Here is a 70,887-nt window from a genome sequence, read left to right as displayed (position 1 = left end):
AAAACATAATCAATGATCATACTTTTTGAAAAACTTCATGATACACAACATTTGTGGTCTCCTTGCAAACATTATTATCTTCATCCAAGATGAACAACTTCAAACCTTTTCTAGAAGTAACTCGAGAGACAACGACATAGAGTTGTCCATGCGTGAACACGGGCTTAGGAAGATAAACTCCCACTCAAGATAAAGATTGACCCTGACTTTTATTTAATGTCATTGCAAAACAAAGCGTCAATGGAAATTGTCTGCGCTTGAATTTGAAGGGTAGTCCTGGATCACTCGGAATAAGATTCATCCTGGGAATGAATACTCTGGTACCTGCCCTTTTTTCTGTAATTACGGTAGCGGATATCGTGTTCTTCCCTAGAAGTGTAACTGTCAGCCTCGTACCATTACATAGTCCATTGGCCTGATCGATGTTTCTCATCAGCATAACTGGACATCCCACCCTTAGTTTCAACCGGTGATTTGGAATTCAAAGCTCTTAATACCATTAAGAAATTCCGTTGTGAACCACTCGCTTTGGACATCAGAATTTTCACCTGATCGACAAACAGAACCAGAGCTTAAATACTCTTTCTCTTCACCTGGAATCAGTGACATCGTATATTCGTTAACATGCTCAACTAAATCAAGCGTTGGTGCGAGTATTCCCCTTTCTTGAAAAAATAGCGGGTCACCAAGTTTATGATTCAAATCGGGATACACAAAGTCTATAAGTGACATCAATGAATTTGTTGTGTCCGATATGAGCAAATCTTCAGGAATTTCTACCTTCATTTCACCATTCTCATCCGAAGCGTCATTGCCGTTTCCAATTGAGAGTATCCACTTCCCAAAATTAGCAATGTCTTCCTGCTCTACAGGTACCGAAGATGCACCCAATCTCATATTAACAGTAAGCCTCAACACATTACAATAAGCCCATATCTTTGATGAATTGATTGAGGCATCACCAATATTCTGCCTTGTTCCTTTTCGGACAACATGCAATATCTGCCTGAAATCACCACCTAAAACTATTGTCATTCCACAAAAAGGTCTAAACTCGTTTAGGGGATCATTCTTGGACATGATATCACTCATCCCAAATTATCAACTTTGCAGCACGCACCAGGTCTGCCCTAGGACTATCCTTTTCCATCGTAAGCGATGATGCCTCATTAATCTCAATAGGGACTGTCAGCGTTGAGTGCGCAGTTCTTCCACCTAGTAATAGAAGAGTCGATATACTGCTGGATGCAGCATTCAAAACAATTAACCCCTTCGATCTAACGGCAGCCGACAATATTTTCCATATAAAGGTTTTTCTAGTACCACCGTAACCATATAAGAAAAAGAAACCACCGCCGTCAGAACCAACGGATTCCTTGATCTTGTCATGCACACATCTCTGTTCATCAGTCAGCATCAATAACATATTAGCGTGTGTCTTTGCTAGTTCATCCTTGTTGTAATTTAGCTCATCGACGATAAGCTTGTTTGTGAAGGTTGGCATGTCTACTGCGTTTGGCTTGGGCATAGATTTGAAATCAGTAAGCGAACGTCCGTTTTTCTGAAGCAGCATTTCAATTTTAATCAAACACAAGTTCTTCAAATCATCAGCACCGATACGCAGATTTGTATATTAAATGTAAAGACACAAAATTAATATTAGAACCTTTGCATTTATTTGCGTACACATTGAAGAGAAAGTAAAAATCTAAGCTTTACATGAGAAGCCTTTATATTTAAACGTATCATTATGTATTGAAACATGCTTATTTTCTCTTATGTATTTCTCCTAAAAACTCAAAATGCTAGGGAAAATTGTAGCCTCTTTTGGGTAGATAGCCACAAATCAAACGTGTTACTCAAATCATGGGTCGTCATACCAAAATATTTGTTAAGTTCATGACCACTAAATACACACTATCATGACGTAATACGAAGAACAATCCATTAAGTTTGCCACTAAAACTACGATAGCTTGGTAGCAGTAGCAAATGGTGTTTATTTGTCTGACATTTATAAATAATAGTGTATATTGAATTGGATTGATCTACTTAAAAGATATATAAAGTGGAAAGCTCCCAGGTGTGTCTATTGTCATAGGTAGCTTGATTTTATCTTTCTTACCCGTGTGAGAGACATATATCAGTTAATTTAGTATCACAAGGCCTAAAATTATATTTTCTTCACTTGAATATATGGTCTACAAATAAGATAGTAAGACCTAAGCCATATAAATATATGTAAAACTCTAGATGTCAAATAAATATGCAAAGAACCTTTCAAAAAGTTATAAAAATAATGGTGGCGCACCTTTTAACTTTCATTTTCCAACTCATTCTATGTTATTGGTTAGTGTGTTGAAATGATGCATGAACTCTGAAACCATTAGCAGACCAATTATATGTGATTTATGTATTTAAGCTCTTCTTAAATTGAGTTTTTAAACTTGCATCTTACTTCAAGCTCAGTATTCTATAGGTTTTTGTATAAATTTTTTCACATCAAAGTATAAATTGTATCTGTTTATTATTAGTACTTAAATAGATAAATATATTTTGTCGAGACAGGCATACAATACTTTGAGCATGAATATGTCAACCATTTTCTAAACTGTGCCTTTTTAATCAAAGAAAAAAAATGCAAAAATCAGATCTTACACAAAACAAAATGGTACATAGATTTCGAAATAAGTACAATAAATATTACCCGAAATATTCAGATGCCTCCTACAGATAGCATCGGACAGCAACTGCCATTTCGCATCCCATACAATATCAGGGCTCGTCATTGTGCTAGTGGTTAAGAGATGCACAAACAACCAACGTAATTGTTGACCCGAACCAAACTCACCATGTTCCGTGATACCATCTATAAACTCTCTGTCGTCATCAAGTAATCCCAAAGCTTCCTGGAATGTGTCATAGGTATGTCCATCAACTGTTTTTATGCAACTATATCCCATGCAACCCTTCTGAATGGTCAACAATATCCTCATGTAGTACAACTCCCCTATACCAGGCGGCGTGTAATGAAGTCTTCCAATTTGATATCCTAGTTTACTTGGCTGCTACTGTTTGTCTTTCTTGACATAAATAAATCTTGTTGGAAATTCAGCATACGTCAGATTGTGACCGCCTACATACCGACGATTTGTTTCAAACCACGCGAGAAAAGTGGTTGACGCTTCCTCGTTATACCTCACTATGTCCTCGATGTCACGATCACCATCGTATAGTACCGATTGTTCATTATGCGTGTGAAACGTCAGTTTAAGAACATGAGGCCATTTCTGGTGTATATCAAAAGAAAATATTCTTAACATTTGTCACTAAAATAAGTAAATATTAATCTAACAACTAATTACTAAGTCACTAAAATAAGTAATAATTTTTTCAATCACTCCAAGGATAATTATAGGTCATGGGTTCAAACCCGAATGAAGAAGTAAATATTAATCTAACAAATAATTAATAACATTTGTCATTCAAAAAAAGTAATAATAGTTTAAATCACATGTCAATTTTTGCACCAAGAAAATATTGTTCTTGCTATTTGTTTTTTCTTTCTTTCTTATTTCTTTTCGGTTTAGTTGTACGCTTATTGAGTACCGTGGTATTCCTTACAATTTTGTATGTTCTTTACTCGGTTCATCTGCGATCTTTTTTTTATACTTCAATTACTAATATTTGAAGCAGATGTCCATTGAATTCCACAAAGTTAACACCAAATCAACAAATTAAATATATGTGGAGAGTCATGTTAAGCATGCATCATAAATTTTTGTATTTTATATTTTTTTATAATTTTAGTAGTATTATAAATAATTGGTTTTATATCCATCGTCTATCGCTCCATCACACATCATAGTAAGTATATCGATTTCATAGTCGACCTCTCAGAGATAAAACCATATTGGTTATTAGTAACATGAGTCTCCTTTTTTAGTTTCTGTTCAATCACTCCTTTTTTTTTTATAGAATTTTATGGTATGACTCATGTTTAATTCCCCTATATCCAATTTTGTATATCCCACTTGTTCTTATGAATCAAAATTAAAGTGTTTTTCTCCACTAATCCGGCATTTGCTTTGACCATATCATTTCTTTAAAAAAAAAAAAATTAAGCCACTCAATGCCTTTGTCTCTTAGAATTTTCCACCCTTTAATAGGTATGATATCATGTCATCACTCGAAACGGTCTCTCCAACGCATAAATGGTTGGGAGTTCACATTTTCATCATCCTCCTTTTCAACGTTTACTTTACCTCATGTTCTTGAATCTGACGATGGTAGTTATAGTTTTGGTTCTCCTATCTAATGTATGGGTTGTTAGAGTATAGTAAGATCACATAACCTTCGTTAAATAAGTTGTGGAAATACTTCTTCCATCTATGCTTTATATCTCTTTCCTGAACAATAATTTTACCCTCTTCATCTTTCATACACTTCACTTGATCTAATTCTCTTGTATTTATTTTTCGTCCCTTAGAAAGACTATATATATATATATATATATATATATATATATATATATATATATATATATATATATATATATTCTCACTCCTTGGTGCCTAAGGATTGATATAACCTATCAAAAGTTTACATTCTTGCTTCGTGCAACACATTCTTGGTCTCCTTGTTCATCTTATAACTTTCCCAAAATTTGGCACTTTTGCACCAAAACGACTCTTTAAAACATTTTCTTTTGATTATCACTTTACTTTGAACACTTTACTTCTGCCACAAATATTCTATACCCCTAGGTCCAAAACCACTTGATTTTCCCACCTTTTCTTTTGTTACTTTTCTAATCCCATGTAACATCTTCTTACCAAGTCATTGGTGCTTCCATGTAGTTTCTTAAAACCTCCCATTAAAATCTTGTGTTGGAAACTAATTTGTTTTTAACCCTTTAAATGTCACCACTTGATCCTTTGGAGCCCAGACATGGCATCTTTTCTCCGTTCACCTCTTAACCCTCACAATCGTAACCAATACTCTATGTTCGGTAGTCAAACTCTCTCCTGGTAAGACTTTATAGTCTAAACAAATCTTTTTGACAAATTTCCTAATAAAAAATAAATCTATCTGAGAATATGACACCCTCGCTCTTGTATGAGATAAGATGCATCTTTCTTTTCCAAAATCACATATTAGCTATAGTAAGATCAAAAGCCGACAAAAAATCCAGGATGGATTTACCCTCCACGTTTATCTCCCCAAGGCCATACCCCCACACACGCCTTCAACAGTGGCGGAGCCAGGATTTTTCTAGAGCCTGGGCAAAATCCTAGTATTACCTCACCTGGGAACCTAAATCCTTGGCAAAATCTGCAGGAAATGTGTTTCCATAGGAAAAGCTCAGGAAAATCTGCAGGAATTAGCCCAAAAATCCGCAGGAAAAGCTCAATGTTGTAGTAATCTCAGGAAAATCTGCAGGAATTAGCCCAAAATTTCGCAGGAAAAGCTCAAAGTTGTAGTAATGGTTGGGCTGGCTACAAAGGAAAGTTGGAGCTGAGCCTGGGCACTAGCCCAGCCTAGCTGGGGGGTGGCTCCGCCCCTGGCCTTCAAAACATCTCAAAACACTCCCTCCATAACCATTTAGATTCTCTCTTAAAAAGATATTTTCTCCTAGTGGTATATCCTAAATTAAGCTTTTAAATCCTCACAAACTTTACTTTAAGGTGTTCTTTCAACCGTACATGAGGTGCGTAGGCACTAATAACACTAAAGTTGTCTTATTCCAAAACATATTCTAGGGTTATGATATGATCTTCTATCATGTTTACATTCATAATATGCTTCTTCCATTCATTATTCACAATAATGTCTATCACATGTCCCAATGTAACTTTGTGAATGTACCAATGCTTAATTCATGAACTATATAATTCTTTTGCCTTTTCATCCACACATTTAGTTTCTTGTATGCACGTAAAATTATTATTCCTCATAGTCATAGTATCCACTATTTCCATAGATTCCCATGTAAGAGTACCTATATTCCATGTAAGAGTGAATAAATTTCTTTACCCACACCCGTTCATGAAGATGTGGGAACCCTTGCTTATTTTTTACTATATCTCGATGGCGATGTTGGGACCCTTGCTCATTTGACTCGTACTTAAGTTATACAACATGTTGCTTCTAGGGAACGACCTAACATTAACACTGTTATGCATTCGGCCCATGTCATGGAGATTAATTAAATGTTTGTGTTGGCTATCGAGACCTAATACAACCCTTCTCTTTCATCACGGCTTGGGAAACCAAACTGAGAGAAAGGTATATATATATATATATATATATATATATATATATATCAATGATAAACACTTTTTAAGAAAGGAAAGTCCACTGTTGTATAATATGTCGTAATTATGTAATCCCAAAAAGTTATGATTATGAAAAATACTATGTTTTTTGTTGAAATAATTATTTTTTTGACAAATTGTTGAAATAATTATAATAATAATAATCTATAGAATACATAAAGAGAATACATGGTTTTGGGTTGACTTTTTAACATTGTTATTGATGAGTTTTATATAGAATGAGTCGCCTTCCTCACCCATGTATATATTCTTGAGTAGATTATGTGTTAGCCGGTAATGAAGATATATTTTGAGATTATTAAATCTTTACAAAAATAAATCACAACAAAGGCACAATTAAATCTAATATGTTGATGTAACCAAGTGATTGAGTTTTGAGCTCAAGTGGTTAATGAGCTCCCGGACGAATAATTCGAGAGAATCTGAGTTTGATTTTTTGATGGAACAATTCTTGATCAGGTTATCCTTACCTCACGGAGGAATTCCAGATTACCAAAGTCCATTCAGCAATGCTATGTAGTACGAAAAAAACACGGAAAACAATGAAACAGTGGTAGAGATGCATACCAACTGCTATTTAGCAGAAATCATGGGTATGCTTTAGTGTTATTCGTAGTTATTCATAGTTTTTCCTCCATACCATAAAGTATTTCCCAAGTTCATTTCCCCTGAAAACCAAAAGGTTAACACCAAAAAAAACAAAAACAATCATTTTGAAGAACCTATTTAATTATTAAATAGAACAATTATTAGTTAGTTTTTACTTGTCTCTCAATTGAAGTCTGAAATATTGGGATCATTTTTCCCTAAAAAACGAAGGCTAACATTAAAAAATATAAACGGTTGATGAATATAAAATCGTAAATTAGAAATCCACAAAGAAGAATTTTATTGAATTTGATGTCACAATCATTTCCATGATGTGTGTTGATGTACATGGATGGTTATCAAGAAAGAATAAATAGTTCCCTAAAAAAAAAACAAATAGTGGAACATCAATCATATCATGTTCAAATTGTTTATAATCATTTCTATATTATAACAAATCAGGGACTGATTTGTCAAATCAGGGATTGATTTGTCTCTAGTATAAAAATATGAGAGACTAATTTGAATTTTACTTTTTCTCAAGGTTTGAATTATGTTGTTAGAAAATTGTAAGAGATCAAAATGAATCTTCACTCTTAATATTTTTTATATAATCTTAACTATATTTTTCAAATTTAAAAATAATTCGTTTAAACGTGATTTTTTGTGTGCAAATCACTCTTAATCTTTTTTTGTGGTATAAATAAATAATAAACCTTTTCAAATATACATCGTTGTGATTGTTTGTGATTTTTTAGGCTAATACGTTACACTTTTTAATGTAATCACCAACATTAAGTTTTTTTTTTTAACGAACCAACATTAAGTTTTGGTGTGTTATATTTATTGAGCATTGATTGACGTTGAAAAAAAAAGGTAATAATCATTTAAATATATTGTTTTATTCATGAATTATTTTTAATAAAATGTGAGGATTGATAATACAGTCCCGTAACGGATGTTGACAAATGAGAATGTGAGAATTGATAATACAGTCCTATCTGTTTATACTTTAGAATATATTTGGGCATGTTTGGATTAGCTTATTTTAGTATGCAAAACAGCTTATGCAAATAAATATGTCTTCATGTATTATTTATTATATTATTTATTAGCTTGTTAATGGTTTATGAAAAAAACAGTATGCGAAGATACAATTTTCGTTAATGTGAACTTATAAATTAAGATAAAAATCTATTTATTTGCATACTCTTTTTCATAAACTTAAAATAAACTCAATTCAAACGGGGCTGTGGTTTGCTAAAAAAAAGAATAGATTTAGTGGTGAAATATCGGATGGACTAATGTCATGGTAAAAAAACGGAAAAAAGAATCTGTCGGATGAAATAAAAATTGAGTTTGTATTATGTTTTGTTGTTTGATGCGAACTTAGATTTGCAGCAACACCTGAGTTATTTAGAATACACTTTCCCTCATTCAACTGTTTATTAAACTTGTATATTAACGAAATTACAAACAAATAAAAAAATCAATAAAATTGACAATAAAAAAAAATTATACGGGACTGCATAATAAGAATTCATGATGCCTTGATAAAAAACATGATTTACATGTACCACAAAAAAAAAACACCATTTACATAATAATCAATTGCTTATTGCGTATGGATGACTTTAATATTTTTGACATTGTTTTCACAGAACTAAATTAAATAAAACAAAAAAAAATATGTACCGATGCATCCCTAATAACTGTATAGTGTATATATAGGGAGAAACGATGTGTGTCTCAATTTATATCATGGACAAACCATACACACGATTATTCTCCATGGAAAACGAATTTCAAATGAAGAAATAGTAATAAAATTTGTATGGGATGAAGAGGCAGATGAAAGTTATGAGAAAATGATTATCTATTTATAGGGTAAAAATCATGTATACTTTACAATTCTCTCCTTAATGTCGCATTCAAGAAATTAATGTAGAAATTTTTTCTTCATTTTGATTGGTTGATAATAAAGAAAAATGAGTCATGTTTCAATTTGATTGGTTGATATGAAAATCATTTTCATCATAGTCAATCAATTTACTTATTCAGGTTTTTAAAGCTTCTTAATACGCAATACAAAGATAGCTTTTTTATTCCATTAAAATTAATAGTTTTGTTATTATTTCATTTCTTATTTTGGAATTCATAACTGCAAATTAATTACTACTTTATTTGGTTATTAAGAGAAATAAGTTATTCTTCGTTTTGATTGGTCGATTATTAAGACAAATGTGTTTATGTTTATTTTAATTGGTTGATACAATAACTGTATGCATCATAGACCATCATATTTGAACTTAAATTATTCATATAATATACAAAAAAATAAAATAAATTGAAAATAATCGCAAAAAAAATGTCAAATTAATAAATCGAAAATAACATTAACTAAAAAAATTCATTTAAACGATTTTATGTTAATTAATAAATCTTTTGGAATATTAATATCTATCTGAATTAAAAAAAATTAAAATAACTAATTTCATCGAAGATTAAAATTAAAAAAATCTTTTAGTAATATGTTTTTAAAAATAAGAATAAAAGTTAGTTTATTTCATCAATTTCGTTAGTTCATAAAAAAAATCATGGATTAGAAAAAAAAAATCAATTCGATAGGGTATCAATCAGTCAATGTTACAATAATATTTTGTATTAGAAAAATTATTATTAAATTTATATAGTGCATTACATAAAAAACATTGAATTGTAACATTTCCATAAAAAAATAACATATAATAACACAATATAATTGGTCTTCCAAAAAAAACATTGAATTATAACATTTCCATAAATAAAACATTAGAATAGAAGAAGATTAAAGTGTCACATGTCGCTAGTTGAATGAAACTTTAAAACCTTTAAAAATGGTGACACTTGTCAAGAAAAGAAGAGAAGAGACCTTGGAATAGGTGGTAAATTTATATTATATAGATAAGAAAACTCAGCAGCAAAATTAATCAAGTCCGAATAAATAGCAAAAATATTCATCTAACGGTTTTAGAGGCATAGTGGTGCAAAAGGATAAGCTGCCACTTCATTCGTGATCACTCGTGAAAAAATTGTTCGGGACATTTAGCATTTTCCTTAAAAAAAAATAGATTTTGGATTTCATTTGTTAATTGATGTGTAACATGTACGATGGCTCGTTTAAAATCATTAATTAGGAAGAAAATCATTAATTAGGAAGAGCATAGTAAATAGGAAGATGTGTACTTTATAAAGAAAAAATTGTTCGGGACATTTAGCATTTTCCTTAAAAAAAATAGATTTTGGATTTCATTTGTTAATTGATGTGTAACATGTATGATGGCTCGTTTAAAATCATTAATTAGGAAGAAAATCATTAATTAGGAAGAGCATAGTAAATAGGAAGATGTGTACTTTATAATTAGGAAGAAAATCATTAATTAGGAAGAGCATAGTAAATAGGAAGATGTGTACTTTATAAAAGATGTGTACTTTATAAATTTTGCTAACCATTTTTTTTTGTGGTGGCCGGGGTTCGAACCCCGGAGGAGCTTGCAAATTTTATGCATTGTCCATACCAACTGAGCTAAGCTCACGAGGACTGCTAACCATTTGTTTATTATATATAGATAGATATTGCTTGACTTCCTTTTAATTAAGTTTTTTTTAGGGAACTATCTCGTATAAGTTATTAGCTAACATATCAGTTATATGCTATTTTACCAAACAAAACTTTAATATATATCTCAAATTTTGTTTTTAATCCTTCAAAAAATTTAAGCAAGTTTTAGTCCCAAATGTTTTTAAAATCTGCAACTGGATGGAGCAAACATTGAACGATGTTTTGCATATAAAATAAAAATTTATTTAATAGAAATACTACATTAATTTTGTTATTTTGAAAATAGTCACGAGTTTTTAAAATTTCATCATATCGACTTTCACATATTCTTGTACATAAAAATTTGTTTTCGCATATTTAAGCACATAAAATCTATAACAGACGCGATTCAACTATTCAACAAATTTTGTATATATAAGAGAAAAATATTTAATAAAAACATTACATTAATATTGATAATTTTCATTTCATATCTTTAAACATTTGACAATATTAACAATCTAATTATTTTTTATATAATTACCGCAATGATACGTGACCCGTGTGAAAACATATGTCTTTTACTAGTCACTATTATTTTTATCATTATACGGTATTTAAAACTTAAACACCATAATATAAACACTATTAATGTGCATGTTCTATTTTATGTGGGACTCCCACACTCTATTTTCTCAATTCACACTACACTAGCTCAAAATCTCATGACGATGATTTAATGTTTCAACCTTCCAATTTTCTTCGAACCTCACACCAATGTTCCAACAATATCACCTTCACCTTAAAAATTTGGACGAAGGGAAGCCTTGGAGGATTTGTGGTCTATATGGTGATTGGTTAAGGTATCAAAGCCAACTTATCTTCACATTAAAAAAAAAAGAAGCCAATTTATCTTGAAGTTTCTTTGGGCATTGAGTTTGTTTGGCAGTGTTGTTGAGCTTGTAAGTAAGAGATAGCTTTTTTTTTGAATGGCAAGTAAGAGATAGCTTATATCTACTCTTTAGAGTGCTTTCAAGTCATCTCATAATAAGGTTCATGGATTACACTTTTGTTTTGAAAGGTGTTTCATGGATTACACCTAACTCTTGAATGTGTTATTTCTTAAAAAAAAAAAAAAAAAAAAGAAGAAGAAGAAATGTTAACGAGATAAGGGCACTCGTTAACATTTCCTCTTTTGGGTCTTGTCATCGAGTGTTACATGTATCAAAAAGTTCTATTTGTTTTTTTAGGATTACCACTATTATTAGAAATTTATACAACTCATAAAAAGAGGGAACTTTTTTAACACACACGTAGGGCTTGAGTAGCTTTCATATATTATTTTGAATTCTGCTCTTCTCCCAACACAAAACACTCGCGACCAACTCAATTTTCAGATATACTCCTGTGTGAGTTAAGTCACGCTGTGTGACTTAACTCACGCACCTAATAGAGCTCAGCGTAACTTAAGTCACACACCACTGGGCTATGCGCGAGTTAACTCATGCAGGTTGGCCGGTTGGTCAGAGCTCAAGAACACACGTTTTTTTGGACTTTGGTCAAATGATTTTAATTGGTTTTGCGTGTTTTTTTTACTATGTTTTACACGTTTTTTGACTATATTTATGGTAGATATAACCTATGTTACAATCTCCCCCTATAAATACACCTCCAAACTTCCCCAATTCCTCACACCATCTCACATTCTGACTTCCCTCCTCACTATCTCCCCCTATAAATCTCTTTCTTTTCTTTCTTTTTTTAGTCTTTATATTGGTGTATTTTTCTTCTTTTTTTAATCTTTATTTAGGTGTAAGAAGAGGTCAGTCTTGGGGTAAAAAAATGATTGGTGAGCAGCCTTCTTGGGGTAAATCAAAGCAGATTTAGTTTTACCGTTGGGGTAAAACTAAATGTGCAGATTTAGTTTTACCCCAGGGAGGTTTGTTTTCTTGCGGTTTTTTTTTACCACACGAAGGATGATTTTCTTGTGGATTTCTTTTAGTTTTACCACAGGAAGCTAAGTTTTCTAGTGGTTTTTTTAGTTTTACCACAGGAAGCTATGTTTTTTGGTGGTTTTTTTTTAGTTTTACCCCAGGTAGGTAGGTTTTCTGGTGGTTTTTTTTTCCGCGGATTTAGTTTTACCCCATTGTAAATGTAATAAGAATTATATTAATAAAATGATATTTTATATCTATTATTTTTGTTAATTTTTGCATTTATTTTATGATTGCGTATTGAATAAATAAATTCGAATAAAATAAATTAGAATAAAGTAAATAAATTAATTTGAATAAAATGAATAAATAAATTAGAATAAAGTAAATAAATAAATTAAATAAGCAAATAAAGTAAATAAATAAAGTAAATAAAAGAACTTTGCGCTACTTAACTCATGCAGCGTGACTTAAGTTGTGCAGATATTAACACTTACGTTACTTAACTAACGTACGAGTATTTTCGATATTTCAATTGGGCGCGAGCATGATATGTTAGGAGAAGAGCAGAATTATATTATTTGTCACACTCAATCCTACTGGTTGAAATATAAATTGGTCCAACTAATTTATATACAGGTTCAACATAAATCCTAGGGATCATATCTATTTCAACCAACGCATCTTTGAGCTTAACAGAGCTTGCTATTATTATAGATAGGCATGGCAATGGGGTGGGGCGGGGTGGGGACGGATTTTACCTTCCCCGTCACCATACTCGATTCTCATATACTTACCCGTTATCCTACCCATACCCAACGGGGATGAGAAATTGAATCTTATCCCCGTTCCCAACGGGTTCGGGTATCCCCGCCCCATCCCCATCCCCGCATTGAATAATTTTTTTTATTTAAAAAGAGAAGTTTTTTTGCATCCTAAGAGCAATGTTGTAATACATTATCCAACAATGCGCTCACTTTAACATTTGTTAGACGGAATGATTTAGTTAATCTTTAAATATCAATGGTAGTTTTTATTAACATGACAATTATCAAATAAAATAATATGACATATCAACATAAAGTAATTTTTTACATTTGGGACGGGTTTGGGTATGGGTTCGGGGTAGGTACCTATATACCCGTTACCCATCCCATACCCGTGTTTTAAAATCGGGGAAAACCCATACCCATACCCAAACCCAGTCAAAACGGGGAAAACCCGTCAAATTGGGTTTGGTTCGGGCGGGTAACCGCGAGTATGGGTTTTGTTGCCATGCCTAATTATAGATTATGACCATATTTAAGATTAACCCAAACTTATATTTTCTATTTATATTATCACCATCCTCATCATATCATAATTCTTATCAATAAATTAATAAAATGAAAAAGATAGGTAGACACCATTTTTTTTATACACCTCTCATGTACACTCTCATGTATCAGGGATATTTTAGTAATTTCTTATCACATCATTACCCCCTCTCATCTCTTCTTTCGATGTTTTTGCCACGGGAACTTCTACGGTACACTCACAAAGTGAGGTGTACCGGTACTCTCACTTCATAATTTTATAAATTAACGATCATTTTTCATGTAAGAAATAGCTATTTTTCAATATTTATATTTTATAGAACATCATTTGGTAAGAAAAAAATCATTTCATTGTTTATAAGAATCATAGTAATTTTTTTACATATTATCGTAAAAAATAATCAATGTTCTCTATCATGAGTGATAAAAATTCAAAAAAAATTAATTTTATTTCGTTGACACTTTTGATGAATAAGATTTAGTTATTATAATTATAAGTGATAAAAAAACAATATTTTTCTTCAAAAAAACAACTCATTTAACTATTAATCTAAAGAGTGAGTGTACCGGTACACTCAAATATATTGGGTGTACCATATAATTTGCCTTAATAAAAACATATATTCACACTTGCAACTGCACAATGCGCGGGTTAGCATCTAGTTAGATAAGATTTGACGTGTCAATATGTTTTTATATAAGTGGAGCAATCCACATCTTACAAAGTTAGTTAGTTTTGTAAAGATAATTTAGACTTAATATAAAAACATAATATGATATCATAAATGAAATGGAAATTTTTCTTAATACCCAAAAGCAAAATAATTATAAATTAAAGGACAAACGACATATTTAAACCTTAAAAAGTAAATGGTGTACATTATTATTAAATAATGCTCCGTAGACGAGGATTTCGACTACACATTGGGTGTTCAAAATGAGGGAAAAACACACCATCATTGACAGGCATCTTGCAACACAATGCAGTTATAAAACATGCTGTCTTTCTAACCAAGTGATGAAGAAGGATCACCAAACCAGGAGACACCATAATAGGTGATTAAAAATCCATTGAAAAATAGGGGTAGTCACAAAGATAGGAAAAAATAATGTTGGACCAAAGAACTGAAACTTCTTAACCAACACAGATCCTAAAGGAGGTCCTTCAGGAACAAATAGTCCCAAAACGAAAGCTCCTAAGATAAATTTTTGATCCATCTTACCTGAAAAAATACCAAGAACAAAAACCATTGAAATGATATGGATGTAACTGTTGTTCTAAGTGTGTTAGTAACCAAAGTTATGGACGAAGCTAATCTATCAAGTTCAGAGTTTTGGATTTGAAGTTCATTCACGAGTGAAGCAAAAACTGCAAATGAACTTATACTATGAGATACAAATGCCACATAAATTCCATGGTTGGATTGCTCAACAATTTTTACTTTTACAGGGTGTAGCTGTAGTATATTAGTGGTGCAAACCAACAGATAATGGTACACCTAATCTAATTATTGAAATTATCCATACTCTTTTTCCTGTCCTTGCTGAAATTAATTTGTACTCCGTTTATGAAAATAAAGAGTTACAAAACCATGTAATGAAATTGCTGAAATTACATCATAAGTTCCATACGAGAACAACACATTATATATTTGTCCAATGTCAATACTCGCTCTGTAAATAAAAAAAAGAACAATGTTAGTATCAGTCGATGTTAATTACAACCATCAATTACTTTACAATTTACTGTAAAGCTTAATAAGTTAAAATAAACGTCAAAAAAAAATTAATAAGTTAAAATGATATCAAAGGAAATCAAATTAATAAGTTAAAATGATAGCAGATAAATAAATGTGGTACCCTTCTAAAAAAAATGTTGTATTTGAAATATTTGATTATTAATATTTAAGTTATTATTAAAAAATTGAAATCTGACATGGACATAAAGAACGACATGGATATTAACTTATTTACTCCAAAAAAAAAACTTATTTACATTTACAAATTAAGATTGCCACATAATTATTCAAGTCCACAATGAAAATGACACATTTGCAAAATTAAGTTTTGAATTGGACAAGGAGAAAAATCCTAAAACATGTGAAATTGAAGGATTAAATTTCCGAATTTAAAAATAAACTAAAACTGAGAAAGTAAAAAAATAGGTGACTAAAATTGTATTCAAATCTTGTCAAAATACTCCTCTAGGAACTAGGATCGTTTCTCAAAGGGTCTAGTTCAAGCTGCACTCTCTAATTTCGCCTGCGTGTTTTCCCAATTATATACTAGCACTAGCACTGGATGCAGTTATGCCCTCCTGCACCAACAGCCGAACCAAAAAAAAAAGACCAATTCAGGTATGCTGCCATTTCCGGCATACTAATGCTGCAGAGGTTCTATGCCATTAATAACATGTCTCACTACGCATAGATAGCGTCGTTTGATAGGTTGTATGCCGGTAACTTGTCTGTCAAAGAATAGAAGGAGAACGAGTTTTCAGGTAACTGATATGCAAGCCATACATCATAAAGCCAAGCTATCAACCATTAGTCAACAGGAACACATGACACAACTTCAAACCTTTGAATAGTATTACAAAATACAGTATTAATAAAAAGCTCCATCAATCTATTGTCCTTTTGAGGATACTAGGAGCCGTGTAAGTGGATAATTGATACAAAAGAGTTTCATCAAGATCACAGTGACCAAGGCTTACAAATTACAACAAACAAAATTTTAAAAAGAAAAAAAAAAACCGAGTAAAAACAATACTAGTTGTTGCTCTGAACCAACATTTACAGAGTAATTTACAAACATAAAATGGAAATGCTACGTTGAAGGCTAAAACAAAATGCAAAAAAACAGCTGGCAAAACCATTAGACTGACTATACACGTAACTTATTAGCAACATGGAGCAAATGACTAATGTTTGTAGAAGGATAACTTTGCAGCAACTTGAGATTAGAAGTGAAATCACCAGCCAGGAGGCGCCTACGAACGAGAATTAGCATTGCACAGCATACCCGGAGAAGTGTCTCCTACACAATACTAAGAGTTAGTTTCCAGTTTTTCTATTTCCACTAAAAGAATTACAAGTAAATTAAAAACATGATCCCATGCTCTTCTCAATACACAATTTGAGATAAAAATGAATCTATTGTAGGGAGGGAAAGGTCACAAAAAGCACATGACTTGTGACTTGTAAGTTGTAATACACCCTTGCACAATTAAGGGCAACATAAAAAGAAGCCTTTAATTTAGTTCTACAAAAATAAAACCATCCAACACCACTACTAATCAACTCTTTTTTACATACGATCCTATAACATTCAGGGTATATAATTCTTCAAGGGATAAATAGGATAAACATTATAAAGTAAAGTAGGGAGTGAATCTCTGTTAATGAACAAATCAACAATTCAGAATTTTATCCGGTAAAAGCCGTGTGAAGCAATAAAATTGTACTCCCTCCGGTCCTATTTACAAGAGAAAGTTGACTTTTTAGATACATTGAATAATTTATGTATCTAGTCAAGAATCTAAACCAAATACATAAATTATTTAATGTATCTAAAAAATTAATTGTCTCTTGTAAATAGGACCGGAGGGAGTATTCTTTGCTGAAGGACAAAATGGAGCGTTGTGTTGTTTTTTTTTTCCAAAAAAATCATTTCCTTTTGTTGCGGACTTTTTTTGGAGGAGTTTGCTAGGAGCTATGAAACACGGACACAGACATGGGACACCGACACAGACACGTTAACACTGCTAATGTAAAAAACACAGGACACCAATATATATTTATTTATTATGATTAAATAAAATATGAATACTATTTATAAAATATCTAAATTGAGAATTAAAACATTTATATTTGTGCATCAAAGTTGAGTAATTTGTTTCATTAAAAAATTCTAAAACAAAATACCATAGTCTTTCACCTTCATTCATGAATCAACTACCGAATAAGCAAAAAATGTTGTGATGCATTTAACCCCTCGTTGATCGTCAATGCTTTGACAAATCTTTAATCCTCATAGAGCGAAGAGGAAAAAAAAAAATTATTGGGATACTTATCTGAGTTTTTGGTGACGTGTCGAGTGTTGCACACTGACGGGTGTTGGGCAGAGGCACACCTAATCCTACAGGTGTCCATTCTTCATGACCTAGGAGGGCTCTACGAGGGTGGTTCTTTATTTGTCTCCTTAAGATCTGTTTGCTTTTTGTATGTTCCTTCGGTTTTGTGATTTCTATTGGAGGATACCTTGTCCTTTACTAATATACAAGTACAGTAATTATCCCCCACTTTATAAGAGCCAAGTCCTTTGCTTCATATTTTCCATCTAAAAGTAACTTAACAACTTCAAATCATTTCATATACTGCCAACTAATTCTAAGATCATCTAAGTCACTCAAAATTACTCTTAAGATACAATCAAGATATTATAAGATATTTTTCAGATAACCTTAAACCTAATACAATACAAGGTAGAAAGGAATAAATTTGTACCTGTGGACCATCGGGATCACTTACAAGGGTGTCCCAAATACGAAGGCTGTCAGCAAAATCGAATTCCTGAGTCAAGAGGAGAGTAATCCACCTAAATGCATAAAATTGGGGGTTGACCTGAAATTTAGAAACAGATGTGAGATTTTTCGAATCAAACTTTCCTTCTACTACACAGCAACATAAGTTATTTCTGTCTCTGATTAGTTTTACTTCGGTAACAATATTACTCGGTTTTTCAATTCAAACTCTGGTGTCTATTACTAGGCAGTATCAAGAAGATATACAAACAGAAACGGAGATGAAGATTGCAGAGAACGGAAAATCCCTCCCATTTGTTCAAGAAATATCTAACCCAAAAAAAAAGAACAAGAAGAAACCAACAAACTTCTCCTCCCTATTCATTTCTACCCCGTCTCACAATTAATTGTCTAGTGCAGCCTACTGGACAGTTATTGTTAATAATAACTATCTGTGGTTCTAACATTTGTAACTTTCATTGTCTACCAACAGAAACAAACTTTCTAGTCAATTTAACATTTATATTTATTAAGATCGGATATAAAAGTAAACACAAATTTAACAAAACATAGGGCAGCTTCACAGGACAAAGTACACATTATTCATGTGCCAACCAAATTGAGTTCATCGTCAACTTTCTCAGGATAAATTCTCCCTTTAAATGCTTCTCTTTTCAAATTATTAAAATGGTTATGTTATATTTAAAATTGTGTCTTACTTTGGTTGTGACCTCAAGATGACGCCATAGTTCTTCATCATGTTCTTTCAAAAGCTGAGACAATCTTGTTATAGTTGAACGAATTCCAACAATACTATTGTCAAGTTGTTGACAAAAATTATCTCGGAATCCACTCAATAGTTCAACAAAACAAAAGAATGTGTCGGCTTCAGAAAAGGCCTGCGTATAATAATTGGCAACAGTTGAGCTAAATAAAAATCATGAAACATGAGTAATGTGAATCTATATTACTCAGCACTGCTATCTGAGAAACCTTTTTTGTAAACAAAAAGTCCGTCAACATTCCGGTGGACATATTAATCATTTCACAGATTTTCATTTTCTTGTGTGTACATGGGAAAGCTGAATTTTAAATTTGGCAATATTTATTGTCCTAATTCTCTTGGAAAGCAATAATACATTTTCAAACTTAAAGAGAAAAAAGGGTGAGGGAGAGCTTGCAAGGATATATACTCACTGCATTTTCCTCGTCGGGATCATTTTTGAACACGTAGAATAAAGGAGCCAATACTTCATTCATCCCTTGAACGTATCTAATACCTGGGTTCAACTTTGCAAAAATAATTAATATGTTCTTTAAAGCCTCCTGAAAATGCCCCCAAAAAAAGAAAATCAAATCAAAAGATAAGGCTTTGGTTACTAAGTTTGCATGAGTTTCAAAGGAACCAAGGGAACAACCTGATTAGATTTTGCTAATTGAGAATCGCCACAGAAGAAGTGCATATCTGGATGTGTACGCTTTACATCACGGTCAATCTGCTCTATGATATCGGTATCCTAAAACACACACAGTGTAACAGTTACCATCACGATAGCTCTTCACTCCCCAGAGTACAGCACATTATATGAGATACATTCATTTAGTTTGTGATACAAAAAAGAGCATTAACCTTTGTTAACGATTAAAATTAAAATACCAATAACAGCTAGATCATCAGCGGCATGTTGCAGCATGTTTGCTAAATATAATTACCTCAAGACCTACTGTTAATGTGCAAACAAAATAAATCATGACCTAGTAGTTACGGGTACGGTACCGCTACCGGGTACGAAATGCGGCACTTGAAAAAAAAAAAAAAAGGAACGGGTAAGTTGATAAAATACACGAGTTTTTTAAAATAATATAACATGAGAGAGCTAAATTGTTCAATTCACAACATAAACATAATAATAAAAGTTCGAAAAGTAAAAAACTGTGTTTCGTTAAGACAAATATATGAGAAAGTTACAAATTTCACTCGCAACAAAATACTGAGAAAAATGAAGTACCGAACAGGTATGGCACGCGTACCAGTCATGACATGAAGAGCACACATAGATATACTATAACTATTTAGAAACTTTCCTCACAACAGATAACACAGTAATTATGATAAAGCAATGGTACAAAGCAGCATAAACATTAAACACATTCAAGCAAAAGGGAAGTTTGAGTAGCTTTCTAATATCTTATAGAGAAAAGTCTGCATAGACTATTACCTGGAAAAACTGATTCCATATGCTGGTCTTGCCAAGACTCAAAGGATGTTCCCCATGAGTGATTTGTGATCTAGAAAGCATGCCCCTTGTCTCACATTTGACATCGTCAGCATCATAACTAGCAGAGTTGAACATCCTCCTCGTGATTTCTGACTAACTAGCCACAAAAACATTCAGATGGGAGCTAAGCAGACAAAAAAATAGATATAAATTAGTCTGAATAACGGTAACTAAACCAACTAACTTACAGGATTGATGAGAATATCTTGTTTAAAACGTTTGTATTGAGACCTCTTCTTTGCTAATTCAGAGGACCAGAGGGCACGATCGGGTGGAAGATACCCTAACAAAAGCTGCAAAAGTTACACGAATAAATTACAACATCAACATACATTGTTTTTGAGTTAAGGCCTATTTGGATAAATAACTGTGAGACTGCACTTATTTGGAACTCCGGATTATTAGGGACCCATTCCCCGGTAAACGGGGGTAACACCAAAAAAAAAAAAAAACTGTGAGACTGTTTGGGAGAGCCTATGGAAACGAGCTTATGGGAAAAACTTATGACATGTCCATAAGTTGTTTTCAGGTAATTTCCATAAGCTCTCCAGGATAGCTAATGAAAACAATTTAACTTGAATTTGAAAGAAAAAATGAAAAGGTAGGGTACCTTCCAGATAGTAGAACGTAAACCAGGAGAATCAGGTATTCCTTGAGATGCGATTCTTCTCAATTCACGCATATCTATAACCTTCCTAGATAACTATCAATTAGTAAACAAAGAGTTAGCAATATTAATATAATTGAATCAAGAATAATAACTATAAGGAAGCATTTAGATTTGAGAGTGAAAGGTACCTCAGCTAACAATTGGGACTGGGACTGGGCCAGACGGGAGATGGACATATCATCGGCGGAGGAAGTAGAAGCGGAGGAGGAGGAAGAAGAGGGGGGTGAAGTAGTAATGGCATTGTGATTTGAGGGAGGATCTTCTACGACGGTGACAGGCGGTGGAGAAGGAGGTTCGGATGGGTAAGGAGTGGCGGAGAAGCGGTTTTGTTCGGTGGGAGAGGACCACATAGGACTGTTGAGCCAATCGGGAACACGTTTCTTCGCCATTATTGGTTTACGATTATCTAGGGTTTCTTTATTTTGATTCTGTTGCGAGCGAGATTCAATTTTGTTGAAAAAGGTTGAAGAGAGTAATCAAAAAGAGTAGATTTTAGAAACTAACTATGTTCGAAGAGAAATGATATTTTGACAACTACTTTTTGACAACTTTCTTTCTCATACTCACATGATGTTGTTATCCTCTCTCTTCCTTTTTCTCTCTCCATTATTTTTGACCAATAAGAAGTGAGAAAAACAAGGTTGTCAACAAAATAAAATTGTCATCAAATGGATGTCAATGTTCGAAAAATGAAAAGGGGGCTGCTAGATGTTGCTTTGCTGCTAATTGAGTGGGCCACTGTACACATGGCCTATGCAAATGCAACCACAACACCACAAATTCTTCTAACTTGTTTTTATTGATGAATGAATTCCAATTCCAACACAAATTCTAAGTTCTAACCTATTTTCCCCATATTTCTTTTTATTAACAGTGGTATATAGAGTATAGACAGTGGAGTTTGAATTGTTACATACGGTATGGCTGGGTTTGGTTGGAGTTATTAGCACTGGTGAATTTTTTTTTTTGTTTGCTTGGGTGCAAAGAGAGAATAAGAAATTCAAACATACATATAAATGAAATTAAAAGGAGAAGGAGAAAATAATTACATGCATACTTTCGAACCAACAAATAATTTGATATGAATTTTTCCTATCTATTCATTTATCATCTTAAAAGATGATAATTAATTATGCGCATCCTTCCTTCCTATTTTCTGTTAAAAAAATTGGCTCATCATACTTATACTTATTCTAAAAGCTTATTAGGTCAAACAAATGTTTAACCCTGATCGCTTTGCTGTTTTCCCTCCCAAACATGTAACCTAGGTGTTTTAAACAAGCTATCATACCTCATTAATGTTGTTTTCAAATTTTAAAATTTGAATTTTCCTCCCAAATGTACTACATGTCATCACTTAAGTGCCTTTTATGTTGTCAACTACTTAATTTAATGTATCATGTTTAAACTTTCAATGCATACCTAATTAATGTAGCTGGCTCTCTATATATAGAGGCCACATGCATGCAAGTTTGCCATCCTCCTTCATTCCTTTTCCCTTGTCGTGACCAGCAACATATGCTAACATGACTTACCTTGAGTTTGAAACTCTACTTGCACTCCATTGCTTGAAAGGTGATTGAAAACTCTATTATTGAAAGGTGATTGAAACATATGCTAACATGTCTGTGGAATGGTTTACAACCCATCATCGTGCAGCATTAGTGACTGTTTTTCGGAGACCCATGTTTCCTTGCCTATACCGTGTTATAAACTGAACCATGAATGCAGAGTCAGGTTGAATGGTCTATTTATCACTAACTTGGAAGAAAAAAGCAATGCAAGTTCGGTCAGTTAGTGTATTCAACTTCCACACATAGGTACCACCTTGTCCAACCTCGGTCTCACTCGCCGAAGCGTTTTTTTCCCTAAGAGACAGGCAAGGTCCAAGATCTCCATAGATTTTAACATTTTAGGTTCATTAAATAAAGAGAAATGATATTTCTACAACCATTTGGTGAAATTTTTTTGACAACTTTCTCTCTCATACTCGCATGATGTTCTTATCATCTCTCTTCCCTTTTCTCTCTCTCTATTGTTTTTGACTAATAAGAAGAGAGAAAAATAAAGTTGTCGTTAAATGGATGTCCAAATATCATTGCTCTTAAATAAATGATGTAAGTGGTCTATATAGACCACAAACATCATTTATTCAATAAACCTAAAAAGTGCATTTTTTTTCTTATAATAATGACTAGATGGTTGGTGTACTTTATTTTTTATTTTTATTGCGTAACTCGTTAGTTGCTGAAGAGAGAAAATTCTTATAAAATTGTCGGTAATTAATAGATACCTAATTTTTTCTTCATCCAATGGGGGTCCTTAATAGGTTGAAGTTTGTGTTAATTAATGACTCATTGTTGGAGATGCTCTTAGATCACTCTTCAAAGTTTCTAAATAAAGAAAGAGAAATGCTAACAAGTGCTCGCACTTGTTTAAAAGTTTAAAGTGGAAATTTTATTTTGAAAATTGTAAATTCAAGACATTAAAACATAAAAAAGTAGGAGTAACTTTTTCTACATAAAATATACTCCATCAATTATTTTTATTTTTGAATTCTTTTTTTTGACAAACTATTTTTGAATTCTTAACAACTATCCTAAAGACACTTGTGAGTAAAAAAAAAAATTATTCAAAAGTCAAAAAATTAGTACTTATTTTAGATCCTTGAAGACTAAAGAGTGTCTTTAAAACTCTAGTTAGCATTTCTTTAATGTTAATCTTTCTAACATCTATTAATCCTGAATATATGCCATTAATTAATTATTAAAATATAAATCTAATTCAATTCATTACTTATTTAATCATTGGTCAATATTCTTACAATGGAGTTTTTTTTTGGAGAGGTCTACAATAAAGACTTTTCCACTTAGGTAATTTGAATTGATGATAAACACTTTGGTTACGTTTCTTTATTTAAAATTGACGTGTGGTGGGTGATGTATGGCCTGAAAAATAAAAATTAGAGGGGAAATCTGCAGACTGAGGTGTGGTGGGCGTGGGAATTGTTGCATGATGATGAAAAAACATTATTTTTTATAGAAAGCAAAAATATATTTAACTTTTAAATTAAATATCCAATTTTTTAATGTCCCTTTAAAATAATGCCTTTAACGATCATCCTTAAAGTTATTCAAAAAAAGAAAAAGAAGAAAAGACCATCTTAAATCAAATAAAATTATTGCACTAAAGAAGCTTCAATGGTGACAAGAATTGATACCGAGTAATGGATTATGTAAAATTAAGTCATGTTAATAGTAAGTCGAAGGTAAAATAATTTGTATTTAAATACAATTATGTAAAGTGATACAAGAATTATTTTGATGACAAAATCAATTACTCAAAAACAATTAAACATGTCAAAATTAATTATACAAGAAACATTTTGATCATTTTAAAAATGAAATCAAATTACTTCCAATAGACAACATGTGATAGATTTCATTAGGTGGAGGCCTCCACAAGTTAATTGGGTGAAGTTAAATACGGATGGCGCGTGCAAGGGTGGAAATATAGCTGGTTGTGGTGGTATTATTAGAGGGAGTGATGGAGAATGGATTGGTGGTTTTGCTAAATTCATTGGCGATTGTAGTGCGTTTGTGGTGGAGCTTTGGGGAGTGTTGGAGGGTTTGAGATATGTGAGAAGGATGGGATATACATTAGTTGAATTGAATGTAGATTGTGTTAGTGTGGAGAAGACTATAAAGGAAGGTGTGACAGATAGTCGTTTGGGTAGAGCATGGGTTAATAAAATTCGTCGCCTATTGAAGATGGATTGGAACGTTGTTGTTTCTCATTCATATCGAGAGGCTAATCGGTGTGCAGATGCTTTAGCCAACATTGCTTGCTCTTTGGATTATAATCTGAAGATATATGAGACATGTCCGACTCAACTTAGACATTTACTTTTAGCTGATATTATGGGGTTTGCTACCTCTAAGTTAATTTCTTTGTAGTTTTTCCTTGTTTCCGGATTTAGGCCCTCATTTCTATCAAAAAAGAAAAATGAAATAAAAAATACATGAAAATAAAGATAGATCTCACATAAAACTGACAAACAAGTTGATTTCATTTAACAAGAGCGTGCGTGTTCAAAAGAGAATGTTAACATCATCTTTGCACCATTATATATATCATATGTTCACCGCTCTGTTTTCTAACAGCATCAACTCTTTGACCCTCCACAATCCTTCTTATTTATACACACCAACATTCTAGTTATATCTCACATCTGAAAAATGGGTTCTGTCTTGGTGCCTCCTCATGTTGTTACACTGTCTCTGTTGTTATTATCACTAAGTTCAATCCTTGTACATGGTGGAGTTCCAACCACACTGGATGGACCCTTCAAGCCTGTGACAGTTCCTCTAGACAAGAGCTTCCGTGGAAACGCTGTGGACATACCAGACACAGATCCTCTTGTTCAAAGAAATGTTGAAGCTTGTCAACCTGAACAAATTTCTCTCTCACTCTCTACCTCCCATGACTCTGTTTGGATTTCTTGGATTACAGGTACTCCACTTCCCTTCTTCCACTTATTATCTTCTTCCTTACTAATGTACTTTCTAATCTTATTCTCCAACTTCAAATAAGAGGTCACAAATGAACTAGGTAGCAACACCTTAGATTGAATATCACGTCGGCCTACATGACATCGACAAATATAGTTGTGTTCAATCACTTACACCTTTTTAAATTATTATTGTGTCAATGTTATGTGTCCGGACAATGCACTCGAAGTCAATTTGGGGCACAATGCCCCCACTAAATTATTTATTTTGCTTGAACTCGTTGAATAATTTAATTATTTTCCACTAAAAATTGAACATTGCATCCGCTAAAAACTATTGATCAATTTCATTTATGAATAATTAAATCTGCAATGATGTGAGATAAATTGCACACTGATTGTATAGTTATACATAGATTTTTGAGGGGTGTGGTTGTACATAGATAAAAATATCTTTTATGTGTTAAAAATGAAAAATAAATAATTAACGTTAATATTAACAAACTTAGAAATCAATTATAATTTTTAAACATTACGGTGCTTCAACGTTTTGTGTATATAATGCATGGTACAATTTTTTGAGAGGTGCGTGGTACAATTTTGTTATCTCCAAATTCTTCCCTGATGTAATGGCGTGATTTTTTTATCGCTTATAGATTAATGTTTTTCATATGAATAGTATATGATTTACACTAATAAAAAAATTTAGATTCTGTCGTAGTGTCGTTTTTTTTTTAAGTGACTAAAATTCACCTTTTAAGATGAATAATTTACAACATGTCCATTTTTTTCTAAATGGAATTAATGTCGTTTTCACATGCACCGAATGGAAGGATTGAGAGAGCAAGTACACCGACTCTCACTCTCTATTTGGTGATAACTCTTTCTTCATTCCATAATTGGCAAAACTTTTATTTTGAGTTAATGCATTTTGAGGTTTTTGAACTACTAGTACTAACCTCACCAATTTCGTTCATTGGAACCTTTAGAGCATCCACAATGGTAGTTCCCTAACAAGGACTCCTTAAATGGACCCCACGTGACACATCACTTATTAATAATTTTTTAATAAAAGTACCTATTAAGGACTCAATGACTCCAATGGCAATACACTAATAAGGACTCCAATGAAAAATACTTAAATATGTCCCACTATCTTTACATATTAAACAAAAATAATTTATCTATTACTCATTTTTACAAGTGGGACCAAGTAGTACACATTTTATTACTTCTTTATGCAAGTGGGACCAAGTAGTACACATTTTATTACTTCTTTATGTAAGTGGGACCAAGTAGTACACATTTTATTACTTTTTTAAACGTGGGACCCGTTAGTTATCTAGGAGAGAGAGGGTCCTTATATAGTTGCCCGTTCCTTAACGGGGACTCAATTTTTCTTCCTCCAATGGAGGGTCCCTAACGGGGAGTGGTCCTTGTTAAGTAAGGACCTCCCATTGGAGATGCTCTTAGTACCAATTGTAAGTTGATTTTTTCTGTTGTCTCAAGGCCATATTTTGGGATTGCGTTAATTTAATGTCAATATATAAGTAGTGTCTGTTTATTTGAATATAATTGTTAGATTACATTTGCAGGAGAATTCCAAATTGGGGAGAATATAGAACCATTAGATCCTGAAACAGTTGATAGCATAGTTCAATATGGAAGGTTTGGAAAGTCAATGAATGGCCAAGCTGTTGGTTATTCCCTTGTGTATAGTCAGCTATATCCTTTTGAAGGACTTCAGAACTACACTTCTGGAATTATACATCATGTTCGTCTCACAGGTATATTAACACTTTGACTTGGGCTATAAGCTATAAAGCCCAAATATGATACATAGTAGTGCGGATGCGATACGATACGGATACGCGGATATGCAAATATTTTAAAATTCAAGAATGAAGATAGGATACAACTTAGATACTTTTAACAATTTTTTTTATAATAAACCTTATATTCATGTAAAATACATGAAAGGAATATACATTGATCGTTCTTCATTAATATATAATTATAAAGATCACAATTGCAAAAAAAATAATACTTTGATAAGAACACAGAGGGTAGAGCTTTCTTATAAAGTTATAAATCATAATCTATTTCATTCCTATTACATGATATCAACAAAAACATCAGTAAAATAACTCAAAACAACCTTTGTGTCATGTTAACAAATTAAGTCTCTTCTCTCATTACCTTCTTCCCCATAAAATACATGAATTTTAAGTCTGATTCATTAAGAGATCATTCTACCGATTCCAAAGATCTAGCACCAACTTAAATTGAATCACGTACATCTCCACTGAATTCTCATAACTTAGTCTCACCTTTTATATACCTTCAGCTTTTCTAGGATACACATTAAAAAAAGAAATTCTGGTACTTCTAGAGTACGTATCAGTGAGTATCCACAGACTATTGGTGTCCAATACAGGCAAATAATTTTGTTGAGTATTCGAGCTTTATAGGCTTTAAGCATCCTTTTGTCTCACATGCACCAGCTTTTTTATCCAAGTAAATTGACCCATGTCTTGAAAGGGAAGTGTTCAGAGTACTGGCAGTATCAAATATGGCCAAATTAGTATTTATAGACTATGTAGCGCTGATACCTCAGCATGAAGGCATGTATGAGTGTCCAATATTTGTTAGTGTTTGACAATCATAAGAACACACATGATTACATTCAATTACTTTCATTTCTTTAAATTGTTACCGGTATTTACATCTCAGTGTCAATATGTGTTTAGTCTCCATGTCAATGCTTCATAATTTATAGGTGGTGGGCTGTCTCTACTTTACAAGTAGGTTTGCTGTGAAGAACTGATTAAAATTCCATTCTCTTTACTGCAGGATTGAAACCCAACACTCTATACCAATATCAATGCGGAGATCCTTCTTTACCAGCAATGAGTGATGTTCATTATTTCAGGACAATGCCAGTTTCAGGCCCCAAGAGCTACCCTAGTAGAATCGCAGTGGTCGGAGACTTAGGTCTTACATACAATACCACATCCACTGTCAATCATATGACTGGAAATCATCCCGATCTTATTCTATTGGTTGGTGATGTAACTTATGCTAACCTGTATCTTACTAATGGTACTGGTTCAGATTGCTATTCTTGCTCGTTTTCTAATACCCCCATCCAGGAAACATATCAACCGCGTTGGGATTATTGGGGAAGGTAAAATTTAGCTTCACTAACTTCACTATGAATCTTTCTGTTATAGCTGGTTTACACACATGGTGCTAGTCTTGTCATTGTCTTGATTTTGATTTTGAGATTTATTGGTTCAATCGAATCAATGTGGATTATTGATTCAGGTACATGGAACCTCTGATTGCTAGTGTCCCAATAATGGTAGTGGAAGGGAATCATGAGATAGAAGAACAAGCTGAGAACAAGACATTTGTTGCTTATAGTTCTCGATTTGCATTTCCGTCAGAAGAGAGTGGATCATCATCCACTTTCTATTATTCTTTCAATGCTGGTGGAATACATTTTATAATGCTCGGCGCCTACATATCATACGACAAATCAGGTTAACTCTAGGTTCATCATTTTCTTCTGGTTTCTTCTACACAATTGACAGTCCTAATTGGATCCACTTCAAGTGTCATCCTTCTTTTATTGCAGGGGACCAGTACAAATGGTTGGAGAAAGATTTGGCTTCTCTTGATAGGGAAGTAACTCCATGGTTGGTAGCTACATGGCATGCACCTTGGTACAGCACTTACATAGCACATTATAGAGAAGTGGAGTGTATGAGGGTGGAGATGGAAGATTTACTATATAAATATGGTGTTGACATTGTCTTCAATGGGCATGTAAGCACCTTGTTGTTTTCATTACTAAATAATTGTTATTATTCTCAAGATACAAAATTCTCATGAGAACATTGAACAGGTTCATGCCTATGAGAGATCAAACCGTGTATATAACTACACATTGGATCCCTGCGGTCCTGTTTATATTACTGTTGGTGACGGTGGTAACCGAGAAAAGATGGCAATTGCTCATGCCGATGAACCAGGAAACTGTCCAGAACCATCAACTACACCAGATAAATTTATGGGTGGCTTCTGCGCCTTTAATTTTACATCTGGTCCAGCAGCAGGTAAATTCTGTTGGGACCAACAGCCTGATTATAGCGCTTTCCGTGAAAGCAGCTTTGGTCATGGGATTCTAGAGGTAATCTTTCCTTATCTAGTCTCTACACATTTATCTTACATTTTTACTTTCTAGAAAGGGCTTAACAAATATACAACATTTGAATTATTCAACTTGAAAACTGAAAACCATGTTTCTTCATTGCATGTACTCTCTTTATTTGTGGTAATTGTATTTTCAACCTGGTCAAGTATCAATTGAATTGAAAAGGTCATTAAGTCTTATGATTTTGGTGAAATGCAAATATTTCCGCAATATTGGTTCATGCATATTAGTGACACTTGAAACATCAATCAATTGAGTAGGAGTACAACAAACTAAGCGGTAGAGTAATTAACTTGCAGGTTAAGAATGAAACTCATGCACTATGGATTTGGCACCGCAATCAAGACTTTTATGGGAGCGCTGGTGATGAGATTTACATTGTTAGGCAACCTGATAAGTGTCCACCAGTTAAGCCAGAGGAGGTACATAAAACATGAATTTGGATATTATGTACAAATTATATTGACCATTGTTTTTTCATTCTTAGGGATAAATAATCCTTTAAATTAGGCATATCTTTAAGATGTCAAGTGCTCTGTGCAAATTATGGAAATTTTCTACTATTAATTGTATTAGTTTTTAATTTTTATTTTTGTATTTTTGTTGTAGAACTATTAAAGGGAAGCGAGCTCCATCACGTTCGGCATTAGTTTGACATATTATTGTGTGATCGATCTGAAAATCATGAAACGGCCTAATCTCCTACGGGAGGATTACCTCTAGGGAGCATTTGGTTGATAGGGTATAATTCTCCTCTTGGAAATGGTTTCTAGGTAAGATTCATGTACTATGAGTGGGAGGTGGAACATGTCTTGTGTTGGAACGTAGAGAGATTTGTGAAGGGGCCTTGATGAGTTGCATTGATTTTGTTGGCTTCTTGCCTGCTTTCGGGCGCTTTGGTTGGGGTTACACCGTTCCTTCTCTCGTTCATTGGTGGTGCTTGTTGTCGGCTGGGTGTAGTGGTGTTGGGTTGGTCTACTCGTTCTTGATTGGAGTCTTTGTTTTTGTCGACATTATTTTGGTCCTTTGTGTTTATTTTTCCTATTATGGCTTGTATTTGCATTGTGATACTCTTGGGTTTGGGTGCTTCTTGTACTACTTCTCACCTTTTCTCTTTGTACTTTATTTTTTCATATTTGCATTAAAAAAAAATTGAAGTATCAGTTTTGATAAAAACCAAATTAAAACTATATTTAATCTTATGAAGCCCGGATACTCTAAAACGGAGACGTACCCGTATCGGATACGTATCGGATATCGATATTTCACGGATACTCGCGGATACGTACCCACGAAGTATCAGAATTAATTATTTTAAATTTTAATACATATTTTATCGGATACTTATGTGATACTCCACAGATACACAAGGATACTTCTAAGATATTTCACATATATGTATCATAGAAAAAGATGAAGAGTAAAAAAGTGAGACAATATTGTAAAAATTCATTATAGATGTATATGATTCAATTTTAGATATGCATTAATAGAATTGTTTCTCGATGAAACACTTAAAATTATATTTCTTAGGATGAACGTAGCGAGAGATGTGATTCAGTTAATCAACATTTGATAAAATTTGTGTTGAGTTCTTTTAATGATGTTTCTCTCGATATCCCAACATATGAAAATGTAACATGGTTTATAAGAAAACTTTCAAAAAAAATTGTTTTGATCACATGTATTATTTTTAAAAAATTGCAACTTTTATAATAATACAATAATGAAGAGTAATCAGTGTTAATTTTATTCAAGTATTTTATATGCATATAAGTTTTATTATAAATTTTTGTTAACGTATCCTAACTATATCGTATCCTAAATTTAAAAAAAAAAATATGTATCTGCGTATCCGTATCGTATCGTACCCGCACCCGTATCCGTATCGGGGCTTCATAGATTTAATCTATCAATGCCCATATTTTCTTTATGGCATTTACAACAATGTACTTAAACTTGATATTTTTAACTCCAAAAAACTTATGAAAGTCGATTAGTGTGATTTTGGGAGTGGGGGGATATTTGTAGGAGTATAAGATAAATTTTTCTTCGTGTAAAGTATAGCTCTGCCCAATTGTTCCCATCCTTACCATTAGGAGCACACGCTAAGTTTACAGAAGTCGTCCATCTTTGGCTCTGTTTGGTAAACCCAAAAAAAGAGCTTTTAGCTCTTAGCTTTTAGCTTATAAGCTCATTTGACAAAAAAAGTTTTCTTTGGTAACACTTTGCTCTGTTTGGTACAACGAGCTTATAGCTTATTTCAGGAGCTTATAAGCTATTTTTCAGAAGCTACTTCAAGTAACTTTTGAGCTTATAGCTTTTAGCTTCTCATTTTTTCTTCCATATTTACCCTTATTATTCAAAGCAAAAGCTATCAGCTAATTTTACCAAACACTTCAACTAGCTTATCAGCTAAAAGCTATCAGCTAACTTATCAGCTAAAAGCTATCAGCTAGCTTATCAGCTAAAAGCTATCAGCTAGCTTATCAGCTATCAGCTAATTTTACCAAACAGATTGTATTCTTTTTTTGGAATCAGTCACTTTAGTTCCTGAATGGAAAAGGAGTAGCTACTTTAGTCCCTGAATGCAGAGAAATTGTAAAACAGTCCCTGAATGTAGACTCTGTTGGTCAATTTCAAAGATTAAAGTGACTAACAGAGTCTACATTCAGAGACTAAATTGACTAACGAAGTCTACATTCAGGGACTAAATTGACTAACAGAGTCTACATTCAAGGACTATTTTGTAATTTATCAGCATTCAGGGACTAAAGTGACTACCTATTTCCTATTCAGGAACTAAAGTGACTAATTCCCCATTCTTTTTTACTCTGTCTTTTGTTTTCTCTTCAATAATATAAGTAATTTTTTTTTCTTTCTAAATCAAACCACTTTGTCACTATACCAAGATGGAATTTTATTTTTACTCACTCCTAGATAGAATATCAAGCAATTTATTCTCAATTTGAATTTTCATATGGAAATTAAAATTAAAATTTTAATTTGATTTGTTTTTGTTAGTGATGTGTTTAGAAACTCAGATCACATGTCTTTAAGTATGATTCTACATTATCAACAATTTTCTTCGCCCAAAGAATAAGAGTCGCAAACTTTCTATAGAAAAAAATGCCATAACCTTGACTGTATAATTGAAGATTAGTATCAACAATTTTCTCCGCATGAAGAATAAGAGTTACTCTCTCTCTCTCTCTCGTTCCTAAATTATAAGTAGTTTTGACGAATTCACACTTAAGAAATACAACTAATTATGTATGACAAAGAGAAATTACAAGTTATTTTATAAAATTATCTTTAACTATTGGAATGAGAAAAATAAATTAAAATATTAAAAGAAAAGAGAGTAATAAATAGTTAAGGATATAATAGAAAAAAAATAACATTAATGATTCATTTGTATTGTATTTAACACAATTTTATTTAATTTTCCATAGCAACTTCTAATTTAGAACGGAGGGAGTGTAAACTTCTTTTTTCTAGGGCGAGGGGAAATAAGAGTTATAAGATAAAAGGAATTTCTCTTCAAAAAATACCTCATTTGTCTGATTTGTTTTTCTGACTAACTTTATCTCATTTGTTTTACATTTAAGGTATTAACATATGAATTAAGAACTTGACTAAAAAAAACATATGAATTAAGAAACTCAATTAGTATTTTTTATTCAATAAAAAAATGGCTAAAGTGCAACTTTGGCCCCTTATCTTTCAAAAAGTTGCGATTTTGGCCCCCTAACTTTGAAAACTACAATTTTGGCCCCCTAACTTTGAAAACTGCTGAGAAGGCGACACGTGTCCAAAAAAAGGGGTCATTTTGAAAAGATAAGGGGTCATAATCGCAACATTTTGAAAAGATAAGGGGTCAAAAGACATATTTCCCTTATGTTAGGGGGTTAAAAGAGCATATTTCCCTAAACATGGGGGGCCAAAATTGTAGTTTTCAAAGTTAGGGGGCCAAAATCGCAACTTTTTGAAAGATAGGGGGCCAAAGTTACACTTTAGCCTAAAAAAATATTGTATATTTTTCTGTCCTAAAATGAGCGATCCATTTAAAAAAAAGTTCCAATTTGAATGACTCCTTTTCTAATTAATACTACTTGTATCATTTTTTTTAGAACGACAAAGGAAAAAAGAAAAAGAAAAAGAAACTATAAAAACAGAGTTCTGTATGAGGCATCAAGCCGCAACACTGCCTTTAACTCCGATGGGGGAGTCGGTCAAAAGGTCACACCTAACCTTAAAGATGCCCGAGCTTGACCAAGAAATTTGTGCAATAGTTGCCCTCTCTAAGCACATTTGGAAAGAAATGTCAGAAATACGCTCCTTCAAACCAAAAAAATTCACCAATAAAGAACATGCATATGCGAGTGATCCGGATGTTGAAGAAGATAGAAGACTTCTAAATAATCTATCTCGCAAATAACCCGTCGAATAAAGTTATTGATTACCAACGGCAGATCATGGTAAACCCCAAATAACTTAGCAAAAAGTGCAGCCCTCTACCCCTCATTAGAAACAAAGTCAGGTATCCAAATTTCTTTATTGTCACAAAGTAAACTGCTAGAATCGATGTCAATGAAAACACTACAACTTCCATCGATATTCAACTTAACGCATTCTTATTAAGGTAAAGTCCATTTATCAATTTTAATTCAATATATTTTACTCTTTTTTATTTTATTTATGGTAATGATAAATACATCGATAACCATACTTTTATAAAGAGTACTTTTACGAAAGTATAAAGAGCAGTTTGAAAAGAAACCACATCTAGATGTATAACATCTTTTTTTTTTGGTATGTCATCTAACTATACTATATCTTATCTAAACTGAAACTTGAGCGTAAAGAGAGTTCAAAATGTTGACGGTGGTTACAAGCAATCACGTAAGCCAGATTTATGAATATATCCAGCTCCATTCAGACAATGAAACAACCAAAAATTGTCTTGTCTTCATTCCTTCATGTTGTGTTATGACTCAAAAATTGAAGATTTGGAAAAGTGAAGAAACGTGACACGATTTGGCAACCGTGTCACGATTTCTGAGGGCCGAATGCATGTTTGTCTTGGAGGGAAAACGTGACACGATTTTGGGAAAACGTGACACGATTTTCGGCTTGCTGGGCACGTTTTTAGGATAAGGTTGGTCGTACCTTGGGTCGTACGTATCAATCGTGGCACGATTTGGACAAACGTGACACGATTTTGACAGATCTGAAACACGTTATAAGCATTCTTTGACCCATTTTGTTGGGTAAGCTTGGTGAATCTCATGGAAACCAAAGGAGGGAACTTTTAGGGTTTTAGATACTAAAGGTTGAGGGTCTTTGGGTGAGGTTCAAAGCTTCAAGATGTGAATCTTGGAGAACCAAAAGAGGGGGCTCTTGGGAAAAGGGTTGGTGCCTTTTGGGGAAGATTCATGGGGTTGGGAAACACATGAGTGAAGAGTCTTTTGTAAGCAACATGGGTGAGTCTTGTGAAACCAAAAGAGAAGACCCTTAGTGAAATCAAATGCTAAGGGTTGGTTCTCTTTTGGGGGTTAGATTCTAGTGTTGGGAAACAATTGTAAACACCTTGGGAGAGTGAAAATTCATGAGTGTCTTGTTCATTGGTGAGATTGGGAAAATGGGTAGAAATTAGGGTTGTTCTTTGTGAGCTTGTTGAAGCTAATTTCTTGTAACCCATTTGTATCTCTTTGTAAGAACTCATTGATAGTGGATTGGAGAGATCAATCTCTCCCCCAGAGTAGGTCAAGTTGGACCGAACTGGGTGAACATTTCTTGGTGTTGTTATCTTTTTCTTTACTCTCTTTATCTTGTTTATTCCTTGGTTGGATTGTGGTTTTGCTATGCACTTGGTTTATAGACTAGGTTTATATTGTTGTTGTTGCTTGTGGTTAATTTTGGTTGTTGGTTGCCATTGATACTTGCTCCACACATCATAGTTTGTATTGGTGTGAAATTTGAGTCCGGAATTCACAACACTTCATCATGTGAACTCAGAAGTTATATGAACCCACTTGTCCTTCCTTTACATTTAATTTAATAAATATATTCAATTCTTCAAATGTCCCATAAATAAAAATCCAATTCTTTAATGTACTTTCCTAAAAAACAATGTACTTTCCAGCCTCTCATGACTAAAAATAAAATCCTCGTTTTGCACAACTATTATCATATTTCATCATTTTGTTTTATAATAGCATCAATTCTTTGACCATTTAGCTCACTCCATAGTTATCTAACTTCACATTTGAAAAATGGGTTTTGTTTTGGTGTCTCCTCATGTTGTTACACTGTCTCTGTTGTTATTTTCACTATGTTCAATCCTTGTTCATGGTGTAGTTCCAACCACATTGGATGGACCCTTCAAGCCAGTGACAGTTCCTCTTGACAAAAGCTTCCGTGGAAACGCCGTGGACATACCAGACACAGATCCTCTTGTTCAAAGAAATGTCGAAGGTTTTCAACCTGAACAAATCTCTCTCTCACTCTCTACCTCTCATGACTCTGTTTGGATTTCTTGGATTACAGGTACCCTTCTTTCACTTATATTATCTTCTTCATTACAAGTGCTTTGAAATAACAGGTTACACTTACACATGAATGAAGCTATCATTTTTTTTTTCTTGTTGTGGTTCGTTGGTTCACGTGAACTAGTAAATAGTTCTCTCACTGCTGCCACAATAAGTGATATATTAGGCTCTCTTTAACATAAAATGGCCGATAATTGATAAACTAGTTTAGTTTAGAGTATTGTAGTGGTGAATAACTTATAAACTAACTCATGGTAAAAAAGATTTTATAAACTAACTATAATATATAGTGAATAAACAATCTGATTGAATGTATACAGGGCCGTCCCTAGGTAATTGGAGGCTCGGCTCTCATGTAAAAATAGGCCCCCTAATAAAATAAAAACATTTTTTTTAAAATAGCAATTATCCATTTAAATTGAAAATAAGATCGTTAAAGACTAAAAAAAGGTGTTTATTGTAACTAATACATAAAAGATCAATATTCTAATCAATAATATAAAAATACAATTCAAGCGAATATCTTTATCAATCTTCTAGGTTATATTTTTCCTTAGTTTGTACAAAGCCAAAAATAAAAGGTTTATGATATTTTTTTTAGAGAATAATTATAATGTTTGTTCTTTCAAATAAAAAAAATTATAATATTTGTTGTTAGAGTTTAACTATCTTATACAATAAGCATGGGCCAAAAATTACAATAAGTGTTCTAACAAAATAAGAAGAAAAAAAATTATATTATGTTTTCATTTGTAAATATATAATCAAATATATTAAGGAGAATTTGGCTAAATTGAAGAGATTATAGATGAACTTCAAATCCATAAAAAATAATGTCTAAGTCAAAGCTTTGTCATACTAAAAATATTAATTATAGTAGCAAAAAGGAAAAGAAAAATATATTAATATATTAATTATAGAAGAAAAAGGAAAGGAAAATCATGTTATATAAGACTAGGCCACTAGACCACTTCAACTAACATGTTATATAACTAACGCTAAATATATTTATTATTATTTACTGGGCTATAAATTTTTATATGAGGCCCATACCTTGGGGAGGCCCAGATCCATTGAGCTGTTTGCACCCCCCAAGAGCCGGGCCTGAATGTATAATGATTGAATTAATTTTAAATACAAAATAGCATAAAAATATGTTCAATTAATATTTTTTCAAATAAGATAACGTAGGTAAAATTAAGAGAAAAAATTATAAGATATACATGTTATCAAATAAGTCTTTTTTGTGGATGAACTTATAAAATATAAGTCATAAGTTTAAAATCTGGTACTGTAAAACAAAGTCTTAGATAATTTTACACATTAAAAAAAAATAAAGAATTGATCTATGTAATATTAAATAGAGGTATAATTGAAAGAAAAAAATTGTTACATTAAAAATTGTAAACGTCATTTGTTTTTAGTTATCATTTTAAAGTTGTTTACACATATCAATAAAACTAATCCTCCTTTCGGTCCTATTTATAATAAATCATTCACTTTTTAGTTTTATTGAATAATTTCTAATAAATAGGATCGGAGGGAGTAAATTTTACTTGATTAAAAAATAATAATAAATGTTATTAGTTTATAAATAATTTGATCATTTTTTTATATTACTCTTAATTACATTTGTTATCTCATTTCAAATTTTTCTCTTTCTGCAATTAACAGTGAAGATTAATTTCGATTTTTATTTTTTAACTTTTTTGTGAATAGAAAAGAGAATAATTAAGACTACTTTAAATTTTGAAAATGATATAAAGTATGAAACAATATTTTTTTTTACTTTAAAATGGACACTCAAAGGAAAAGGAAAGGACGAAGTATGCTACTCTTAGAGCATCCACAATGGAGACCCTCAATTTTGAGGTCTTAAATGGGTCCCACATGGACACATCATTTTTTAATAATTTTTTAATAATAGTACTTAATAGATACTCAACCACTCCAATGGAGATCCTCTAACAAAGGGTCTAATAGGGTCCCACAAATATTATTTAATAACCATGAAAATTATTATTTTAATAAAAAGTGATGTGGGCCTATTTAAGAATGGGGGTCTTAAGTTAGACCTTGGATCTTTTAAGACCTCCAATTTTTTTTCCCCCAATGGAAGTATCTATTAGGTACCAGGTCTTAAATGGTGAAGACCTCACGATTGTAGATGCTAGAATGGAGGGAGTAATATATTAAGACAAATAAATCAGTTTTCTGTTTTTGTTTTTCTCCAAATACAATTAATGTCACTTTCACATGCACTGAATGGAAGAATTGATCGAGGAAGTACACTGACTCACTCTATACTCTCTAGGTGTCGGTAGCTCTTTCTTCATTCCACTATTGACAAAATTTGTCAGTATGAATTAATGCATTAAGTTGATAAGAATTTTTTCATTTTGATGTTACAGAATTACTTTTCAACTACCGTCACCAATTTCATTAATATTTTTTTAATAGCAAAGATGATTTTAGTGAAAAGAAGAAATTAGTACTAGACATGACATTTTTGAATTATATTTGCAGGAGAATTCCAAATTGGGGAGAATATAGAACCATTAAATCCTGAAACAGTTGGTAGCATAGTTCGATATGGAAGGTTTGGAAGATCAATGAATGGTCAAGCTGTTGGTTATTCCCTTGTGTATAGTCAGCTATATCCTTTTGAAGGACTTCACAACTATACTTCTGGAATTATACATCATGTTCGTATCACAGGTACATTAACACTTTGACTTAGTACAGGTACTAGTCATATGGCCAAATTAGTAGCTATAGGTTATGTACACCGATACTTCAGGGTTGAAGGCATGAGCGCCCAACATGTCAGTCCTTGGTGTTCAACACTCATGCGACAGTAGCACATGTGATTACATTCAATCAGTTTCATTTTCTTAAATAGTTATCAATGTCTACATGTCTGTGTCAATATGTGTTTGGTGTTCGTGTCAACACTTCAGAGATTTAGTTATGGGCGCGAAAGGCGTTGAGAGTTTCACATTAGATAACTACATGGCCTGAACATTCATTAAAAATTAGACACAACTCAAATTTTAAGAGGAAGGAAAGATTTGAAAAGGAAAAACATGTTTTAAAGTCATTAATTCATTGCCTAGTCATTCTAAGTCAACTCAAGTCAAGCTTACATATGCCTGGTTATTTTTGAAGAACTAACGTAGAACTCCTACTCTCTTTGCTGCAGGATTAAAACCTAACACACTATATCAATATCAATGCGGAGATCCTTCTTTGTCAGCAATGAGTGATGTTCATTATTTCAGAACAATGCCAGTTTCAGGCCCCAAGAGTTACCCTAGCAGAATCGCGGTGGTTGGAGACTTAGGTCTTACATACAATACCACATCCACTGTCAATCATATGATCAGCAATCATCCTGATCTTATTCTATTGGTTGGAGATGCTAGTTATGCTAACATGTATCTTACTAATGGTACTGGTTCAGATTGCTACTCTTGTTCATTTTCAAATACTCCCATCCATGAAACATATCAACCACGTTGGGATTATTGGGGAAGGTAAATTTTTCACTTCATCTTAATTTTGACTTGAGATTTCTTGGTTCAAACTCAGTTTATGAAATTAATCTTGATTATTTATTTATTCAGGTACATGGAACCATTGATTTCTAGTGTCCCCGTAATGGTAATAGAAGGGAATCATGAGATAGAAGAACAAGCTGAAAACAAGACATTTGTTGCTTATAGTTCTCGATTTGCATTTCCGTCGGAAGAGAGTGGGTCATCTTCAACTTTATATTATTCTTTCAATGCTGGAGGAATACATTTTATAATGCTCGGTTCCTACATATCATACGACAAATCAGGTTAACTCTTGGTTCATCATTTTCTTCTGGTTTCTTCTACACGATTGATAGTCCTTATTGATTCACTTTTAGTATCATCCCTTTTTTTTATTGCAGGGGATCAATACAAATGGTTGGAAAAGGATTTGGCTTCTCTTGACAGGGAAGTAACTCCGTGGCTGGTAGCTACGTGGCATGCACCTTGGTACAGCACTTACAAGTCACATTATAGAGAAGCGGAGTGTATGAGGGTCGAGATGGAAGATTTACTATATAAATATGGTGTTGACATTGTCTTTAACGGACATGTAAGCATCTTCTTGTTTTCATTATTTATAATTGTTATTATTCTCAAGATACAAAATTCTTACGAGAAAATTGAACAGGTTCATGCCTATGAGAGATCAAACCGTGTATATAACTACACATTGGATCCCTGCGGTCCTGTTTATATCACAGTTGGTGACGGTGGTAATCGGGAAAAGATGGCAATTACTCATGCAGATGAACCAGGAAACTGTCCTGAACCATTAACTACACCAGATAAATTTATGAGAGGCTTCTGCGCCTTCAATTTTTCTTCCAGTCCAGCAACAGGTAAATTCTGTTGGGACCAACAGCCTGATTATAGTGCTTTTCGCGAAAGCAGCTTCGGTCATGGGATCCTAGAGGTAATATTTCCTTCTCTAGTCTACACAATTATCTTACTTATATCTTACTAAGTGGTAGAGTAATTAACTTGCAGGTGAAGAATGAAACTCATGCATTATGGATTTGGAACCGCAATCAAGACTTGTATGGGACCGCTGGTGATGAAATTTACATTGTTAGGCAACCTGATAAGTGTCCACCAGTTAAGCCAGAGGAGGTACATAAAACATGAATCTGGATATTATGTACACATTATATTGAACATTGTTTCTTCATTTTTAGGGATAAAAATAATCCTTTAAATCAGGGTCATCCCTGACATTTCAGGTTCTCCGTGTGAATTATGACAGTGTTATACTGTTGGTTATACTAATTTTATTTTCTTAAACTTTTTGTTCTAAAATTATTAACAATTCATTTATACTAATGTTTCACACAAACCGGCAGAGGACCAAGAAATCACCCAACCTCACATCCGTACTGTCACAATGGTAGAATTAAATTTGGTGCCCCTGAAAAATGAGACCATGTTTTATGGCACCACCCATACTACATGCATGCCTAGGACTCTCATTGCTTTGTAAACGGGACCATGTTTTCTTCTTCCTCCTATTTCTGTCTATCCGTGAAGCTTTATCTAATACATTCTCAATCATTATTATAAACAAAAATTTACATTCTTTCAATTAATGATGTATATGATCATTATTATAGACTACCTACTAGACCATTGACCCGTGCTATCGCACGGGTCATATCGATAAATATATTAAGTGCTAATATGTATCAAAATAGTTTAGTTGAATGGAAATAATAGTATAATTCAATTCATAATATTAATTACCACAAACGTTTGTACTGTACCATATTAAAATATTTTCATGACATCGACCCTGGTATTGTAACATAACATATAAATTTAATGGCTTAGTTTAGTGAAGAAAAGAAAATATGATGTTTGTGGACATATAAATAGTACCAATATGCAAGAAAAACAATAGTATAAAACAAATTCCTACACATTAAATTTATATGTTATGGAAAACTTCTTTGTAGACCATATTTGATGTCACATCGGTATCTTCGCCGTCCTCATCATTGATCAATATCTTTAAACCATCCCTTGAAGTAACCCTTGATATTGCGACGTACAATTGTCCATGTGAAAAAAAGGAGACGGTAGATAGACACCAACATGTTTCAACGACTGACCCTGACTCTTGTTAATAGTCATTGTAAAATGAGACAGATAACGGAAATTGCCTTCATGTCAACCAAAACCTCATAATTTGCTAACTCATGCTATCGCACGGGTCAATGATGAGCACAATATATTAGTAATGAAACAATTACATAATGAAAGTGAAATAAACAAACATACCTGCATATCCTCAAGTCCACATTTCCATCAACAAAATCTGCAATTTGTAAAATAAAGCTACATATCAAAACATGGTGGAGAAAGAAAAAACTCATACCCATTGAAAATCATTGCATATATCATCATCTTACACAAATGATATTAGCAAATTCATAAATTCTATGGGAGTTTAGACCAGTCAACCTCCATGGATGCCAGTAACAAAATCTATTAGCAGAAGCAGCGAGAAATAATCTATTAACAAAATCTGTACGATTTTTGTCTTGCAAACAAAATAGGAACAATTTGTTAATAGGAGTGATTTGTTTTTTTTTTTTTTACGTTTATCTGTTTAGTAGGAAACGATTAGGAACAATACGATTTATGTCTTGCAATCAAAATAGGAACAATTTGTTAATAGGAGTGATTTGTTTTTTTAAAAAAAAAAAATAAATTGGAGATTTCTGCAATCTGATATCTCAAACAGGGGTAATACAGTAAAAGTAAACACTGAATTTAGGTTAAAATTAGGGCAACAATTAGCATTTGGGTTAACTTTAATAAATAAAAGATAATATGAGTGATTTGTTTTTTTTTTTTTAAATATGAGATTTCTGCAATATGATATTTCAAACAGGGGTAATACAATATAACCAAGCACTGAATTTAGGTTAAAATTAGGGCAACAATTAGCATTCCGGGTTAACTTTAATAAATAAAAGATAATAGGAGTGATATGTTTTTTTTTAAATAGGAGATTTCTGCAATTTGATATTTCAAACAGGGGTAATACAATAAAAGCAAGCACTGAATTTAGGTTAAAATTAGGGCAACAATTAGCATTCGGATTAACTTTAATAAATAAAAGATAATAGGAGTGATTTTTTTTTTTTAAATAGGAGATTTCTGCAATTTGATATTTCATACAGGGTAGTAAAAGCAAGCACCGAATTTAGGTTAAAATTAGGGCAACAATTAGCATTCGGGTTAACTTTAATAAATAAAAGATAATTGGAGTGATTTGTTTTTTTTTTTAAATAGGAGATTTCTGCAATTTGATATTTCAAACAGGGGTAATACAGTAAAAGCAAGCACTGAATTTAGGTTAAAATTAGGGCAACAAAATTAGCATTCAGGTTAACTTTAATAAATAAAAGATAATAGGAGTGATTTGTTTTTTTTTTTAAATAGGAAATTTCTGCAATTTGATATTTCAAACAGGGGTAATACAGTAAAAGCAAGAACTGAATTTAGGTTAAATTAGGGCAACAATTAGCATTCGGGTTAACTTTATTAAATAAAAGATATCATTCAATGAATCTAATACATTATCCGATCACTATTATAAGCAAAAATTTATATTTTAAATTCTTTCAAATAATTATGTAGACGGTCTAGACCACATACATCATTCCATAAATTAATTTAAAATGATTATTTTTATCTATAACAGTGACATGATGCTGTATCTACTTGCAAGAAGTTAAAACATTCAAACAACATTTACTTCTTACTTATATATCATACTAAAATGTAAATTTACTCATAGGTATTTCTTTTCTTTTCCATTTTGTAGGACAGAGCTAAAAAAATCAACTTAAAGAAACACTAAGGGTGTGTTTGGATAAAAGGTTCAGGAGGGGAAGGGAGGACACTATGAAATGTTTTTTTAAAAAGTTAACGTGATAAACGATCATATAATATTTCAATCATGCTTAGTTTATTTTTAAAAAAAGTCAAATACATCTAAAGGTCCTTTAAGTTTTTTCGTTTTTCCCAAAGTGATCCTTTAAGTTTCAAAAGTCCCAAACAAGTCATTTAAGTTTCAAAAGTCCCAAACAAGTCCTTTTAGTTTTTGAATCGTTTCAAACAAGTCATTTTAGAGGATGATGATGATGATTCAAATGATAGCAACAAAGAACATTATTCACCATTTGCCATACCTAAAAAGATGACTAATTTTAAGTGGGTGTTAGGAGCCAGATTTGGTACCAAAGATGAGTTCAAGGAAGCAATTACCAACTATGCTATCTACAATAGGACTTGTTTGAAACGATTCAAAAACTAAAAGGACTTGTTTGAGACTTTTGAAACTTAAATGACCACTTTGGGAAAAACGAAAAACTTAAAGGACCTTTAGATGCATTTGACCTTAAAAAAACATGTTATGTAGTTTGTAGTTTAAACAAGAAAAGTGAATCTTCCCCTCCTAAAACCCTCAATCCAAACACACCCTAAGCATATGAAAAGGATTCGGTAAAAAGAAAAGCATATGAAAAGGATATAAAATGCACTTGTGTTCAGGACTTAAACATTGTATTCATCCATTAAAAAAAAAAAAGAACAATTTTTATGAAGGTGTACAACTTTACAACAGAAATAAACTTTTTTATTCAATTCAAATGAATAACAAACAAGAGAAATTATATTTGGACATCCATTTGGTAACAACTATTGTGACAACTTTATCTCTTATACTCACATTATTTTTTACTTTATCTCTCTATTGTTATGATTTCCGTGCCAATACTACTTTTTCTTTATAAATTTTGGTTGTCAAATTGTCACCAAATTGGTTGTTCAAATAACACTCCTGAACAAACAATGGTGCATTTTGGTATTCCTCTCTTAGTTTTCCGATTAATGTAGCATGAATGTATCATTCCTTGTGTTCAAAAGTTGTTGAGAAAACCCAGGAAACGGACACACGCATTGTGCACAACAGCTGTAACATTTCTCCAGACAACCATCCTTGTTTCCAATCCTTCCACAACTCTTTCCACATATATATCTGCAATCTAAATAATACATAAATTTGAGTTATGGACAACATCAATAAATTAAATTAAATTTTTTCTCAACTTCGTTTTTTTCTTGTATATCAAAAAGAGTAATGATATTTAATATTTATTCAACCATATTTGTGACAACTGTTGAAATAACATTCTTTTATATTCTTATTGGTCAAAAACAATACAACGAAAAAAAAAATAGTAAAATCACAACAAGAGTATAAGATTGAAAGTTAGTTGTCCCAAAATGGTTGAATAAATATCTTTTGTCTATAAAAAAAAATTAGTATGACAAAATATTAGCTAGAGCTAAATTACCATCTTCCTGGCTGTTGATTGGTACTTCTCCATTGCCCTGTCAAATTTTAATATAAAAGGGAAAAATAGATGTAAGAATGAATTCAAAACTAATAAATAAAAATATAGCCCCTAAAAAAAATACTTACAGAAAAAGCACTCGAACCATGCTTTTATATTTCAAAATAAATTCAATGTGAAACTAATATGTTCTTTTTTTGCTAATATAAAGTAACTATTCTTTAATATAGTTAATAATTAAAATTTAATGATAAATAATAATGTCATTTAATTTAATACTAATATAAACAACCAACAATGGATTGATTTAAGTGCTAAAAGATTTAGGCTCATTGAACATGAGGTTCGATTTCTGACTTATCATATGGAGAAAATTCAATTGGGATTGAAGAACCCCTCTTGTGTTTCACAAATTCTCTAACGGAGATTAATCATGGACGGTGAAAACTCGTACTAATGGTAATCCAAAACAAAATACTAGTATAAGCAAACCTTATTTAAAATGTTTTCTGCCAGAGCATACGGACACGAACACTTTTGACAACACATGCTACAGTAGCTTATACACTCATTCTTATATTGAGATCGTGCACAACGGCTGGGACATACTATAGTCGAACAATCTGAACAAAATCAAGATTTTAGTTAAGGACAACATCAGTAAATTAAATTAAATTGAATAATTTGATCCACTTCCTTTTTGTCCAAAAAGCAAAGTGTCACAAAATATAAGCCCGATCTTTGTTTAATTAAAATAAAAAAGTAAGAGCTATTACCATATGGACTTAAGTCTCCTTCAACACCGGCCATCTGAATTTTTTAAAAAGAAAAAAAACATATTAAGTTGTGGAAAATAAAAACAATAGCACGATTAAAAGAATGTAAAGAATACGTGTGTGTCTGTGAGTGTGCGTGACCCAGAGATATGCAAGCGTGAAAGAATAGAGTGAGAGAAATAATTACATCTTGGATCACAAGGGCAATGGGAAGTATGAGAAGAAAGGTGCAAAGAAAATTAGCCATGGTATAATTGGTGAGGTTAAGGAGTTTTTTTTTTTTTCTTTCTGTAGAGGAGCTGTGGAGGTTAGAAAGTTATATATAGGCAAATAATATCGCAATGTATTTAAATGTCAGTTATTTATTTGACTAAATTTAATGGAATTTATTAGTAAAAAAGTACAACTTTGCATATATGAGCAACAAAACAATTAGTCATCGTTCTATCAAAAAAAAAAAATTAGTCATCTATCTTAAAATAATACTCCCTCCGGTCACATTTATAAGCAAAAAATGATTTTTTAGGTACATTGAATAATTAATGTATGCGGTCATATTTATGTGTTAGATACATTAATTATTGGATGTACCTAAAAAATTGTTTTTTGCTTATAAATGTGTCGGAGGGAGTAGTTGAGTTCAAGTGATAAACGAACTTTATCAAGGAAAATCGTTCGATAGAACCTGAGTTTGATTACTTGGTAGAACAATTCTTAGTCAGGTTATCCTAACCACACGCCCGAACTATGGGTTACTAGGGATTTTTAAGGAAGTATTAATTGTGTTGATTTCAACTTCAATGGTAGACTTAATATCATTTACTAAAATACTTTTATTAATTGTAGTTAGTAGAGTAGTTAAGTTTCATGAAATTAAACACCCTTATTAATTATAGTTCGTGGAGTAATTAAGTTGAATAAAACTAAGGGTCATGTTAACTTGTGCCCTAAGGGCACAAGTTAAGGATCTAAAAAAAGAAATAAAACATGAGTTTTGTAGTGAAAATATAAGTTTTTAAACTTTCAAAGCATTGAATGCACAATTTCCAAAAATTAGTTTCTACAATTGGCTTCTAAACTTGTGCCTTAAGGACATAAGTTAACATTATGTTATTTTGTTCATCTATAAAAAAAATTATATTACTTCTGTCACTAAATATAAGATCTTTTTGAGAATTTTTTGTCTCTTTTTATATTACCTATTTGATATTTTCAAGTACATTAATTAATTAATTATTTACCAACATACCTCTATTTATTTTATATCTTTTTCTTCAATTAACATTAAATATTATATGAAAATTGGAAAACATAAATAACTTTTTACGTTCAAGGATAAAATTAACCATAGTAATTACAAACAAATTTATTACTGATATCAATTTTCTTAATTTCTGTTATTTTTTCAAAATGACCCCATAATTAGAGACGAAGGTAGTAATTTATTTTTTTACGAAATCTTACTTACTAAAGCTTAACCCCCGAAGCTAACCCTAACCCTAATATTTTCCCCCCATTTTTCCCTCCACTTTTCTGAGTCATTTGATCTTGCACATTTAGGCGTCATTCAATTTTAGTCATTGATCATATTTCATATTTATCTCTTCTATTTTCCGAAACAACTATTTCATATTTATCTCTTCTATTTTCCGAAACAACTATTTCATACTTATCTCTTCTATTTTCCGAAACAACTATTTCATATTTATCTCTTCTATTTTTCGAAACAACTATTTCATATTTATCCCTTCTGTTTTCCGAAACAACTATTTCATATTTATCTCTTCTGTTTCCAAAACAACTATTTCATATTTATCTATAGCCCTATTTTTCCGAAACAACTATTTCATATTTATCTCTTCTATTTTCCGAAACAACTATTTCATATTTATCTCTTCTATTTTCCGAAACAACTATTTCATATTTATCTCTTCTGTTTTCCTAAACAACTATTTCATATTTATTTATAGCCCTATTTTTCCGAAACAACTATTTCATATTTATCTCTTCTGTTTTCCGAAACAACTATTTCATATTTATCTCTACTTCAGCTTATCCCCCAAGCTAACCCTAACCCTAATATTTTCCCCCCATTTTTCCCTCCTCACCCTCTCTTCTCATCCGTGATCTATCTTTCTCCTTTCTCATTCACTTCTTTTTTTCTTACCTTCATTTCCGATCGATTTTGGCATCCTCCCTCCATCTCAGTGATCCAAAAATTTTCACGTGACCTTCAAGATTAGGTACTCTACGCAAATTTCTTCAATCTACTTTGTTTGATTTTTTTATTTTCGTGTTGATTTTCATTTGTATTCCTAATTTGATGTTCAGATTTACAATGAAGAGCCAACTTAAATCGGATTGTTGAGATTGTGACGCAATTTTCAAGGTTCTGGTTGTAGCATAAACCAACGGTGGAGCACCAATAGGGTACTTTATTGTAGCAGGGTTAGTAGAAACAACAAATTCAAGTATTTTGAAAGTGATTGTTCAGATTTGTAAAGATTAACTTTTAATCATTAATGATTTTTTGTTGAAAATGGATCATATATCATATATCTTAGGTTTTATTTCTTTTGCAGGATACATTGCTCTCATGAGTATAATCACTACTTAGAGGTGTGTGTGTCTATATATATATATATATATATATATATATATATATATATATATATATATATATATATATATATATATTTACTTTTAGCTATTTTATGTTGAATGTGTAATTTGATGATTTTTCAGATTAGGCTTTTGAAAGTGCTTTAGTTTATAGTGATTTAGAACTCTTAAGTGATTGAATGATGAACATTGGCACATCATTGGGTGGCCATTGTCTACTGTTATTTTGGGGTTGTTTACTATATGTGGAATAATTGTTGGTTCATAAAGCATAATAATTTTGAAGATGATTTGGCTGCATCCTGCAAAATTTGACATTTTTTGGTTCTATACATTGATTTTTTTTGCTTTTTGGATTCTGATATTTTTGGTTGTTTGTAGTGTTTACATATCCTATATTATTGTGTATCTTTTACAAACGAGTATCTGAAGGTGTGGTTGATGAAGCGAATACGTGCGTTGAAGCAGATGAGCAAAAGGGTGTTGAGATGCGGCAAATACGTTCAAAGGTTTGATTTATGCTGATGTTGCCAAAATTGTGATAAAAATTTTGGACCTATTTTAGTCATGCTACATTATTCATAAAATGAAATGAAGTTTGGGTTTCTAATTTACTGATCCTGATTCATGGTTTCTTATTTTTGTCGTTAATTTATATATTTATGTTAATTGATCCTTAAGATATCTGCAATTTTAAACACAATTCATTCATTGATCTTTTCCTTGGCTAGAGAGCAATTTGAAAGGGTTTAATTTCTCAACTCATCAATGTTTGAAAGATGTTTGATTTTCCTTTCGTGCTATTCTATCATTAATCAATCATGTCTCTAATTCATAGATCTCACTTTTCAGCTACTCAATGGGCAAATGGAAAGGAAATGGAGGGTGTTTTAACTTTTAACTATGAAGAACATGTACTAGCCTCATATTTATTTCATTATCAATGCAATTCATTTTTTTTAATATCGCAAATTCGATGCTATTGAAAAAAAGATGCTATGAAAAAACGAAAGGGACATTCAAATTCTTGCACTTGAATTTGTTAACCTCATCTTTTGATGTTATTACCTTGAAACATTATATTTGACCATTATATTTGTTTGGCCGTTGTACTTTGAAACATTTCATTTTGAATGAATTTTTATGTTTGACCATTATATTTTGGACTTTGGAATGTGATTTGTTTGTCATTGGGTAGCTTGGGAATTATTTCATGGTTGATTTTAAACATTTGATGTTAAGCATAGAGAGTGTGTCATCAATGTTTTGTTTGTTATCAATCTTATTTATTGGGCATTCATCTTAAATAATTTTTTGTGATACCTCTAACCAAACATTCATCTGTTAGTATACATTTCTTCATTACACTATGCAATTATAATTTGACATTATTGGTCTTCAGAAGCTCTTCAAGGAATGATTCAAGCGTCCCTGCAAAAAAAAGTGAGGATGGACTCATGCTTTTCTTCGATCCAGGACAGAGATTTCTTTGACACTATTATCTGGCCACACGAGGTATACCCGACATAACTTATCTAATAAATTGCCTAATTTTGAATTCGTAGTTCAGTAATTTGATAGCTTATCTGGTCATGTCTAACTGTAGCCAATGATTGTTGTTTGCAAAGAGTTCTTCGATCGGAATTGCAATCCTCTTGGATTATTTTTACATATCTAATAATACGATTTAGTTAGCTCTTAATTTTTTTAATGAAGTCTTAACTATGATAATGACATTAGATTGTAAGTGAGTAACTTTTCAACATGGAGTTACTGCTATTATTAGTAATTTTCATGATTTTTTTTTACATAGCTTTTGGTGCTATTGGAGGTTGTATGTTTCAATCCTCTTATGCGTATTTTCATTGGTTTTTCCTTTTTGTAGTAATTCTTCTATTTTCTCTAATCTCATTTTACATTCATAATATTTTTAGGTTAACTATGACATGATTGATGCCCTAGCTGAGTTGCAGGGGATTCTCATCAACATTGTCCACTGCAAAGCAACTTTTGGATAAGGTATTTTTATTCTCATCAACTTTCTGCAAACCATGACTCTTGGCAAATGATTTGAAGTTGTAATTTGGGATTAAAATCTAGAATTTATGTTGTGCTAAATATGCTTATGGAATGCTAAATACAGGTTGGTTTTGCAAGAAAATGATGGGATTATATGGACAGCATGGGTGATGAGGAATGCGCATGATAACAAGGAGCTATGGAAAGCTACTGTCAAGTCTCATACAAAGTGATATATATAAGTAGCTATCATGAATGTGGTAGGCACTGCAAAGCCAGTGTATTCATAAGTGTTTGATTTAAGTTCAAGTTTTATATTTTTCAAACACGGGAGGCTATAAGTATTTGATTTAAGTGGAAAGCTTTGTCTTTCTCAAACACCTATAGGATATATGTGTATTTGATTTATGTGTCTATTTATTATAAGTTTTATATGTATTTTAGGTTAAATTACACCATGAGTCCTTTAAATTTGAGGTTTGTATAACAAATTGATTTTTAAGTTATTTTGGTCACACATAAGTCCTTTAAGTTTGTAAACATTTTCAATTTAGTCATTATGTTAACCAAACGTTACAAAAATGAAGATGTGGCAGTTAAATGTATGATGTTACATGTATCATCATCAAACATCTTAAAGGACTTATGTGTTAGAGAAAACCAAAATAACTCAAAGGACCAATCTGCTACAATTTTTTTTGGCTAAATGCCACGATTTTTGTTTACCCATTCATCAGGATAATTTCAAAAATACCCACCCAAGGAACACGAGAGGCTTAAGAAATCATCTTCCTCATAGTGTAGGTTGAGTCAGTTGTAATGTTAGAGAAACAATTATTCTTATAGGTTCTCTAAAAAAACTGTTCTTATGGGTAAACTAACAAGGCCTCGATTTCTTTAAACATTTACTTTTTTTTAATTTATCTTTTTAAACATAAACAAAATTATTATTTAAGTTTATACTCACCCTTTGTTTATCCCCATCCATTGGGATAATTTCAAAAATTTGCCTCCAACAAACATGGGAGGCTTTTGGAATCTTCCTCCTCATAGTTTATTTTGAACCAAAAGCATATATATGAATTCTCTATTTTTCACCCGACTTTTTGTAAGATACAATGTTGTTTATCCAGAAGTATTTGAAAAGTTGTAGATTGCAGGCATACAAGGTATGAATATATAGTTATTAAAAGGTGAATATTATAGGTTTCTGTCATCATTATTTAAACTATACGAATTAAATAGATGTATCTTTCATTTATTTTGCAGATTATTTTGGAGCTATGAAGGGGTGGCAAATGCATTGTCTACAAGGACCTGTTTTGATTACTTTTTCTTCTATTTATCTATATAATTATATAGGGTTTTGCTAGAAGCCACCCATGAAGGTGTCTTTTAGCAACCCACACCTCAAGGTGTGATTTCCACTTTTTAGTTATAACTTTGTTAAAAGACACCTTCATAAAAATTAGTTGGTTTCTTTTAGCAAATGCGCATAGAATAACTTGCTAAAAGAAACCTTCATAAAAGTGTCTTCTAGCAAAACCCATATATATATATGTGTGTGTGTGTGTGTGTGCGCGCGCGCGCTTCAATGTATCTTATATATTTCGTTATTGTGTTAAGTGTCAACAATTCAACGCACTACAATATACCACTTTTTGCCCGTGCGTTGCACGGGGCAAAGACTAGTTAATTATAACATCAATGATCATTAATCATGACATTGATTTTAATGTATGACATAAATTTACGACTTTTGATAAATTGGGAGAGTATATTTGTGAGCTGAGAAGTTATTGGAGGGAGAGGCTTTTTGTTTAACAGCTGAGCTACGTCAGACCACTACGGTGGCTACGCGCACTGTAATTGCAAATACATACAATTCCGATCTCTGCTTCCTTCATCGGTACTCTCTCTCTCTCTCTCTCTCTCTCTCTCTCTCTCTCTCTCGCTCTCTCTCTCCCTCTTCAAATCTTCATTTACGATTACTACTATTGCTTCCTGATTCAAACTTAAACATAGGTCTTTTTAATCAAATTTCATGTCATAATTGCTCAATACCAACGCCAAATTAATGTTTATACTTTCAGAGGTCGGTTCAAGTTTTTTCATAAAATGCTTAATATAGTTGGGCATTTAAATTTGTTGTAGATTATTCATGATTTTTAGCTGAATGTATTGCTATATTAGCGCCTCTTTAAGCTTATCTACTAACATAAGTTTTGTGAGGACTTATTAAAACAACTTATGACATTGTTCGTAAGCTATTTTCAGCTTATTTTCATGGAAACAGTGTATATATAGCTTATACGAAAACAATTTAACCTCATTTTATAGCTTCCTTGATTTAGAAAAGAAAAATAAGCCCTCCCCTCCCCTCCAAAATCCTCCATCCAAACATACCCTTAGAAATGATACTAAGTGCTTTACAAGATTTGAAATATTCTCATATGATAAAGGAATCTATGCACTTTCTTACACTTAATAAACTACTGTTACTGATGGTGTTCACAAAAAAGTACTGTTACTGTTGGTAGAAACATATATGTCAAGATACAAATGTTTACTCTACATAGGGAATGCATGTTCTTTGGTATTGCCGTTGGTAGTTATATAATCAAATTATTTTAGTATATATTAGTGGCTATGACAAAATAGTTTGTGTTATTTGGATATTGACTCAATTCTTTCCACCAATCTTTGATCACATGTACAAAGTTATTGGATAAGAGAACGACTGCGAAACTTGATTCAACGTCTGCTTCTGCACCACACAAGATGTCTGGAGCTACATCTACAACACCTTCTAGTAGCCAAAAGCTCTCTAAATTTGGTGCCAAATCTGGATTTGTTATCCCCAAAAACAAGTTATTAGGATCATTAGTCCCTATTATCCGAGGAGCTAAAAAAGATGGGGTTACTGGAGTTGTCAATGAAGAAAGTTCAAAACAAATTGAGAGGAAATCAAGATGGGGACCTGATCCGACACAGGATGCATTTGTCAGGAAGGCTAAGGTTTTGGCATTGCAGGTGTTTTCTGGAATCCTTTCTAAGCATTCTCTGTTATCATTCTTAGCTAGAAGCTGCTAAAATTACATTATAAGTTGGGTGCTATTGCATCTACATATGTGTTAATAATTCGCATGAGTTCTGGTTTCCAAGGTCTGAATAAGTGATGCTAATGTTGCACACCTTTTGTAGATTCGTGTGGACCAAATTTCAAAGTTGTTGGAATCAGAAAATCCAGAGATTAGAGACACTCAGAACTCAACGTTGGTGGATGAGAACCCAGATGAAAGCAAGTCTGGCTCTCAAATTAATAGCAAGGTTAACAACAATTGACACTTTTGTTTTTAATTGTTATTGTTATTTTTTAGATGTAGTAACTATTTATGAATAAACTACTGATGTTTATTTATGGTTCTAAGAAGTCAGAAATGCTAGAACTCGAAAAGCGGGAAGCAATAGGTATGTTTTCCTTAAGTATATATTTCCTTTTTGTTCCTCCCCTTTAATTCTTATAGCCTGCGTATTCGATAATGACCTTGATGTTAATCATATCCAGGTGAAATACTAAAATTAGATCCCAGTTACAAGCCTCCACCTGGTTTTAAACCATTGTTAAAAGAAGACAATGTTCCTTTGCCTGTAAGTATTGGTTCTAAAATTCTGCTAGGCCCAATTCCGTGCTATTTAAATTTGTTGTTAACTTGTTAATTTCATTAGTTATGAAAAGTAAAGGATACATTTACTGGATTTAGAGTTCAACTTCAGTTTTTGTTTATCTAGTATATTTTGTGCAATATCTTCCCAGTTATTGGTGAATAGCAGCAATATACTCGGTGTTTTTATGCCTTGTCAAATCCATATTATCATTATTAAGGGGTGTGGCCAAGGTTTTGTGGGCCTTATAGTATTTCTTTATGTTGTGAGCTGATGAGGGGAAATTTTAGGAGATTTGCACCAATACATATTAGGCGGTGAGGCCTTATTTTATTTCTTCATGGGTTCAAATTGAACATGGTATTTGACCTTAGCATGTTAATGAGTGTTAGTTAACTGCTCAAAAACAGGTAGCTCATTTCCAGAACTTTTCCTTTTCCAGAAATGTTCTTCTCATCCATTTTCCTTGGCTGTTTTCGTGATGGAAAATGCTGTCGGAGGTCCTCATATTCTTGAAAGAATGTTGAAAACTAAGTTGCAGTATAAGGTGTATCAATGAATTGAGCTCTAGCATCGAGTCACACTAAAAACCAGCCTATATTACAATTACGATATTCAAGTAGGATACTGATTGCTCTGTAGAGTAAGAGTGCACAATGACTCAATTTTGCTTCTAATATCTTAATGTTATCATTTGGCTTCCCTTTGTTGTATAACTTTTTAAGAATGATCTGTTATAGTTTTAGAAAAATCAAAAGTCTCTATCTAAACCTGAAGTTCTACAACGAAAACTCTTATATGCAGTACCATCTTTACAGGTCCAAGAATATCCTGGGTACAAATTTGTTGGTCTTATTTATGGGACTGAAGGTGATAATCAGAAGCGACTGGAGAAGGTAAAACCATTTTGTTGGTATCTAATCTTCCTCTTATATGCAACCCCTATCTTTTGATTGACATCCCTGAATTAAATTCTAATCTTTTAATCAATTCATATTTAATATATACATTTATCAGGAAACTGGTACCAAGATAAAAATTCATGGAACAAAAGCAGACACAGGAGAGAAAGTAAGTTCTTTAATGTGGCTTTTATTCTGCATCAAGGAAAGAACTGTAATTGTTTGCATTTGCTTTGTATGTTCCATTTCCAGGGTGAAATTAAACCAGGCACTGATGTCCAGTGCGGTTACCAAGAGATGCATGTCAACATATCAGCTGATAGTTTTGATAAAGTGGATGCAGCAATTTCCATCATTGAACTACTAATTTCCTCTGTAACGGTGAGTTGACATTTCATGCAATGCAACATAACATTTTATGATTTATGGCTGACTCAGTTATGTAGTAACACATTTTATTTTTTTTACTTTTCTATAATGATATATTTTTTGTTATTTTGATCATTATTGTCTTCTATGCTCTTCTATTCAGGGGCATTCAGCTGCTGGTTCCACACCTTCTGTATCTGTTTCTGGAGACACAACTAATGTTTTGAATCAAAACGAAGACACCACCCCTTCTCATGCAATTTCTCTTTCTCTTGAAAACCAGGCTGTGTTTCAACCTGCAGCCAGTACACAAATGCAAGGAGATCACTTTCAATACTCTGGTTCATGGTTTTCACCCTTACCATCTCATACCCCTTTATTTGCTTCTTCTGGCAGTGTAGTTCCCCCAAATCCACAACTCCTTGCTAGAGCACCCCATTTTCCATCACAAACAATGAGCCCTTCAAGTCTGATTTCAGCTTTTGGTGCTCAACCTCCACCTGTTTCTGGATTCCACCCATTTATTCCAAATCAGCAGTTTTCTATGCAAGCACCACCACCGACACAAATCTTACAGCACTCACAATGGCCTCAAACAAATCCTTTTGGTCAAGTTGGGCCACCAAGAAATCCTTCTGTAATAAGTGCACATAATTTGTCAGCACCAACAAATGCTTCACTTTCATTTCCAGTTTCTTTAAGCCAACCAACACCAACTGGACAACTCCAGACATCAGTCTCTTCAACGCCTCAACCTTTGTCTGGTATATCGCCGTCACCAATAGCTAACCAGCCATTAACCCCTCACGGCAATATGGGGCTGATGGCTCCACCGGCAGTTCCCCCTACAAGACCCGTTTCTCTCGGTCCACAACCAGATGTTGAATATAAGCCACCCCAGCCAAATATGTTGCTGATTCCACGACCTGGTAGTATTCATCCACATCATGCAGGAATGTCACCTAGACCACCATCGTCTTTGGGACCAATGCCAGGAACTGTTCATTCAACTGGAAACCATTTATTAGGACCTGTTTCATTTCCTTCGCCAAGAATATCCGCTCCACTTCCATTAGCTCAGCAATCAGGAATACCTACTTCTGCCTCTCAATACGCCCACGTAAAACCATTGGCCTCCATGCCTTCAAATTCGGGAAATTTTACCTTTCAAGGACAGCGGCCCAATGCAGACTACTATCAAGTGGTTCCCAGACCAAACAGTCAAGCTACTACTCAGGGTGGTACACAAGAGCCACCTTTTGGTCCGCGCACGCCGCCATTTAGGTTTGCTGTGCCTGATCAGCCTCTTCAAAGCTTTCAAAGGACACAAGTCTCCAACCAGCTGGATCCATCTGAAGCTTACGTCTCTGCTGCTCCTTTTGGGGGAAGTTCAGGTTCTGTCTCATTTCCACCCAGACACCCTGCATTTCCATATGCTGGTCAACCTGCACCAAGATCTCAAGTCCCACAAATGGGTATGAGGAACTTCATTCCTGCCCCTCAAATGCAAAACTTGGCCAGTCCTGATGTCCAAAGAGGTATGCACAATCGACAAAGCTATCCTGCTCAGGGAGCATGGCCTCTGAATCAGAAGTTTAGCAACAATCCCTCCTTGGCGTCCGGTAAGCCAGCACATCCTGCAGACCAAATTTATGATCCATTTTCACCTACATCTGTTGCACCTCCACACCCGAAAGGTAATCCTGGAAAATGAGGGAATTGAATATGGCTACAGATACGAAACACTGACAAATACGAAATGAGGTGATACTAATTTCATAGATTAGTAATGGGCACGGTTGTAAGATCATGTTATTTCTAAGCAGAAAGTTTGGTTGTCTCCCTTTGATGACTTACTGTATTCCTTTTTAAACCAACCTTTCTTTTTCTGAATGCCCATCAGTGATGATTGATTAGGAATTGAGTTTCATTATAGATATTGTTAGATATTTTTGTATATTCAAACATAACTTTGCCAAAATATAATCATATTTTCACTTTATGTAAACCATGTAATATTCTTTAGGATATTTCACATCAGTCATGTTTGAATTTACACTCGATGTTTTGGTACTGTTGCTTCCAGGTATCTGTTGCATCGTACACCATTTACCTTTGTTTTTTTAAAGATGTTGCTAGGATAAATAATTTAAACTATGTATAGAGACCGGTAAACTAAACAAGTTTTTTTTTTTTTGAAGGAAGTAAACTAAACAAGTTGTACCCCTCAAGAAAACATTCTAAAAATAAAATGAGACATTATCATATGGACTATGACAAATTACTATTCTGTAGTGACCAGCCAACCCTCACTGCAATGGACTCGGGACATAAAAATATACATACATAGGAGGCAACACAACACAACACAAAGCTTATTACTAGTAATTAAGTATTGTTTAGTCCAAGTTATGTTGTGCAAGTGTTAGGTCTCATCATGTCTATATTTGTTTTAGGTCTAATTAAAGATTAAACATTTAGAAGCACCAAGATAGATTGTCAAAAAAGAAGAAAAGAAGCACCTATATAGAACTAGCTTGATATAGCACTTAGGATAATTTGTCTCATTTTATCTCTGTTTACTACTTATGTGAAGTCATATAAGGAAAAACCATGTCAAAAAAGTTCATAGCAGAAAATAAATCGGTGGCTGTAATTAACTCTCAGGTCCCAACGTCGAAAGCAAAATAGTACTGTACTATAATGTTTTGGTTTGGACCATGATCAGAGACAATTTTTGTGGGTCCAATTTAATCATAATTAAATTATATAGGTAATCACGGATAGATCCACCATAATCATCACGGATTAGCCAAAATCAAATAATTTAAATTTGTCACGGGTTCATGTTATAAATACTCTTATTATATTATCATCATCCCTAAAGGAAAGGTAGTGATCAATGTACATCCCCTCTTTGCGCATGTACCGTAGTCTATAGGGAGCATAGGAACCGAGTTCTTTCATGTTAAACTTTCAAACAATCTTGTCACATAATAAATTTCAGCTAAGAATAAAATCTTGTAACAGCTTGCTCAAATTTTTAAACATATTTGTTTTGGAATGCTGGTTGGGGAGGGAATTAAGTTTTATAAAACAATTTGTCTTAAAGAATTGTTTTTTTAACCTCAACTGTCATAAACCCAATAGAATCTTAACAATTATACTAAAGTCATTATGTCGTAAAATTTTAACCCTGACGTATAACTCAAATCAAACATTCAAGATTTGGCAGCACCGGTTGAAGTGCTTTAGAGGATTTGGCCAATATAACTGAAGTTGAATCATGTGCAATCGTTCATCTAGTGTAGCGAAATCTCGACTATTGGATCAAAGATACAATCAAATATAACAATCGAGATTTGACTACACTTGTTGAGCGGTTGTAGAGGATATGAAGTCGAACCTAGATCCTATATGTAGTTTGTGCATTTAAATCTCAACTATTGCATACACTATTTTTTTCTCCATGGTTAACATCTCTTTCCCTCGTTTACCACTTCTGCACTTTGTGTGCCTAAATGCAGTGCACTCAAATGAGTCTTATCTTACTATCAAATGAGGGTATAGCCGTCTAGAGACAAAAATCCCCTCACATGTGTGATATCTAGGATGACCCCACAGCACATTGCATGACAAGGAAGAACAATTTCAAAACGTACACTCATATTTAGACACAAAATGACACGGTATAAAATACACCTAGTTTTAGTGTTGGTTAGAGAAAAAGTTAATAAAAGAACCAAAAATTACATGAATGACATCAGAATACCGTGTTGGTGTCAAATTATGATGTCTAAGAAACGTTTACGTTTCAAAATTAATATCAAACTCATATAAGTCACGAGCAAAGCAAAGTATAGCATAAAAGAGCTTATTGTTTCAGATTCTTTTCCCCACCCCACACAACAAGTCTTGATCTTTCAACTTTATTGTCCTCTCTGTCTCTCTACAATGATGGTTTCCAACAAAAGTGTAACTGCATTATTATTTCTACTGTTGGCTGGTTTTGTGAGCTCAGATTTTACAAAAGACAGAAACGATTGTGCTGATAAACTTGTTACTCTTGCTGGTTGTCTTCCATACGTTGGTGGTAGTGCCAATACCCCCACTATAGATTGTTGTACTTCCCTTAAACAAGTCCTTGATAAGACCAAAAAATGCATCTGTATCCTCATCAAAGATCGCAATGACCCCAAACTTGGTATCAAGTTGAATGCCACTCTTGCTGTACAGCTTCCAAACGCTTGTCACATACCATCTAATATAACTGAATGTGTAGGCAAGTATATTTTTCTCATGATCTTATCTAGCTATTAGTTTAGTTTGCTTTATGTATTAAGGGCCTGATTGGACTATATACATATGCTGTTTAAGCTGATTTTCATAAACTTTTCAAATAGCTTATGAAAACAACTTATAGATTATACAGAAATAATTTGACTTTATTATACATAAATGATATACGCTATAATATAAGTGTTTATTAAAATGTTTATATAAATAAGGCTTAATCATGGCCGGTCCAATAATCTTCAAAAGTAAGTGAGGCATAAAGCGAAGTTCAATATATGTCTCCTCTTTTGTCACATGAGACATTTTTCTTGTAAAATCTAATGAGAATTTTTTTTTGTTGGTCGGCCAAAAACGACGGCTTTAGTAGCTTTACTTTTGCGCCGGCCCCGTGCCTAATTCAACTCAATGGAATGTTTAATTTATACTTTTGTATTTTTTTCCAGATCTTCTACATTTGTCACCTAAATCCCCTGAAGCTAAGGTGTTTGAAGGACTTGGAAATTCTACCAAAACAAACAGTTCCTCCCCTATTTCCAGCGGTAATTATTATAATTTTAGTATTGTTATTGAGTAATTTTTGCGTGTATTGAAAATTGAAGCTAATTTGTGCCTCTAATAATGTTTAAGGTTCTGCTGAGAGGGGATCAAGCTCAAGTTCTGAGGAAAAGAGTGGTGGTGGATTGGGAAGGAGGTGGCTGGTGGCAGAGGTGGTTTGTGCTATTTTACCATTTCTTTTCATATCTCACTTCTTCATCCTAGCTTGAAGTTCAAGTTTGAATCATTATCAAGATTTAGAGAAGACTCATTACTTGAATTGGATATATTGATATTGGTTTGGTTGATGTTTTGATCTAATAATTCTCATAATTTTGTTATGTATGTTTTTCCCAATTCCTATATTTTTCTGAGCAAATTCATGTTACTGCCCATTTATCTATTTTTAGTAACTTGCTACTAGTTCACAAATCTTGTGGTTGGGTGTTCTCTTTCGTTCTGCCACTGTCCTATCTTTTTCATTCTGCCTTTCTTTGTGTGGCTATATCCTAGGTAATCTCTATAATTTTCCAACTAAAAGGAGTCTTTTAAGGAAACCAATAGGTGCTCCTTGTTTTTTTCTCACTTTTTTTTATCATGCGCTATTACACTATAAATTCACATTTGCTTTGCATCACTTTTTTTTTTCTTGGAAAAATTAGACACCAAATCGTTAATTTAAAAGAAATAAAAATCCAACAAATATCTTCACACCAATAAGAAAATCCGAGTCGGAATTCTAAAAAGGTGTTCTAGATTCAAAATCCGTTCACACATAATTTAAGACTCGTCAAATATTCTAGTTTAAATAAGTAAAGAAAACGAGAGAAAAGGAAAACTAGAGAAAGAAACTAAAAACGACGAAGATAAGCAACGTTCATCGCATCCACCGTAAATAACAGACAAAGCTCGGCTGGTGGATCAAGAAGAGTGATCAGTCAACGATTAAATCGCATTCCAAGTTGATTTTCTTTTCTTTCCTCGCTTTTTCCTTGTTCTGCTCACACTTAACACATACTGCAATTCTAGGAAAAAGCGATCTTTCTGTAATACAGAAGCCACTCTTGAGCAAAATCTCATTTTCACAAGATTATCCTTTCAACTTATCACTCATAATGGATAACCACCATGACTTCACAGGCAGTGTGGTTAAATATCAACATGAAGGACAAACTCATCATGGATAAGAAGAAATATATGGTGAGCGGAGTTGATTTTTGGAGAATGAAGACAGAGACAAGAATCACTCCAGCGTTTCCGCGAAATGACACGCCGAAGTGCTTGAATGATTTTCATCAAATTAAAGAGTGAATCTATACAGTTGTGAGACAATACTAATCATGTTTATTTTTAAAGGTTCAGTTTGCTGGAACACTGCTGAAAGAGCCATAATAATCAACTCTCTAAAACTCTGCATCAAAGCTTTCATAGCCATCATCACCATTTCAGTTTATGTAAATGATCGGGATTCAAACCATGGTGAAGTAGAAAATACTAACAGAACAATTAATTACTAACATTTATTTATAAATAAACATGGGAGCTAAAAAAAATAGGGTTTTAATTTATTAAAAAAAATGAATAAGAATGATTCATGGGGATGTGTGTTGATCATGTTTTGCAAGTATGTCACACAAGACTAAGAATGGTCATTGTTATTTACAAGAGCTCTTATATTTGACCATCTTTAACTTTTCAACATTCATTCAACATCTTATTTTCTCTCTTTCTATCACATCACCATCTGATCACATTTGATCAAATCATTGTCTATGCTTCTTTCTCTCTCGTAGTCTAGATGAGGTGTATACGTGTCTATTAATTATTTTCCTATTTATAATATGTCATCATGTCTTAGATCTATTAAGCTCACAGTAAAGCAAGAAAGAACAAACCACTATAAAATCTGGCATTTACCATAAAGTTAGGGGTAAAACTCAATCCAAATCCAAAATAGATTTGACTAGTTTTCCAGAGAAAACGTCGATATCCCTAAATGTTAACTAAGATTACCAGATAAGTTTTGTAGCTCAGGCTTCCAAAACCTGACAGCAAACAAAGTTACCCTTCAAACCTTCTCCAGCAATATTTTCCCAAATGTAAGGGTAGCTTTCTACTTGTTTATTAGGACTTGAAACATCGACCAAACTTATGCTCATTTTGTTGTGGATAATGCATAGTTTACCATTGAGTGGCGTTACTGCATCCACATGAAGGCCTTTGGAGGTACCCAAAAGAAGTGGTTTTAGATCCATTAACTTTTTCCATGAATCTGTTGTTGTGTCGTATACGGTGAGCTTCCCACGGTACCCGTAATCAAGTGCATAGATTTGTCCATTCAGTGAAATACAAATTTTATGTGAGGGACCTAAATCAAACTTATTACTCAAACCCTTTACCATTCCATTAGCAACTGGACTCCAGGTATCCGTTTCTGGTGAATATGCTTCCCACATGAAATCGTCATGGGACGTGCGTCCCTTCAAAAACCATGTTCCATTGTGAACAAAGCAATTAAAAGGCGCCATGGTAATGTTTGTATTAGATATGAAATTCCACCTATTTTGGTTGGGGTCATAAACTTGAGCAAATCTAGGATCGTTATCAATTTTTTCACATTTCCCACCAGCCACATAAAGATAATTATTTATCACACAAGAACTATTCCTTAAACAATTACTTTTCCGCGGCATGTCTGGAGCTCTGCACCATTTATTTGTACGAGCACAATAGAAAATGACACTTCTCATAGGTGGTTCCCTCACACTAATCATTCCACCGAATAAATACAGGCGACAACCACTAAGAACTTCACAACCAAACGCAGATGCTTCAGAAAATTCCCAAGGAACAGGGGGAAGGGTTTGCCATCGTTGGTAGATGGGATCAAAAGCATGCCATGAAATTCTTCCATCATTTGTTGTAATGACATATATCCACTCTTCTGCCATTCCATGACTTTTCCTAAGTGAATAAAATAAGTTTTCAGATAGAAGTTGGTTCCATCTCTTGCAAACCAAATGTAGCTTCCTATGCTCAATCCGAGGTACTCGAATCAAACAACCGATAGCAAGATCATCAGGCAGGCCAGGTAGGATAGGAGATTGGATTATTTCCCTTTCTTTACATGACTTTTTACTCCTATGTGCATCTAGTTTAATATTAGGCTGGATACCTTGCTTTGATCTTGGAACGAGTTTTCCTGCACCCGCAACTGTTTCGACGCCCGAGTCTACTTTACAATAGCAAGTAGAGGAGTCAACCTGCAAATATTCCAAAATTTCCAGTTTAGTTTGCTAATCATGATCCATTAAACAAATATTTCACACACTGCTTTATAACTTTTGGTCCCAAAATATAATATGCAATATCCCTATCAACTGAGCTAAGCTATGCATTATATATATTATATATATCATAATGTTCTATCATAAACCATCATAAACCATGTTCGGATCCAACTTACTATTCGTCATGAAATCATGGGATTAATAGAGACGATATTAGTACTATTTTTTTTTTTTTTTTGTTATGAAATTTTACTCAACCCTTAATTTAATCCCCTGGTAATATTATTAAACATTATTAATAGAAAAATAAAATAAAAGTGGCTCAATTTATATAGTCATGTGCTTATAAAAAAAATTCTCCCCTGATATTTTTGCCCATCAAAGAAAATAAATAAGAAGAAAAAAAAAAAGGAATGGATTAGACTAACCGGTGGAGTTTGAAATATAGAACTCGTTTGAGCTTTGGCATCGAGTTCAATTTGTTGGCTCATTATTCCAAATGCGGTAAGTGATTTTCAATTCTTTGATCTCTGAAACTTGACGAGAACGGTGAACAGAAAATAAGGGTTACTTCCTCTAATGCGGGTGAGAAAATATAACCACGCAAACAAGGCTTTCTATAAAAAAAAAAACAATTTAATGTTTCAAATAAATAAAAAACAATTTATCTATACTCTATACTATATATAAGAAAAAAACTCTTTTTAGTTTGTAAAAAAAAAAAAAACACTTTTTAGCTTTTTTGGGCCGGTTTTTTCGCTTTTCAACTATGCCCTCAATTTTGAATACATGACAGATAGATAAAAATAAATTTAAATATTAAAAAAATGTAACAAACACGATATATATATATATATATATATATATATATATATATATATATATATTTGGTTTGTTTTCATTTATCATTTAAAAAATGTAACAAACAAGATGAATATATTTATACTTACTTTTTCATTATTCCAATTATACATTTAAACAACTTTTCTATAATAAAGATTGTTGTTGGTGTCATTAAAAAAAAGAAATTTAGATTATGTTTTTTTGTTATATTGTTGGTGTCATTGAAAATTTTAAATGGATAATCATGGTTTGAAAGTAACAAACATTTATATTTTTAGTTTTAATCAAAATTTCACAGAAAAAACATCGTTCATAATTTTCAAATTTTAACTCAATGAAAAAGAGCGAAAAGACGGACACGTGAGTGCCCGTCTTTTCGCTAGTCTATATAAAGGGATACAAGACTTTTTTTTGTTACAAATAGATACAAAATTTTTAATTGGTTTTTCATTCTATCAATAATATATTTCATTTAAATTATTATAATTATAATTTTATCTTTTTTATAATTACATTTAAACATTTTATTAAAAGAACAATTAAATCTCATTATAATAAAACAATATTTGTTTAAAAAAAATAAGAACAATATTTGTTAAATTCTAGTATTTAAAAAAAATATATAATACAAAATAAATATTAAATTGATCACAATAGAAAAGAGAAAAAACGTGCACAAAAAAAAAATGGAGTACCTATTTATAGAGGTGTTCAAGAATTGGATTGGTTCGGTTTTGGGAGGAAAATCATCCGATCCAAACTTTTCGGTTGAGTTATTTGTTCATCCAATTTTTTTGGTTTTAAAATTAAATCCAATCGAATCCGATCCAAAAAAATTCAGTCTGGATTGGATTGGTTTTCGGTTTTCATTGTTGTATATTTTTTCATTTTCTTTTAAGAAAATATATTATTTTATGACATTTCATATAAAGGTAAGGTTAAAAAAAAAAAGATGAATAAGTAGAAAATAAAAGTAACATAAAGCAAATAAAATAGTAGGTTAAAGAAAATAGTTACATAATCGTAAATTAATAATATTTTTTAAAAGAACGAGAGAAAAAAGTCAACATTATTAAAGAACAAGTCTAGAAAATAGTTACATAATTGTAAATTAAGAAAACATTTATAAAAAAATTCATATAATAATATATATACAAGTATAAATATTTCGGTTTGGATTGGATCGGTTTATACTAAGGTAGCAGAAAACCAATCCAATCCATTTAAAATTACAGTTTTTTCGGTTTTCGGTTTGGTTCAGTTTTTAGTTTTCGGTTCCGATTACTGCGGTTTGCTTTGTTTAGTTTTCGGTTCCGATTACTGCGGTTTGCTTTGGATTGGATTGGACTGGACATGAACACCCCTATTTACCTTTGTGTTTTTTTTTTTCTTTTTTTGAAAAATAGGTAAAGTATCTACCAACGTCAATGCACTTAGTCCATACTTTGTTTACATTTTATTTGGATGATGAACTAAAGACAAGAATGTTAGTTCCTCTCTTTACCCTTCTAAGAAAGAAGACCGCATTGTTTGAAAGAAGGAAGTTGATGGTGAATATTCTGTCAAGAGTGCTTACCAGAGGTGTATGCAGGAAATTCTTGATGTATGTCACTTTAAAGTTCAAGGTGCATGGGATATTATTCGGAAACTTAAGATGTCGTCGAAAGTTAAAAAAATTATTTGGAGAATTTGTAGAAATTGTCTTCCAGCCCGTATGAGGCTTAGAGACAAAGGTGTTAATTGTGACACAACTTTTGCCTTTTGTAATTTGGAGGATGAGGATAATCTTCGTCTCTTTTTCAGGTGCCCAAGTAGTTGTAACATTTGGAGTATCTGGGAAGGCTATTCCTCCATATCCAATATCTTAAGTCAAGCTCATGACATCAAGACTATGATTTTTAACATTTTGCTGGTGTTAGGAGTCGATGATGCAGCTATTTTCTGTTGTATTCTTTGAAGCATTTGAAAGCAAAAAACAATAAAATTTGGAATAAGGTAACAGATGCACAACCCTTTATTCTTTTGCGTGCAAAAATCAGCTTGCAAAGGAGTGTGGCAAGAATCTTTCAACAAACAGCACCAAATATTCAGCAACATGGTAATGTGTCTTGGACAAAGCCTAATGCAGGACGATGCAAATACAACACTGATGCATCTTTTTCAAAACAACTTAATAAGGTTGGAATAGGTAAGTACGTGCATTAGAGACGATGATGGTGCTTTTGTCCTTGTCAAAACTGAGTAGTAGTTTAGTCCAATCTGTGAAGTTCATATTGGAGAAGCTCTTGATTTACTTTCAGCGTTGGATTGGGTTCATGGGCTTAATCTGGGACCTATCGATTTTGAGCTTGATGTAAAGAGAGTGGTTGGTAATTTTTTTTATCACCTAGGCACGAGTTACAGAATTTGGAATTATTATCCAAAATTGTAAATAGGAGTATCTTCTTTAATGATTCAGGAGAGTGTGAGCAGATGTAATTATGGATACTAATGTATAAAAGTTTGATATTAAGAAAAGTGTAAAAATTATCCTATTATTGTCATTGGTGATTAGGCTGAATACTGATGTATAAAAGTTTGATATTTATACTCAAAAAAAAAAAAATTTGATATTTATACAAATTTCTTAAGTAATGCAAAGTTCATGGCTATGACTTCAAAAACAGTTTAAAAGTCTTGCTAATAACATCATATTTATAAAATGAAAAACAATAGTTACCGCATGTGAAACATCTGCTCCCAATTCGAGATTGTTAAGGAACGAACTCATTCAATTATTGAAATCAACTAAGTAATAACATCATATTTATAGGATGAAAAACAATAGTTTTTCTACATGTCTCACACAAGATAATGGACAAACCTATTGTTTCTGATTTTCCAAAGAAAACATGAACTGAGATTAAAAAATATACTGCTATATTGTACATGTGACAAACCTTACATCTTTTAACATAAGAATGTGCAACATCTGCACTATACTTGAGAGTGAAAATGAATGGCTCAATTTTATTGTCAATCAACAATTAACAGCATCCGTACAAGATGAAAAACATAATTTTCCCTCATGTCCCTCACAAGAAAAATGGATTAACCTATTTTGTATGATTTACCAAAGAAAACATCGATTTCCCAAAATGTTAACAAAAATTAGCAGATAAATTTTGTAGCTCAGGCTTCAAGCACCTGACAACATTCAATGAAATCCTTCGACCTTCCTCCAGCAACATTTTCCCGAATGTAATTGTTGCTTTGTACTTCTTTATTAGGACTTGAAACATCTACTAGATCGATGCTCATATTTTCGTAGATAATGCATAACTTTCCTTTAAGGGGAACAACTGCAGCCACGGGGGAGGTATGCAAATCAAGTAGTTTGCTATCCATAACCATTCTCCATGAATCTGTTTCTCTGTCGTATACGGTGAGCTTCAATCTGTCCCGAGAATCAAGTGATATAGTTGCCCGTTCAGTGAAATACAAAGCTTATTACTCAAACCCGTTACCATTCCATCAGTAACAGGGCTCCCAAGTATTTGTTTCCGGAGAATATGCTTCACATACAATATTGTGATTGGACCCTAGTCCATTCAAAAACCACGTTCCAATCGTGAACAAAGCCAAAAAAGGGCCCCATGGTAATACTCGTCTCTGAGATGAAATTCCACCTATTTTGTTTGGGGTCATAAACTTCAGCAAACCCAACAGCTCCATTAATTTTTTCACATTCCCCACCAGCCACATAGAGACGATTAGTTATAACACATGAGCCATACATTATCCAATGACGTTTTTGCTGCATGTCTTGAGATCTATACCATTTATTTGTACTAGCACAATAGAAAACGGCGCTTCTCAAAGGTCCTCTTATAGGATGTTTTCCACCAAATAAGTAGAGGTGGCAGCTACAAGAACTTCACAGCAAAACGACGATGCTTCCGAGTATTCCGAAGGAACAGGAGGAAGGGATTGCCATAGTTGGTAGATGAGATCAAATGCATGCACTGAAATTCTTCTATTAAGGTCTTTCTTGATGACATATATCCACTCTTCTGCCATTCCATGACTTTTCCTAAGTGAATAAAACAAGTTTTCAGATAGAAGTTGGTTCCATCTCTTGCAAACCAAATGTAGCTTCCTATGCTCAATCCGAGGTACTCGAATCAAACAAGCGATAGCAAGATCATCAGGAAGGTCAGGTAGGAGAGAAGATTGAATTCTTGCCCTCTCTATACATGACCTTTTACTCCTAAGTGCATATGATTTAATGTTAGGTTGGATACCTTGCTTTGATCTTCGAACGAGTTTTCCTGCACCTGCAACTGCTCTGAGGCCCAAGTCTACTTTACAATAGCAAGTAGCAGAGTCATCCTGCAAATCTTCCCAAATTTCCAGGTTAGTTCGCTAATCATGATCCATTAAACAAATAATTCATAATGTATGAGGTAAACAAATATTTCACACACTATGCTTTATAACTCTTGGTCCAAGATATAAAACATCTTTTACGCTAGTATTTTTCTATCTGGGAAAATAACTACACAATATGTTTTGCTTATCTAAACAAAAATAATAATAACTTCACAATGTTTTGATGTATCAACCAAAAAGAATTACTCCATCAAACTCGAATTTCATATTTTATTTAGAAATTTCCTATTTATTGCAAGCATATTATATATGAATGTAGTTGTAGAATGTAGACATTATACTTTAAACGTTTACAGTGAGATTCAATAAATAAACAAATAAAAACATCAAAGCATTCTTCATGAAATAATCAAATTACGGTATGTTTATATGATTTTATGCCTAGTTTATACTACGTAATCTAACCAATGTAAGTATTACTGTTAATATAAAAATATGATTAAAAAGAAAATAAAAGTGCTATAACTATTGATGCATGTCAAAGAATTTTCGTTCAGGAACTAAATTTATGTAGTCATGTATGTTTTCAATCTATGATAATAAATTTATTCTCCCCTAACATTTGACGTAAAAGAAAGGAAAAAAGGAATGGATTAGACTAACCGATGGAACTTGAATTATTTGGCTCATAATTCCAAATCACAGTATCAATGTATCTTTAAATTCTTTGAACTGCACGGTAAGGGTGACCAGAAAATAAGGGTTATACTATATGTGTATTTCACCAACAACACCTGTACCTCTAATATGTGTGAAGAATGTTGTTCACACTTCACTCAATACTAGGAAATAGTAGTAATTTACCAATATAACCTCATCGGCAGTTAATTGCCGATGAATTTTAGCTGACGGTCGTTAACTGCCGATGGATATTTACGTCTTTTTCTAATGTGTTTCAGCCTTGTTAGAAGTGTAAACAACAATTTTCAATATGTGTGCAGTAGCACGAGTGGGAACCAGGCTAGGCTTTCCATAGAAATAGGCCTCACATGCTCAAAAAGTTTACGGCCAAAAAAATTGGTGAATCTCATATCGCACCCTCTGATTGCTCGCGCGACCTGGTTTTTTTAAAAAAAAAAATCGGAGGCTTTTGCATGATTTTTACGCATTTGAAATAAAAAATCTGAAATAAAGTGTGGTGTTTGAGAAGTGCGGATGGCACTATAAGAAATAAAGTGTGGTGTTTGAGAAGTGTGGATGGCACGATAAGAAATTACCAAATTGTTATCTTTCATTATTCGTCTTAGAGTCTTATTAACGAGCAGGGACGGATGCATGTGGTCTTATATGTGGGCTTGTGCCCACACAAAAATTTTAGAAACTATTTTTTAGTAGTATAAAATGTATCAATAGTTGACATTTTGACCACATGGCTCACACTTATCATAAATCATTTCTCTCTTGGCCCACACTTATCATCATATATCTCAAAAATTTTCTTAATAATATGAATATTATCAATAATCGGATGCGAAATCAGATGAGAGATGACCGGTTAAATGATTGTTTAGTTATTTATATAGTGGAATATATTTTTATTGATATTAAAAATGATAAAATCATTCAAATTTTCCATAATATGAAAAATTGTATAGAACAATGGTACAAATTTTCATATATGGTGCCCCCACTATTCAAAAATCTTGGATCCGTCACTGTTAACGAGTGCCCGGGACACTCTTT

At 32.7% G+C, this 70,887-nt stretch overlaps 7 protein-coding genes, 1 long non-coding RNA gene and 1 pseudogene across 15 annotated transcripts; 5 read left to right on the top strand and 4 right to left on the bottom strand.

The window, feature by feature from the left end:
• Positions 1-16,319: 16,319 nt before the first annotated feature.
• Positions 16,320-21,998, bottom strand: LOC146940771 (uncharacterized). Of its 2 annotated transcripts, XM_085754500.1 has the most exons (9): positions 21,358-21,998; positions 21,170-21,262; positions 20,748-20,852; positions 20,500-20,652; positions 19,699-19,797; positions 19,478-19,606; positions 19,000-19,179; positions 18,264-18,380; positions 16,320-16,794 (listed from the first exon to the last, which is right to left on the bottom strand). In XM_085754500.1, the coding sequence occupies exons 1-9, from the start codon at positions 21,616-21,618 to the stop codon at positions 16,642-16,644; spliced, it is 1,290 nt and encodes a 429-aa protein (XP_085610626.1). In that variant the 5' UTR covers positions 21,619-21,998; the 3' UTR covers positions 16,320-16,641. The 2 variants fall into 2 exon arrangements, with proteins under 2 accessions (XP_085610626.1, XP_085610627.1); XM_085754501.1 differs by lacking the exon at positions 19,000-19,179.
• Positions 21,999-25,288: 3,290 nt separating this feature from the next.
• Positions 25,289-31,078, top strand: LOC146940770 (purple acid phosphatase 15-like). 3 transcript variants are annotated; one of them, XM_085754499.1, is made up of 9 exons: positions 25,343-25,741; positions 27,335-27,526; positions 28,593-28,733; positions 28,854-28,926; positions 29,067-29,284; positions 29,380-29,570; positions 29,650-29,934; positions 30,258-30,380; positions 30,568-31,078. In XM_085754499.1, the coding sequence occupies exons 1-9, from the start codon at positions 25,468-25,470 to the stop codon at positions 30,574-30,576; spliced, it is 1,506 nt and encodes a 501-aa protein (XP_085610625.1). In that variant the 5' UTR covers positions 25,343-25,467; the 3' UTR covers positions 30,577-31,078. The 3 variants fall into 3 exon arrangements, with proteins under 3 accessions (XP_085610623.1, XP_085610622.1, XP_085610625.1); XM_085754497.1 differs by having other exon boundaries at positions 25,289-25,741; positions 28,593-28,926; XM_085754496.1 differs by lacking the exon at positions 30,568-31,078 and having other exon boundaries at positions 25,289-25,741; positions 28,593-28,926; positions 30,258-30,525.
• A 4,889-nt stretch (positions 31,079-35,967) lies between these two features.
• Positions 35,968-41,374, top strand: LOC146940769 (purple acid phosphatase 15-like). 2 transcript variants are annotated; one of them, XM_085754495.1, is made up of 7 exons: positions 35,968-36,510; positions 39,039-39,230; positions 39,715-40,048; positions 40,139-40,356; positions 40,453-40,643; positions 40,722-41,006; positions 41,081-41,374. In XM_085754495.1, the coding sequence occupies exons 1-7, from the start codon at positions 36,237-36,239 to the stop codon at positions 41,216-41,218; spliced, it is 1,632 nt and encodes a 543-aa protein (XP_085610621.1). In that variant the 5' UTR covers positions 35,968-36,236; the 3' UTR covers positions 41,219-41,374. The 2 variants fall into 2 exon arrangements, with proteins under 2 accessions (XP_085610621.1, XP_085610620.1); XM_085754494.1 differs by having other exon boundaries at positions 36,181-36,510; positions 40,453-41,006.
• A 3,216-nt stretch (positions 41,375-44,590) lies between these two features.
• Positions 44,591-46,505, bottom strand: LOC146940768 (uncharacterized). Its single transcript, XM_085754493.1, has 5 exons — positions 46,420-46,505; positions 46,233-46,266; positions 45,949-46,079; positions 45,457-45,493; positions 44,591-45,144 (listed from the first exon to the last, which is right to left on the bottom strand). Exons 1-5 carry the CDS (start codon positions 46,477-46,479, stop codon positions 44,987-44,989), a joined length of 420 nt encoding a protein of 139 aa, XP_085610619.1. The 5' UTR covers positions 46,480-46,505; the 3' UTR covers positions 44,591-44,986.
• A 2,308-nt stretch (positions 46,506-48,813) lies between these two features.
• On the top strand, positions 48,814-51,326 carry LOC146940767 (uncharacterized). 2 transcript variants are annotated; one of them, XR_015033504.1, is made up of 6 exons: positions 48,814-48,851; positions 49,302-49,363; positions 49,707-49,768; positions 50,257-50,369; positions 50,789-50,873; positions 50,998-51,326. It is a non-coding gene; the product is annotated as an uncharacterized LOC146940767 (long non-coding RNA). The 2 variants fall into 2 exon arrangements; XR_015033503.1 differs by lacking the exon at positions 48,814-48,851 and having other exon boundaries at positions 49,108-49,363.
• Positions 51,327-52,650: 1,324 nt separating this feature from the next.
• Positions 52,651-57,818, top strand: LOC146940766 (RNA-binding KH domain-containing protein). Of its 3 annotated transcripts, none has more exons than XM_085754492.1 (9): positions 52,651-52,782; positions 53,595-53,906; positions 54,078-54,203; positions 54,312-54,344; positions 54,442-54,524; positions 55,358-55,435; positions 55,557-55,610; positions 55,694-55,822; positions 55,974-57,818. In XM_085754492.1, the coding sequence occupies exons 4-9, from the start codon at positions 54,314-54,316 to the stop codon at positions 57,522-57,524; spliced, it is 1,926 nt and encodes a 641-aa protein (XP_085610618.1). In that variant the 5' UTR covers positions 52,651-52,782; positions 53,595-53,906; positions 54,078-54,203; positions 54,312-54,313; the 3' UTR covers positions 57,525-57,818. The 3 variants fall into 3 exon arrangements, with proteins under 3 accessions (XP_085610618.1, XP_085610617.1, XP_085610616.1); XM_085754491.1 differs by having other exon boundaries at positions 54,308-54,344; XM_085754490.1 differs by having other exon boundaries at positions 54,305-54,344.
• Positions 57,819-59,529: 1,711 nt separating this feature from the next.
• Positions 59,530-61,072, top strand: LOC146940765 (non-specific lipid transfer protein GPI-anchored 6-like). The gene is made up of 3 exons (XM_085754489.1): positions 59,530-60,092; positions 60,550-60,645; positions 60,734-61,072. The coding sequence occupies exons 1-3, from the start codon at positions 59,765-59,767 to the stop codon at positions 60,868-60,870; spliced, it is 561 nt and encodes a 186-aa protein (XP_085610615.1). The 5' UTR covers positions 59,530-59,764; the 3' UTR covers positions 60,871-61,072.
• A 1,346-nt stretch (positions 61,073-62,418) lies between these two features.
• Positions 62,419-64,518, bottom strand: LOC146940764 (F-box/kelch-repeat protein At1g55270-like). The gene is made up of 2 exons (XM_085757984.1): positions 64,359-64,518; positions 62,419-63,903 (listed from the first exon to the last, which is right to left on the bottom strand). Exons 1-2 carry the CDS (start codon positions 64,419-64,421, stop codon positions 62,671-62,673), a joined length of 1,296 nt encoding a protein of 431 aa, XP_085614110.1. The 5' UTR covers positions 64,422-64,518; the 3' UTR covers positions 62,419-62,670.
• Positions 64,519-67,762: 3,244 nt separating this feature from the next.
• LOC146940763 (F-box/kelch-repeat protein At1g55270 pseudogene) lies at positions 67,763-70,439 on the bottom strand (annotated as a pseudogene).
• Between the last annotated feature and the right edge of the window lie 448 nt (positions 70,440-70,887).

The sequence above is a fragment of the Medicago sativa genome, chromosome 3 (assembly GCF_051527215.1).
Source record: "Medicago sativa cultivar Bolivia chromosome 3, Bolivia_mono, whole genome shotgun sequence".
Taxonomy (NCBI): Eukaryota; Viridiplantae; Streptophyta; class Magnoliopsida; order Fabales; family Fabaceae; genus Medicago; species Medicago sativa.
Note: the sequence above shows the minus strand (reverse complement) of the source record. Positions and strands in the feature narration are given on the sequence as shown.

Coding starts and splice junctions, on each gene's coding strand:
- LOC146940771 (XM_085754500.1), bottom strand. CDS start 21,618: ATGGCGAAGAAACGTGTTCCCGATTGGCTCAACAGTCCTATGTGGTCC. Junction 20,853..21,169: donor TACGTTCTACTATCTGGAAG/GTACCCTACCTT, acceptor TAACTTTTGCAG/CTTTTGTTAGGGTATCTTCC. Junction 19,607..19,698: donor AATTAGCAAAATCTAATCAG/GTTGTTCCCTTG, acceptor GGGCATTTTCAG/GAGGCTTTAAAGAACATATT.
- LOC146940770 (XM_085754496.1), top strand. CDS start 25,468: ATGGGTTCTGTCTTGGTGCCTCCTCATGTTGTTACACTGTCTCTGTTG. Junction 25,742..27,334: donor TTGGATTTCTTGGATTACAG/GTACTCCACTTC, acceptor TTACATTTGCAG/GAGAATTCCAAATTGGGGAG. Junction 29,285..29,379: donor CATATCATACGACAAATCAG/GTTAACTCTAGG, acceptor CTTTTATTGCAG/GGGACCAGTACAAATGGTTG.
- LOC146940769 (XM_085754494.1), top strand. CDS start 36,237: ATGGGTTTTGTTTTGGTGTCTCCTCATGTTGTTACACTGTCTCTGTTG. Junction 40,357..40,452: donor CATATCATACGACAAATCAG/GTTAACTCTTGG, acceptor TTTTTATTGCAG/GGGATCAATACAAATGGTTG. Junction 41,007..41,080: donor TCGGTCATGGGATCCTAGAG/GTAATATTTCCT, acceptor ATTAACTTGCAG/GTGAAGAATGAAACTCATGC.
- LOC146940768 (XM_085754493.1), bottom strand. CDS start 46,479: ATGGCTAATTTTCTTTGCACCTTTCTTCTCATACTTCCCATTGCCCTT. Junction 46,267..46,419: donor TTGCCCTTGTGATCCAAGAT/GTAATTATTTCT, acceptor TAAAAAATTCAG/ATGGCCGGTGTTGAAGGAGA. Junction 45,145..45,456: donor AATCAACAGCCAGGAAGATG/GTAATTTAGCTC, acceptor TGTATTATTTAG/ATTGCAGATATATATGTGGA.
- LOC146940766 (XM_085754490.1), top strand. CDS start 53,655: ATGTCTGGAGCTACATCTACAACACCTTCTAGTAGCCAAAAGCTCTCT. Junction 54,525..55,357: donor AAGACAATGTTCCTTTGCCT/GTAAGTATTGGT, acceptor CCATCTTTACAG/GTCCAAGAATATCCTGGGTA. Junction 55,823..55,973: donor TACTAATTTCCTCTGTAACG/GTGAGTTGACAT, acceptor TCTTCTATTCAG/GGGCATTCAGCTGCTGGTTC.
- LOC146940765 (XM_085754489.1), top strand. CDS start 59,765: ATGATGGTTTCCAACAAAAGTGTAACTGCATTATTATTTCTACTGTTG. Junction 60,093..60,549: donor TAATATAACTGAATGTGTAG/GCAAGTATATTT, acceptor ATTTTTTTCCAG/ATCTTCTACATTTGTCACCT. Junction 60,646..60,733: donor TTCCTCCCCTATTTCCAGCG/GTAATTATTATA, acceptor ATAATGTTTAAG/GTTCTGCTGAGAGGGGATCA.
- LOC146940764 (XM_085757984.1), bottom strand. CDS start 64,421: ATGAGCCAACAAATTGAACTCGATGCCAAAGCTCAAACGAGTTCTATA. Junction 63,904..64,358: donor CTATATTTCAAACTCCACCG/GTTAGTCTAATC, acceptor GAATATTTGCAG/GTTGACTCCTCTACTTGCTA.